The following is a 72,089-nucleotide window of genomic DNA, read 5'->3' as shown; positions in this document are numbered from 1 at the left end:
ATCTCCCACTTTTATTTTTTTTTTCTGGGAGAATTAGTAAGAAATCAGCCCCACTGCTACACAGTAGGTTTTCTGTGGCAGAAAATAAAAAAAAAAGATGCCACACACAGGACTGGCACTAATGCAGATTTGCCAATCTTAATCTCCCACTTTATTTTTTTTTCTGGGAGAATTAGGAAGAAATCAGCCCCACTGCTACACAGTAGGTTTTCTGTGGCAGAAAATTAAAAAAAAAAGATGCCACACACACGACTGGCACTAATGCAGATTTGCCAATTTTAATCTCCCACTTTTATTTTTTTTTTCTGGGAGAATTAGTAAGAAATCAGCCCCACTGCTACACAGTAGGTTTTCTGTGGCAGAAAATTAAAAAAAAAAGATACCACACACAGGACTGGCACTAATGCAGATTTGCCAATCTTAATCTCCCAATTTTATTTTTTTTTCTGGGAGAATTAGGAAGAAATCAGCCCCACTGCTACACAGTAAGTTTTCTGTGGCAGAAAATTTTAAAAAAAAGATGCCACACACACGACTGGCACTAAGGGCTCTTTCACACGTCCTGATATTTCCGGTACCAGAAAAACCGGTACTGGAGATATCCGTGTCCGTATGTCCATGTACTCAAGTGGCACATACGTGCGGCATCCGTTTGCCGTCTGTGTGCCGCCTGAGGACCACACGGACCGTGCAGGAGAGACAGCGCTACACTAAGCGCTGTCCCCCCCCCCCCCCCGCGTGTGGTGCTGAAGGCAGAATTCATCTCTTCTCCCCCAGCGTTCGTTGGAGAGAAGAGATGAAAAAAATTTTTTTATTTTTTTTTTGGGGGGGGTGAACAATAAAGTGTGCATGTGCGTCCGCGTCCCCCCCCAGTGCGCCGCCTGCCCCCTTGCCGCAGAAATACTCACCTAGCTCCCGCGACGTCTCCTCTGTCCTCTCCGCGCTGGCAGCTTCTCCTGTGTGAGCGGTCACGTGGTGCCGCTCATTACAGTCAGTGAATATTCCCTGACTGTAATGAGCGGTCCCACGTGACCGCTCACACAGAAGAAGGGGCCAGCACACGACTGGCACTAATGCAGATTTGCAAATCTTAATCTCCCACTTTTATTTTTTTTTCTGGGAGAATTGTGAAGAAATCAGGCCCACTGTTAAAAAAGTAGGTTTTCTGTGGCAGAAAAACAAAGACAGATGCCACACACAGGACTGGCACTGATGCAGATTTGCCAATCTTAATCTCCCACTTTTATTTTTTTTTTCTGGGAGAATTGTGAATAAATCGGGGCCACTGTATTAGAGTATATTTTCTGTAGCATAAAGTGGCTTGAAGAGATATAACCAAAAAAAAAAAAAAAAGGGACTGCACTACAATTACTATCTCCCTACAGTTATCTCTGAAAAGTATGTCAGGCAGCAATAAAATGGACTGCTGCACACAAAAGTCAAAAGTGTGGACAAACAAACAAGATAGAAGATAGATAGCTGTGCAGAGATGAAGGAGCAACAGGATTTGTGCTTTGAAAAAAGCAGTTGGTTTGCACAGCGGCGTACACACAGCAACGCAGCTATCAGGGAGCCTTATAACCTACAGAGCTGTTGCACAGAAATCGAGCCTCCACTGTCCCAAAAAGAAAAGGTGGTGTTGGACAGTGGAAATCGCTACAGCACAAGCGGTTTGGGGCTTTATGTACCCTGCCTAACGCTATCCCTGCTTCTGAGGAAGCGGCAGCAACCTCTCCCTACGCTCAGATCAGCAGCAGTAAGATGGCGGTCGGCGTGCACGCCCCTTTATAGCCCCTGTGACGCCGCAGAAAGCAAGCCAATCACTGCCATGCCCTTCTCTAAGATGGTGGGGACCAGGACCTATGTCATCACGCTGCCCACACTCTGCGTGCACCTTCATTGGCTGAGAAATGGCGCTTTAAGTGTCATATGAAACGCGACTTTGGCGCGAAGATCGTGTACCGCATGGCCGATCCCACGCTGGGATCGGGTCGGGTTTCATGAAACCCGACTTTGCCAAAAGTCGGCGACTTATGAAAATGACCGATCCGTTTCGCTCAACCCTATTCAACATGTCTAGAATTAGAGCAATTCATCAGGGTATGTAGCAATGAGACATTTACTGTTATTAGCTATGAAGACATTGTAGAATAAAATTAGTTTTTCTAGACTTAAAGTGGTTGTCCAAGGTTTTCACAAAAGTCTACAGTTATTCTATGTGACTGCAGACTTGTGAGCCCTCAAAACGCACGCTGTCAGGATTCTCTGGTGTCAGCGGTGAGACCAGGTGGACGTGTGACCACAAGTATGAAATAGGCCTTCTCCCAGCCACATTCTGATGTGTGTGGCCTCACTTGAGAATTCTCAATTCAATTGTACTTAGCGAGGCAGTGCACATGTAGCCAGAATGGGGCCACAAGTATGCACATCACATAATTGCGGTCACATGACCACTTGGTCTTACCGCTGTCAACACAGAATGGCTGAAGAATGGATATAATGGAACCAATTTTAACCCTATACCTTCCAAAAGGTTACCTCCTAAAAGCCTCCTGATGAACCATGTACAGCAATGGGGAAACGCGTTTTGGTCGTGGTGATATGGCAGCTATGTAAGATTATTTTTTTTTGTGACAGGCTGGACATGGCTAATTGGATCTAATATATGCACTATGATTATAAAATAATGGAGTATTTTGTTTGTGACAATCAGTAGCATTATTATTAGTACTTTATCAAAGGCACTGACACGTTTATTCTATCTGTGATTTTTTTTGTCATACTTCAGCTATAATCATTAAAGTCCATGTGAAAATTCCTATCAATATTCCAAGCACTGTCACTTAATCTTGGCTTATTTTTGTCTTAGCAACACTTGACATATTGGTAATTTGATTCAGTATTCGTTACCTCCGGTGAGAGGTAGGGGTGGAGCCGCATATTCATCACTGTAATGAGCGGTACCACGTGACCGCTCACACAGGACAAGCTGCCGGCGCTGAGAGGAGGCATCGCGGGAGCCGGGTGAGTATTTCTCTGCAAGCGGGTGGGCGCACGGGGGATGGGAGGCGGGAGGTGACCCCCAAACTTTATTTTTAACAAAAAAAAAATTGATTTTTCATCTCTTCTCTCCTGCGAGCGCTGCAGGGGACTAGAGATGAATGCCGCCTTCAGCACCACATGCTGGGGACAGCGCTTACTGTAGCGCTGTCTCTCCTGCACGGTCTGTGTGGTCCTCAGGCGGCACACGGCTGCCGCACATGTGCCTCACTGATGTGCCACGTGAGCACAGACACGGATAACTCCAGTACCGTTTTCTCCGGTACCAGAATTATCTGGACGTGTGAGACTGGCCTAAGGAGTATATTGCTGTGGTTCCCACCTTGTGGTAGATACTTAACCACTTCAAGCCCTGCAAAACTCAACGTCTCTGGATCTGAATTATGCTTTTCTTGCATGTGGTTAATAAGCCTTAAAGAGCCTTTCCCTTATGAAAAAGAATGATAGTGTTCACGAAATCTGCCAATTAAAGGTATAATAGTTTTTCCTATATAATAGAACATACACATAGAAAATAAAATGTATACTACAAATTTAGTTTTACATGTTATAAAATCTCTAGTTTTATGTAGAATGGAGCCAATGGCAAGGGGGTTAGTGGTTAGACGAAGGTGACAGCTGGGACTGCTGCCACATTTATAATTACCTTTTGGGAATCTTTTTCCAACGAATTATTTTTGATTGATAACATTCTGTTATGGACCATGATGCCTCCTATGTAATTTGTGCTACGATAAAGAAAAACTGGTTTTCAAAGAATCTTTTTTTCTCTGCCAACTCATCTCTCCTATTCCAAAATATGGTCCTCACACTCAGCTATGCTACATCAAAATCAATATTTTTATTTCCATTCACTTATGTGTCACTTCATACCTGATTAGGTAACTTATGTAAGCAATCAAGATGTATGTGTGGCGTCCCAGGGTCCTGGTCGTCACAGTAGCATTGCTTTCCTCACGGGGAGAGTGATGTTACGCTTGAAGGCAAGAAGGGATAACTGTAACCAGGTAAACACATGCATGCAACACATTCACACTCCAGGCCACCAGGGGGAGCTTTTGATCCTATTTACTAGGTGACTCCCCATATATATATCTGGTAGTCTGTAGGGAAAGTCAGTAAGTTCTTGCCAGGAAACAGACTGGATCAGTCTGAGGCAGCCGAAGGTTTACAGAGCTGTGTAGCCGCAGTGCAGCAGTTCCCAGAAAGAGACATTCAGAAAGCCGAAATGATTGCAGTGAATGTGCAGGAGAGCAAAGCACAGGAGAGGATATCAGAGGGAGACCAGCCCCGAGCAGGCTGCCTCCTCCTGAGGCGCAGAGACCGGTAGCCGGAACACTGAGGTTGTAAGGACGTCTGTGACTTACATCAGAGACCGGCAGGACAGCTGAACTCCAAGTTACCTGTCCGACCTAAGACCCAGGAGGCACGGTGACACCCTTAGAGGCTGGGACATGCTAGAGTCCCTATAAACCACCTCAAGTCACCAGTCATACGGGTTATGTCCTATCCTATCCGGGGCAGAGAGAGAGATAACATCTGTGAGGACCTTATGTGAAGCCACAGGCAGTAAGGGTATGTCTCCACGTTCAGGATTGCATCAGTCTTTGGTCAGGATTTTATGCAAGTAAAATCCTGACCAAAACTGCACCTGAGGTCATTGGCAGGTCACCTGTGGTGTACCTGCGTGTTTTGCTCATAGTAGCAACATGCAGCGTTTTGAAAAAACGCACAACGCATGCGTTTTCGCGGCAAAAACGCATGCGTTTTTAAACGCATAGTGGAGTCTGGATTTCATAAAATCCCATCCACTATGCTGTAACATCTGGACGCTGCGTTTTTGACGCAGCAGAAAAACGCAGCGTCAAAAACGCAGCGTTTCCTGAACGTGGAAACATACCCTTAGGGACTACACCACCATGGCACGGCTTTGATTTCCACCTGGATAAGGGGACTCCTAACTTGCCTCCAAGCCGGCCGGTCCCTGCCTGCCCTGTGATCTGGTGCTCTGGACTGTGGCTGCATGAAGTCGACAGTAAACAAGGTAAAGAGCCTGCAAACCTGTGTCCTCATTCTTTACTGCGCCATTCACCATCTACCATCTACACACCGGGAGCCTTGGGGATACACTTCACCTGTGGGAAGTTATATCATCTAGCTGCCATAACATCACCCCAGAGGACCCCTTAGAGCAGCGTCGGTCCCCTCTGACCGAATACCAAGGGTGGCGTCACGAACATAAACTTTATTCCCTTTAAAGACCTTTCCCCTTTTACATGGGCGCCCAGGGCAGGGACCGGGTTGCCACCATGACATCCCCCTGTGAAACACCGGACCCGGTACCGAGTACCCCACGGCCCAGGCGGGGCGACTCATCTGCCTACCAAGTCACCTCTGCTGCAGCAAGGTACTGTATGCGCACCCTGCTCTGTTACATCAAGTTGAATATAAAACAGCTCAGCTCTGCTATACCAAGGTGCTGTTTGCAAGCTTGTTGATATTGTATCAAGGTGCTTGACTATGTACATTGCCCTGATACTCAAAGGTGCTGTTCCCCAAATTTGCTCTGTGATTCTAAAGTGCCTTAAAGTATCCATTATTAATCCAAAAGTACGAAATGGTTAATAAAACACACACACATTATTAAAAAGTATTTTAATGAAATAAAGACACAGGGTGTTTTAATATTTTATTATACTCTTAATCCACCTGAAAAGTTCCCACGCTCGAGTTCATATGAGGACATCCAGCAGAGGGCGCATCACCGCGACTCAAGGTAACTACAGGACATTCCCCTGCATTCCATTCATTCACAAAATTTTACAGTCAGGAGCGGCTGCATTAGCAGAGCTCTGGGGTGTAAAATGATTTAACCCCTTCAGATGGATTTACATCGTGGGACGTGACTGAACGACGGAAGGTATGGGATATTGTTGATTTTTTATTTTGCCTTTTTTACAGAACGATTGTCTTCAGGTGGATTAAGAGTATAATAAAATATTAAAACACCCTGTGTCTTTATTTCATTAAAATACTTTTTAATATTGTGTGTGTGTTTTCTTAACTATTTCGTATGGCAGAGTCCTCTCTCCTATAGTCGTGACTTGTATTGTTTAAGATTATTGTACTTATTATTTTTTTATTATGTATACCCCTCCTCACATGTAAAGTGCCATGTGATAAATGGCGCTATAATAATAAATAATAGTAATAATAATAATAATATTGAGCAAATTTTACAACTATCATGTCACGAAAAAAACTATTTTATTATCACTGGTATATGTTGGAGCATTCCAGAGATATTACCACATAAAGTGTCAAGGTTCAGAATTAAAAAATGTTGCCTGGTCATTAAGGTCAAAAGTAGATTGGTCACTAAGTCTACTTTCACATTAGCGTCGTGCACTGCACGTCGCTATGCGTCGTTCTGTAGTAAAAACACATCCTGCAAAATTGCTTGCAGGATGCGTTTTTTCTCTATAGACTTGAATTAGCGACGCAGTGCGACGCATTGTCACAGGTCGCAACCGTCGTGTGACTGTTGCGTCGGACCGTCGGCACAAAAAAACGTTGCATGTAACGTTTTTTTGTGCGTCGATAGCGTCATGCATGCACGGCCGGAACTCCGCACCCGCCTCCCCGCACATCACAATGGGGCAGCGGATGTGATGTAAAACAGCATCTGCTGCCCCTGTTGTGCAGCGCTTCCACACTGTGCATCGATGTGCTGCAACGTCGCATAGCGACATGCAGTGCACGACGCTAGTGTGAAAGTAGCCTAAAGGATTAAATTGTAGTCCTTGAGGCCATTCCAGAAAGGAATCTCCATAAAATACCAAGATGTGATGGGCGAACTGTCCAGCCAATCTTTAATCCAGTTGCTTATTTCTAAACCTAAACTTATAGGTAACATTGTTCTTGCTGACGCACAATTTCAAATATGTGAATGATTTAAATATGAAAAAAGTGAAAGAACAAAGGATTATGTGAGCTTAAAAAATGCTTCTTCTGATCAGCATCCATTCTGGGAACCATGCTCAGTATTTATCTGTCAGGGAAGATGCTTTAGTGTTGGTGCATACAACGTGTGACCATTAATGATGCTGATGTTATATCCTCAGATTAGCATGATTTAAGTCCAATGTGTAATGATGTCGTTGGTTTGATGCAGTGCCTCTGTTTACGAGCTGATTAAATTGGAAGACTTAGCTTGTTTCATGCTCTGTGCTTTACAGCTTCATTACTGCAATCACAGAAGCTGTGAATATGCCCCCATACATCATGTCACAATATATCACTCCTTAAGAGTGAAGCAGTGGGAGCTGTTTATCAGGCGCACACAAAGGAGCTATTGGCAAAAAGGCACACGAAAACGCCTTGGAATTTTTCTTCTACTTTGGGGAAGATACACTAAAAAAAAACATTTTATGCTACCTGCGAATCAGAAAATTCAAAAATATTCAGAGGATTTACAAAAATGTTTTTTTTTTTCTAGCAGATAAGTGCTGACCAGCAGTGCCTTTACATGAAGTGTAATATATTTCTACCTTTCTTAGGTGTTGATATCTAAATATACAGGGGTAAAATATAAAATAAACAGTTTATAGGGATAATAAAGGATAGTTTGAATGCTGCATCCATAAGGGATGCAAACGATCCATTAGATGGTAGATTGTTGTCTCATTTATTGGCTACTCAATGTCATTTATTTTGTTTTTAACAGAATGAATTACTGTCTTTATAATGGATAATAAATCCTAACATCAATGCCTTATGCTAGACTGGACCAATTCTATGGCAGCGTTGCAGGGCCAATGGTTCATACATCTAAAAATGTATATTTTTTTGCAGTAGTCACAATTGTTCTTCAGTATTAGATGTCTCCCATGAAGGACATAATGTTGAATGCAAACATATGATGAGATTTTACACACGACTTTCTGCTACACAATTTTGGGTGAGCTCATCACATTCTTATTGGATGCCATTTTGTACTGTGATCATGCGCAAAATCACACTGAAATGACATCAAATGTGATAAGGTATCATGGTGCCCAATCCTACTAGGAAAACCTCCATTTTACAAAAAACAGGATTGATAATGGTTTTCTCTGTCTTGGTGACGGCATTGTATACCTTACACGGTCCTAAGGGGTGGATGCGTGATACAAAAATGATCAGTTCTCATTTTTCGTGGCACAGTGTTTTGTAAGATGTTTCCAAGGTGTAATAAAAGACACAAAATGCCAATTAGTGTAACAGTACTGTACAATATGTGCTATATACCCACAGAAATAGCACAGTGTCTAAACACAGCTAGAAAGACTAGAAAACCGTAATAATCATGCTTCAGACCAGGCACCTGTTATTTATTAACCACTATGCCACCCTGGCCGGCTGTGTGGTCACTCACCAGTCTCTTTAACACAAGTTGGATTTTAGCCTTCTCCTTTTAGCATTGTCAGGGTTAATTTACATCATTTCTCACTGTTGCAGAAAACATAACCAGCTTCTCTGCATCTTCTAATTGAGATTAAAGAAGCACTCAGCTAATTAGCTCTAAGAAATTACTTTATAATTTAAACAGTTAGGTAAATGTTTTTCTTGCAAGGGTGATCAGTAGAAATGTGTACGCCAAGAGCAGGCTCTAACAATGTGACGAAGGAGAAAAAGCATCTACAATATAGACATGTTTTCATTTTTGATAAAAAAGAATAAGCACAAATAAATCATGCATATTTCTGCTCAGAGGGGCCTTTACTACTGGGTAATACAAAGGCCCCAAAATCTGATAAGCTTTAGCCCACCTGGATTGTGCTTTGTGTGTAGTGCGTCCTCATTTTTCACTGGCCTGACAGTACCTTTTCCATGCTTATAGCAACTGTTTCAATATTCAGAAAGCTTCTTAGTCCAAAAAATGTCTAGTAAAACCCTTACTAGAACAGGAAATGATGGGCATGGGGACACGCAGCTGCTATCTCTGTCCCTCAGGGCTCATTCAGACGAGCATATTAAACGTCCGTGTGTTGTCCGAATGCAAAGCTGATGGCATACATACAACGCAAGGGCCAATGGACATCACCGTGGTAGTTCATATGAACGTTTTTACACATGGACCAATGGTCTGCATGTGAAAAATCACAGCATGCACTTCTATGATCCATATTATGGATTACACTCCCCCCATTATACGTCGATGGGTGTGTAAAACATGGATCACATGTGAGTTACCATCCATATGTTGTGCGCTTTCACGTATATGTAGCTCCCCCACTGCCGCAGGGCCGAGGGGTACCCGGTACCGGGCCTCTGAGTCTCTGCTCTGGGGTTGTCACGGTGGCTAGACCCGGTCCGTGACCCTGCCGAGGGGCGCCCAAGGAAAGATGGTGGTATGGTGGTAGTGGTGCGGTGTAGTGCCGGTCGCAGTTAATAACGAGGACACCAGGTTGCAGTCTCTTTACCTCTTTACTGAAGGCTTCAGGTGTCCAATCCAGGGCACTGTTAACCGGGCTGTCTGAGACCGGCCGGTCCGACGGCACATCAGGAGTCCCCTTCACAGGTGGGAATCAGCGTCTACCTTCTAGCGCCTGTGTGTTGTAGTCCTTCCCTGCTGAGCACCCCGGGATAGTCCTCACAACTGCTTCTGTCTGTCTCTGATCTTGTTCTCTCTGTCCCCCAGATGATATGGCAGGACGCACCCATATGACGGGGTAGGCCTGGAGTTATTCTGGGACTCTAGAGTCGCCCCTCTCCCGCAGCTGCCTCCGTTGTCTGCTTAGGTGATATGTGTGAGACAGCCAACCTATAATTGGCTGTCCTGCCGTGGTTTGAAGTATTGCTTAAAGTCTCTTACTTTCTCGGCGTTCCGGCCACCGACTGTTTGCGCCTCAGAAAGATATTGCCTCTATCTTACAGCATGACTCCTTCTGGTATTCTATTGCCTCTTTGCTGTATTCCTGCTTTTCTCGCTCGGCACAATAAACTTCGCTTCTTGTCCTTTCTTAGGAATCTGTCAGGATCCCATCCCTGACAGGTCCTCTCTCTAGCTCTTCCCAATTACTTCTCTCTGTCTTCCTGTCCAACCCTGTTGTGAACTGTGTTTCTGGGCTCCCTCTGGTGGTCACTAACGGTATTGTGTTAGGTATGTCTTGTTGCAGGCCTGAGCTCCAGCTGTGTCGTTAAGCAGCGGGTGTTTCCTATTTGAGCCTCCTCTGGACTCAGTCTCTTGCCTGGCATTGTTGTATCCAGACCTATTTGGTCTCCTCCGGATTCCTTTCATTCTGCCTCATGCAAGAAAAGCTAAGTCTGTTTTGTACAATTTGGATTGTTTGCATTATTCAGTGTTTTTGTCCAGCTTGCTTTACATTTGATTTTTGACTCGCTGGAAGCTCTAGGGGGCTGATATTCTCCCTCCACACCGTCAGTCGGTGTGGGGGTTCTTGAATGTTCAGCGTGGATGTTTTGTAGGGTTTTCTGCTAACCGCATAGTCCACTATCTATTTTCTGCTATCTAGACTATTGGGGCTCACTTTGCTGAATCTAGTTCATCTCTACGTTTGTGTTTTCCTCTTGCCTCACCGTTATTATTTGTTGGGGGCTTTCTATATCTTTGGGGTTCAATTTCTCTGGAGGCAAGCGAGGTCTTATTTTTTCCCTCTAGGGGTAGTCAGTTCTCCGGCTGGCTCGAGACGTCTAGAACCAACGTAGGCACGTTCACCGGCTGCTTTTAGTTGTGTGTGTTAGGATCAGGTATGCGGTTAGCCCAGTTTCCACCTCCCTAGAGCAGTATTTATATTTTTGCTATCTTGCCGGAATATCAGAGATACTCTGCCATTGGGATCATAACAGAATGCCAGGCCAAAAGAAAATGTTTAATGCATCGCAGAAGCGGGATTAAAAAGAAGTTCTGAGTTGTTTTTTTTTTTGCTGCAGTTTGCCTAGCTTCTTCCATCCCCTTTTTCTCTGAGTGGCTGAAACTCTGCTGCAGATATGAATGTCCAAACTCTGACTTATAGTGTGGATCAGCTTGCTGCTAGGGTGCAAAGCATTCAGGATTTTGTTATCCATAGCCCTATGTCTGAATCAAAAATACCTATTCCTGAGCCGTTTTTTGGAGATAGATCTAAATTCCTGAATTTTAGGAATAATTGTAAATTGTTTCTGTCTCTGAAACCTCGTTCCTCTGGTGATTCCGCTCAGTAAGTTAAGATTGTTATTTCCTTCTTGCGCGGTGACCCTCAGGATTGGGCCTTCTCTCTGGCGCCAGGAGATCCTGCATTGGTGAATGTTGATGCGTTTTTTCTGGCACTTGGTTTGCTTTATGAGGAGCCTAATCTTGAAAATCAGGCTGAAAAAATGTTGCTGGTTATCTCTCAGGGTCAGGACGAAGCTGAGGTATATTGCCAAAAATTTCGGAAATGGTCCGTGCTTACTCAATGGAATGAGTGTGCACTGGCCGCAAATTTCAGAAATGGTCTTTCTGAAGCCATTAAAGATGTGATGGTGGGGTTTCCTATCCCTACAGGTCTAAATGATTCAATGGCTCTAGCCATTCAAATTGATCGACGTTTGCGGGAGCGCAAATCTGATAATCCTTTGGCGATGCTGTCTGAACGGTCACCTGATTCTATGCAATGTGACAGAATTCCGACCAGAGCCGAGCGACAAAATCATAGACGTCAAAATGGGTTGTGTTTCTACTGTGGTGATTCAACACATGTTATCTCAGCATGCTCTAAACGTTTAAAGAAAAAAGTTAATCCTGTCGCCATTGGTACTTTTCAGCCTAAGTTTATTTTGTCTGTGACTTTAATTTGTTCATTATCTTCTTACTCAGTTATGGCTTTTGTGGATTCTGGTGCTGCTTTAAGTCTGATGGATTTGTCGTTTGCCAAGCGCTGCGGTTTTGTCCTGGAGCCTTTGGAAAATCCTATTCCTCTTAGAGGAATTGATTCTACGTCATTGGCAGAGAATAAACCTCAGTATTGGACGCAGGTGACCATGTGCATGACTCCTGTACATCAGGAGGTGATTAGTTTTTTGGTACTGCATAAAATGCATGATGTTGTCGTTTTGGGTCTGCCATGGTTACAGGCCCATAATCCAGTTTTAGATTGGAAAGCTATGACTGTGTCTAGTTGGGGGTGTCAGGGGATTCATGGCGATTCTCCATTGGTGTCTATTGCTTCTTCTACTCCTTCTGAGATCCCTGAGTTTTTGTCAGACTTTCAGGATGTATTTAATGAGGCCAGGTCCAGTGCCCTTCCTCCTCATAGGGACTGTGATTGTGCTATAGATTTGATTCCTGGTAGTAAGTTTCCTAAGGGATGACTCTAATTTATCTGTGCCAAAGCATGCCACGATGCGGAGTTATATAAAGGAGTCTTTGGAGAAGGGACATATTCGCCCATCCTCGTCCCCTCTTGGTGCAGAATTCTTTTTTGTGGGCAAGAAAGACGGGTCTCTGAGACCTTGTATTGATTATCGTCTTCTGAATAAGATCACTGTTAAATTTCAGTATCCTTTGCCATTGTTGTCTGATTTGTTTGCTCGGATTAAGGGATCCAGTTGGTTCACCAAGATAGATCTTGGTGGTGCGTATAACCTTGTGCGCATAAAGCAGGGAGATGAATGGAAAACGGCATTTAATACGCCTGAGGGTCATTTTGAGTACCTGGTGATGCCTTTCGGATTATCTAATGCTCCTTCTGTGTTTCAGTCCTTCATGCATGACATATTCCGGAAATATCTGGATAAATTTATGATTATTTATCTGGATGATATTTTGTTTTTTTCTGATGATTGGGAGTCCCATGTGAACCAGGTCAGGATGGTGTTTCAGGTTTTGCGGGAGAATGCTCTATTTGTGAAGGGCTCAAAATGTATCTTTGGGGTACAGAAGGTTTCTTTTTTGGGCTTTATTTTTTCCCCTTCTACTGTGGAGATGGACCCAGTTAAGGTCCGTGCCATTCATGACTGGACTCAGCCCACGTCTGTTAAGAGCCTGCAGAAGTTCTTGGGCTTTGCTAATTTTTACCGTCGTTTTATCGCTAATTTCTCCAGCGTGGTTAAACCTTTGACGGATATGACCAAGAAGGGTTCTGATGTTGCGAATTGGTCTCCTGCGGCCGTGGAGGCCTTTCGGGAGCTGAAGCGTCGGTTTACTTCAGCGCCAGTCTTGTGCCAGCCGGATGTCTCTCTTCCCTTCCAGGTTGAAGTTGATGCTTCTGAAATTGGTGCAGGGGCTGTTTTGTCGCAAAAAAGTTCTGATGGCTTCGTGATGAAGCCATGCGCCTTCTTTTCAAGGAAATTTTCGCCTGCTGAGCGGAACTACGATGTTGGTAATCGGGAGTTGTTGGCCATGAAGTGGGCATTTGAGGAGTGGCGACATTGGCTCGAGGGAGCTAGACATCGTGTGGTGGTCTTGACTGATCATAAAAATCTGATTTACCTCGAGTCTGCCAAGCGCCTGAATCCTAGTCGTTCTGAATCCTGGTCGTTGTTTTTCTCCCGTTTTGACTTTGTGGTCTCGTACCTGCCTGTTTCGAAGAACGTGAAGGCTGATGCACTTTCTAGGAGTTTTGTGCCTGATTCTCCGGGAGTCTCTGAGCCGGCTGGTATTCTCAGAGAGGGAGTAATTTTGTCTGCCATTTCCCCAGATTTGCGACGAGGGCTGCAAAAATTTCAGGCTGATAGGCCTGATCGTTGTCCACCGGAGAGATTGTTTGTCCCTGATGGATGGACCAACAGAGTTATTTCTGAGGTTCATTCTTCGGTGTTGGCGGGACATCCTGGGATTTTCGGTACCAGAGATTTGGTGGCCAGGTCCTATTGGTGGCCTTCCTTGTCGCGGGATGTGCGTTCTTTTGTGCAGTCCTGTGGGATTTGTGCTCGGGCTAAGCCTTGCTGTTCTCGTGCCAGCGGGTTGCTTTTGCCCTTGCCTATCCCAAAGAGGCCTTGGACGCACATTTCCATGGATTTCATTTCAGATCTTCCGGTGTCTCGGAAGATGTCTGTCATCTGGGTGGTGTGCGATCGTTTTTCTAAAATGGTCCATTTGGTGCCCTTGCCTAAGTTGCCTTCCTCCTCTGATTTGGTTCCTTTGTTCTTTCAGAATGTGGTTCGTTTGCATGGCATCCCTGAGAATATTGTATCTGACAGAGGATCCCAGTTTGTGTCCAGATTCTGGTGATCCTTTTGTGCTAAGATGGGTATTGATTTGTCTTTTTCGTCGGCTTTTCATCCTCAGACTAATGGCCAGACCGAACAAACTAATCAGACGTTAGAGACTTATTTGAGATGTTTTGTTTCTGCTGATCAGGACGACTGGGTTACCTTTTTGCCAATGGCCGAGTTTGCCCTTAATAATCGGGCTAGTTCTGCCACCTTGGTTTAACCCTTTTTCTGCAACTCTGGTTTTCATCCTCGTTTCTCCTCGGGTCAGGTTGAACCTTCTGACTGTCCTGGGGTTGATTCTGTGGTGGATAGGTTGCAGCGGATTTGGAACCATGTGGTGGACAATTTGAAATTGTCTCAAGACAGGGCCCAGCGGTTTGCCAACCGCCGCCGCGGTGTGGGTCCCCGACTTCGTGTTGGGGATTTGGTTTGGTTGTCTTCTCGGCATGTTCCTTTGAAAGTCTCCTCTCCTAAGTTCAAGCCTCGCTTTATCGGTCCTTATAAGATTTTGGAAATCCTTAACCCGGTGTCTTTTCGCTTGGACCTTCCAGCGTCTTTTGCTATTCATAATGTGTTCCATAGGTCCTTGTTGCGGCGGTACGTGGTGCGTATGGTTCCTGCTGTTGAGCCTCCTGCACTGGTTTTGGTTGAGGGCGAGTTGGAGTACGTGGTGGAGAAGATTCTGGATTCTCGTATCTCTAGACGGAAACTCCAGTATTTAGTTAAGTGGAAAGGCTATGGTCAGGAGGATAATTCCTGGGTTGTCGCCTCTGATGTTCATGCGGCTGATTTGGTTCATGCCTTTCACGCTGCTCATCCTAATCGCCCTGGAGGTCTTGGTGAGGGTTCGGTGACCCCTCCTCAAGGGGGGGTACTGTTGTGAACTGTGTTTCTGGGCTCCCTCTGGTGGTCACTAATGGTATTGTGTTAGGTATGTCTTGTTGCAGGCCTGAGCTCCAGCTGTGTCGTTAAGCAGCGGGTGTTTCCTATTTGAGCCTCCTCTGGACTCAGTCTCTTGCCTGGCATCGTTGTATCCAGACCTATTTGGTCTCCTCCGGATTCCTTTCAGTCTGCCTCATGCAAGAAAAGCTAAGTCTGTTTTGTACAATTTGGATTGTTTGCATTATTCAGTGTTTTTGTCCAGCTTGCTTTACATTTGATTTTTGACTCGCTGGAAGCTCTAGGGGGCTGATATTCTCCCTCCACACCGTCAGTCAGTGTGGGGGTTCTTGAATGTTCAGCGTGGATGTTTTGTAGGGTTTTCTGCTAACCGCATAGTCCACTATCTATTTTCTGCTATCTAGACTATTGGGGCTCACTTTGCTGAATCTAGTTCATCTCTACGTTTGTGTTTTCCTCTTGCCTCACCGTTATTATTTGTTGGGGGCTTTCTATATCTTTGGGGTTCAATTTCTCTGGAGGCAAGCGAGGTCTTATTTTTTCCCTCTAGGGGTAGTCAGTTCTCCGGCTGGCTCGAGACGTCTAGAACCAACGTAGGCACGTTCACCGGCTGCTTTTAGTTGTGTGTGTTAGGATCAGGTATGCGGTTAGCCCAGTTTCCACCTCCCTAGAGCAGTATTTATATTTTTGCTATCTTGCCGGAATATCAGAGATACTCTGCCATTGGAATCATAACACAACCCCCAGTTTTACCAGAGTGTGAGGAGTGGCCTACTAGATAGAACCACTCCCCCTGGTGGCCAAAGTGTGAAGTGTAATGTGAGTGTTACCTGATCAGGTGAACACCTTTAGTGCAGTCAGACGTAACATCACTCCCCTTAGTGGCAGAGCGACATTACTGCAATGACCAGGACTCTGGGGCGCTGCATATACATTACAAATATAAAGATAGGAAACTCTATTGAATTATATTATTTATTACAATGTTCATGGAAAAACTGGATACCATGCACATGTAGAAAATGGGCACATGGATGTAAAAAATTGACACACAAATGCAATACCGACAGGAAAATAGTGTGCGGTCTGTTCAAAACCGTTACAATGACATACAAAGCCATCCACAACCTGTCTCCTCCATACATCTGTGACATGGTCTCCCAGTACTTACCTACACGCAACCTCCGAACCTCTCAAGATCTCCTCCTCTGCTCCCCTCTCATCTTTTCTTCCCACAACCGCATCCAAGACTTCTCCCGTGCTTCCCCCATATTCTAGAACTCTCTACCACAACACATCAGACTCTCGCCTACCTTAGAAACCTTCAAAAAGAACCTGAAGACTCACCTCTTCCGACAAGCTATAGCCTGCAGTGATCCTCAACCTACTGAACTGCCACACAACCAGCTCTACTCTCTCCTAGTGTACCCTCACCCATCCTCTGCAGACTGTGAGCCCTCGCAGGCAGGGTCCTCCCTCCTTATGTACCTGTAAGCCTTGTTTTTTGCTCATGTTTAATTGTATTTGTTTATATTTGCCCCCTTTTCACATGTAAAGCGCCATGGAATAAATGGTGCTATAAAAATGTATAATAATAATAAGGGGATGAGGAAAATCTGTTTGTAATGGATGTCTATTTATTGGTACTGCTACACCATTAAGGTGTATTACCACTAGTTCCGCAAGGGTATTGCTACACAGCTACATGTATTACCATCTACTGAAAAATGTAGGACATGTGTAATTGATTATTTGTTTCTTTGTTATGCATGTATAACCTTTGTCCTAATACTGTTTAATGTATTTGTATTAAATAGGGACAGTTTACTACCCCGGATCAGTCACTAGATGGGGGATGAGAACATCACCCCAGCTGGGTCACTAGATGGGGGAATTGTAGTACAGTACATAGTTAACAATAGGAGGGGCTACTGCATGGTAAGCCAGGGAATAAATCCTGGAAGGGTTGAGTAGGGTGTGAGTGCCCAAAGGGTCCACATGGGCTATAGGCCCAGGAGACAGCAGCAGCTACGCACCGTTAAGAGTGAGCCCAGCAATTAGCATACAGGGGGCCAGAACACAGAAGAAAGTACAACAGCAGCAGAGCTAGCCCATGCAGAGTGACTGGGGCTGTAGCACTGAGGAAGAAGGCTAAGCAAAACGAGAGCAAGTAATCCAAGATGTGGCAGATTTTTGCATGGACCACTATTCTTAGGACTGGAACAAAACAGCAGAGAATACCCCCACGAGAGGCAGAAATTCTGGGCATTAAGGACACTGAGGGACCAGAGGATGCGATCCGCCCCAGGGACAGGCTTAGCGGCAGAGAGAAGTGGCAAGGGAAAGCATTGCCAATTGCTGTGACTGATTGTGCCCTGGATGATGTTGTGCTGAGTAAAAGAGTTGAAGTTAAAGTGAAACCAGGCTGTGACTCTTTATTTGTGGAACCGTCAGCAGAGGAAATCACCCCATACCGGGAGAACCCAGATGGCATAGAGGAGCAGCACCGAGGTACTCAGAAGGGAAGGGGCCAGTTGGTGATACAGGGATTGCTATGACTACAGCCCTGGCCCCATCATACATGTGTGTGCATTTTTACCATCAGTGTGTGGTCCATGTGTCCATTTTTACCATCAGTATGTGGTCCTTCTGTGCATTTTTACCATCAGTGTTGGGTCCGTGTGTGCATTTTTACCATCATTGTGTGGTCCGTGTGTCCATTTTTACCATCAGTGTGTGGTCTGTGTGTCCATTTTTACAATCAGTGTATGGTCTGTGTGTCCATTTTTACAATCAGTGTGTGGTCTGTGTGTCTATTTTTATCATCAGTTGTCATCAGTGTTTTTCACTACCGATTACCACGGAAACCTTCAAAAGGAACCTGAAGACCCACCTCTTCCGACAAGCCTACAACCTGCAGTGATCCTCAGTCTACTGAACCGTCGCATGACCAGCTCTACCCTCTCCTAGTGTATCCTCACCCATCCCCTGTAGACTGTGAGCCCTCGTGGGCAGGGTTCTCTCTCCTCCTGTACTTGTGTGTACCTTGTTTTACTCATGTTTATTGTACTTGTCTATATTTGCCCCATTCACATGTAAAGCGCCATGGAATAAATGGCACTATAAAAATGTATAATAATAAAATAATAATAATAATGTGCATAGCACCATAGATTATAGTAGGTACGTGTGGTATCCGTGAAAACAACGGCTACCACATGCTCTGGAAACACGGACATGTGAAGGAGGTCTCAGAGCTGTGACTAACAATGGACATATGGCCGATCTCCCCTTGTTTTGAAAGCCAAAATACACCTTAGGCCGGAGTCACACTACCGTATAATACGGACAAGTGCTATGCGATAAAAAATCGCTTAGCACTCGGACCAATGTTAATCTATGGGGCAGCTCCTATCATCAGTTTTTTTCTCGGCCATATTATACGTGCGAGAGAAATCACAGCATGCGATTTTCACAGTATATCTGCCGAGAATCACCAATGAAAGTCTATGGGTGCGAGAAAAACTCGCACACCACACGGATCATCAGCGTGACTTGCGAGAAATACTCACCGGAGTCCTTTAGAAAAGCTGGCAATTCAGTGCGGTGTACAGTAAAATCACACTGACAGGTTAGTATAGAGTAGATAAAATAAATGTCTACACATAGTATATATATTGTTACAAACACAAAATCCAGTTGCATTTTATATGCGTGAGGGGGATAACACTCAGTGGTGGTCCACCCTCAACAATACTAACCCCAACTCCAAACGCAAGCACAGTAGATAGGAGGACACGGAGTACATAGGTGCATGAAAATTCATAAATTTATTCATCCATATCAAGCAATATAAACACTTACAGTATAGAAGACACATTCAGGAATAGACGGAGGTTTTGAGGTCACTGTCTTTATAATATTTCACGTGTCGCACAGTACCAAAATCACGTGGGTTTAATAATGTTGTGACAATGCACAACTATAGGCCAGGAGCCACTTATACCATAGGATCATAAATATATACTTGTCGCTCAAAGTGCGAGTTATTTTAAAACAAAGTGTGACTCATACCAGATAGAATGCCCACAGGAGGCATGAAAGCACTGAAGTCAGTGCATATAGTAAAATTGCACATGCCCCACATAGTCCCAAAAGGAAAAAACAAAAAAAGTGCTATAGCGCAGTTATATCAGGGAAGGACTTCGTTTCCACAGAATCCACACTATTGTATCTAGGCAAATAAATGTCAAATAAATGTCAAGCCTATTTCTAGCAGGTCCTAACCAATATGTAAAGCAGAGATACCCTAAATCAGATCAGGTGAAGCAATCCCGACACACGTTTCGCAGGCATAACGCCCCACTTTCTCAAGGGAAAGTGTATATACAGTATATACTGTATATACAGTGGGTACTAAAATTTTTCAGACCCCTTTAAATTTTTCACTCTTTGTTTCATTGCAGCCATTTGGTAAATTCAAAAAAGTTCTTTTTTTTTCTCATTAATGTACACTCTGCACCCCATCTTGACTGAAAAAAAACAGAAATGTAGAATTTTTTGCAAATCTATTAAAAAAGAAAAACTGAAATATCACATGATCATAAGTATTCAGTCCCTTACCTCAGTATTGAGTAGAAGCACCCTTTTGAGCTAGTACAGCCATAAGTCTTCTTGGGAATGATGCAACAAGTTTTTCACACCTGGATTTGGGGATCATCTGCCATTCTTCCCTGCAGATCCTCTCCAGTTCCATCAGGTTGGATGGTGAACGTTTGTGGACAGTCATTTTCAGGTCTCTCCAGAGATGCTCAATTGAGTTTAGGTCAGGGCTCTGGCTGGGCCAGTCAAGAATGATCACAGAGTTGTTCTGAAGCCACTCCTTTGTTAATTTAGCTGTGTGCTTAGGGTCATTGTCTTGTTGGAAGGTGAACCATCAGCCAAGTCTGATGTCCAGAGCACTCTGGAAAAGGTTTTCATCCAGGATATCTCTGTACATGGCCACATTCATATTTCCTTCTTTTGCAACCAGTTGTCCTGTCCCTGCAGCTGAAAAACACCCCCATAGCATGATGCTGCTACCACCATGTTTCACTGTTGGGATTGTATTGGGTAGGTGATGAGCAGTGCCTTGTTTTCTCCACACATACCACTTAGAATTATCACCAAAAAGTTATATCTTCGTCTCATCAGACCAGAGCATCTTATTTCTCATAATCTGGGAGTCCTTCATGTGTTTTTTTTTAGCAAACTCTTTCATATATCTTGCACTGAGGAGAGGCTTCTGTCGGGCCACTCTGCCATAAAGGCCTGACTGGTGGAGGGCTGCAGTGATAGTTGACTTTGTGAAACTTGCTCCCATCTCCCTACTGCATCTCTGGAGCTCAGCCACAGTGGCCTTGGGGTTCTTCTTTACCTCTCTCACCAAGGCTCTTCTCCTACGATTGTTCAGTTTGGCTGGACGACCAGGTCTAAGAAGACTTCTGTGTAACAAATGAAAACAGAGGAACAGAAGTTGAAGTTCACATTCATTTTTATTAAGATGCTGCCTATGCAGCATCAATAGTAAAAAGATAGAATGTTAAAAATAATTAAAAAAATAAAAATCGTGATATTCTCACCTTCCGGCGTCTCATGCAGCTTTCCCGCTCCTCCCGATGCTTCGGTCCCAGTAATGCTCTGCGGCATGACCCCAGATGACGTAGCAGTCTCACGAGACCGCACATCATCACAGGTCATTTTTGCAAAGCATCCTTGGGAACGCGAGCGTCGCGAGGAGCGGGAAAGGTGAAAATATCCTGATTTTTTATTTTAATTCTTTTTTTAAAACAATTATATGGTTCCCAGGGCCTGGAGGAGAGTCTCCTCTCCTCCACCCTGGGTACCAACCGCACATGATCTGCTTACTTCCCGCATGGTGGGCATAGCCCCGTGTGGAAAATAAGCAGATCAATGCATTCCTATGTGTTCGGAATCGCCGCGATTCTGCACTTTAATGAACATGTTGCATTTTTTTCCGGAATGCGTTTCCGCCGCGGGAAAAAACGCAGCATGTGCACAAAAAATGCGGATTGCATTCTAATAATAGGATGCTGAATGTAAGCGTTTTTCTTCCCGGTTTTATCGCATTTTTATAGCGAAAAAACTTGAAAAAAATGCAAAAATTCCTAAACGTGTGCACATAGCCTAAAGGGTTAATTCACGGAAAAAACTAGTGTGGGCCCCCACGCAATTTTCTCTGCCAGATAGGGAAAGCCAGTGACTGAGGGCAGATATTAATAGGAAGAGAGAGGCTTAGTGCCAGAATTACATAGTAACATAGTAACATAGTTAGTAAGGCCGAAAAAAGACATTTGTCCATCCAGTTCAGCCTATATTCCATCATAATAAATCCCCAGATCTACGTCCTTCTACAGAACCTAATAATTGTATGATACAATATTGTTCTGCTCCAGGAAGACATCCAGGCCTCTCTTGAACCCCTCGACTGAGTTTGCCATCACCACCTCCTCAGGCAAGCAATTCCAGATTCTCACTGCCCTAACAGTAAAGAATCCTCTTCTATGTTGGTGGAAAAACCTTCTCTCCTCCAGACGCAAAGAATGCCCCCTTGTGCCCGTCACCTTCCTTGGTATAAACAGATCCCCGGAGAGATATTTGTATTGTCCCCTTATATACTTATACATGGTTATTAGATCGCCCCTCAGTCGTCTTTTTTCTAGACTAAATAATCCTAATTTCGCTAATCTATCTGGGTATTGTAGTTCTCCCATCCCCTTTATTAATTTTGTTGCCCTCCTTTGTACTCTCTCTAGTTCCATTATATCCTTCCTGAGCACCGGTGCCCAAAACTGGACACAGTACTCCATGTGCGGTCTAACTAGGGATTTGTACAGAGGCAGTATAATGCTCTCATCATGTGTATCCACACCTCTTTTAATGCACCCCATGATCCTGTTTGCCTTGGCAGCTGCTGCCTGGCACTGGCTGCTCCAGGTAAGTTTATCATTAACTAGGATCCCCAAGTCCTTCTCCCTGTCAGATTTACCCAGTGGTTTCCCGTTCAGTGTGTAATGGTGATATTGATTCCTTCTTCCCATGTGTATAACCTTACATTTATCATTGTTAAACCTCATCTGCCACCTTTCAGCCCAAGTTTCCAACTTATCCAGATCCATCTGTAGCAGAATACTATCTTCTCTTGTATTAACTGCTTTACATAGTTTTGTATCATCTGCAAATATCAATATTTTACTGTGTAAACCTTCTACCAGTTCATTAATGAATATGTTGAAGAGAACAGGTCCCAATACCGACCCCTGCGGTACCCCACTGGTCACAGCGACCCAGTTAGAGACTATACCATTTATAACCACCCTCTGCTTTCTATCACTAAGCCAGTTACTAACCCATTTACACACATTTTCCCCCAGACCAAGCATTCTCATTTTGTGTACCAACCTCTTGTGCGGCACGGTATCAAACGCTTTGGAAAAATCGAGATATACCACGTCCAGTGACTCACCGTAGTCCAGCCTATAGCTTACCTCTTCATAAAAACTGATTAGATTGGTTTGACAGGAGCGATTTCTCATAAACCCATGCTGATATGGAGTTAAACAGTTATTCTCATTGAGATAATCCAGAATAACATCCTTCAGAAACCCTTCAAATATTTTACCAACAGTAGAGGTTAGACTTACTGGCCTATAATTTCCAGGTTCACTTTTAGAGCCCTTTTTGAATATTGGCACCACATTTGCTATGCGCCAGTCCTGCGGAACAGACCCCGTCGCTATAGAGTCCCTAAAAATAAGAAATAATGCTTTATCTATTACATTACTTAGTTCTCTTAAAGATGTGCCTTTTCTGGGGTGGCTGGGGGCAGATGTTTTTAGCCCAGGGGGGCCAATAACCATGGTCCCTCTCTACAGTAGGCTATTAATATCTGCCCTCAGTCACTGACTTTCCCTCTCTGGCGGAGAAAATTGTGCGGGAGCCCACGCCAGTTTTTTCTGTGAATTTACCCTTTAATTTAACCCCTTTCTGACCTTGGACGGGATAGTACATCCGAGGTCAGAACCCCCACTGTGATGCGGGCTCCAGCGGTGCGCCCGCATCAAAACCGGGACATGTCAGCTGTTTTGAACAGCTGACATGTGCCTGCAATAGCGGCGGGTGGAATCGTGATTCACCCGCTGCTATTAACTAGTTAAATGCCACTGTCAAATGTGGACAGCAGCATTTAACTAGCGCTTCCGGCCATCCATCCGGAAATGTGCGCATCGCTGACCCCCGTCACGTGATCAGGGGTCAGCGATGTGTCTGCATAACAACCAGAGGTCTCCTTGAGACCTCTATGGTTGTTGATGTCGGATTGCTATAACCGCCACAAATGTTTCCAAAACAGTGATCCGTGTGCAGTGCGAGGATGCGATTTCCTGGCATCAAATGATCCCTTTGACATCCGTGTGACATCCGTATGGCATCCGTATGCCGAGATTTTCTCACAGGCTTGCAAAACCGACATCTAATGGATTTATGTGCTCAAATGTTCGTTAAAACATATATACAGTATACATATATATATATATATATGTCATTGAGACACATATATATATATTCTGTATTTATATTTAATTCAGCACGAGATATGTTAAAAGCCGGTAATTCAATTGCCGGCTTTTCATTACTCCTGCCTAAACCCGACATGATATGAGACACGGTTTACATACAGTAAACCATCTCATATCCCCCTTTTTTTTGCATATTCCACACTACTAACGTTAGTAGTGTGTATGTGCAAAATGTGGGCGCTGTAGCGTGTAAAATAAAGGGTTAAATCGCGGAAAAAATTGGCGTGGGCTCCCGCGCAATTTTCTCCGCCAGAGTGGTAAAGCCAGTAACTGAGGGCAGATATTAATAGCCAGGAGAGGGTCCATGGTTATTGGCCCCCCCTGGCTACAAACATCTGCCCCCAGCCACCCCAGAAAAGGCACATCTGGAAGATGCGCCTATTCTGGCACTTGGCCACTCTTTTCCCACTCCCGTGTAGCGGTGGGATATGGGGTAATGAAGGGTTAATGCCACCTTGCTATTGTAAGGTGACATTAAGCCAGATTAATAATGGAGAGGCGAGAATATGCAAAAAAAAAAGGGATATGAGATGGTTTACTGTATGTAAACCATGTCTCATATCATGTCGGGTTTCGGAAGGAGAAATGAATTAAATATAAATACAGAATATATATATATATATATATATATATATATGTGACGCCCGGGAGACCGAGGTACCCAGCACCAGATCAAAGAGGTCCGTCTCTTGAGGGGGATGTCACTAGTGGCTTGACCCGGTGCTGTGGCCTCAGGCGATGCACAGTGTAAGGGATATCATGAAGGAACAGACACTTACTTGATCAGCAGCAGGTCCTCTCAGCTGTGATGACCCCAATCCTGGATCGATGGCTATTGTCAAAATGAAAGACTGAGGCGCTGAAACGTTTAACCAGTTTACTTCAACAAAAAGGGATTTGCAACCAATACTGTCACCGGAGTCTGTATAAGAATTCTGAATTACTTTGACCCTGTCAGGATTTCCACCTCTTATTATGCGCAGTTTCTGTATGGCCCTGCTGCTGCATGTGAACTGGCTGCCGACCCAATCTGTCTCTTCTGTGCTCTGGTTCGACGGACAACCCGAGTCCTTTTTATCGGCTTACCCCCTCTGGGAGTACCGCTCAACTCTGTGTTTGTTGCTGCGTCTTACCCTGGTGAAGCTGATATCACCTCACTTCCTTCCGGTTGCTGTATTATATATAATAAATATAGCCACGGATCCGGTATCCGTCTCTGCGCCTATTCTGGGTAGAGGTTATTGCTACCCGGTTCTCACAATGTCCTTTTTCTCTATTCCACTTTTCCTACTATGGGTATTACGGACCTATAATCCGTCATAGGGCTGTTAGGAGTTCAGTTATACGACCTCTCACTTTCAGCTCCTCAACCCAACTGCCAGTCTTTTTCTCAGACCAGAATAGACCAAGGGGAGTCTCCGGAGCTCCCCCTTCCGGCCGGAGATGGCAGTGCAATCCTGCTATTCTAGTATTTGTATTTGGTGTCAATAACTATTTTTGTGGCAAATACCCCTAGGGGCGCCACATCCCCCCTTAGTTAAGAACTGTACTCCGGGACTGTGGGATGATAACATGTTAAAATAACAATTGATATGTACAGAGTCTTAAAAATGAAAAGTTACAAAAACCACTCAAAGAAACCAAAAAAAATGGAATTCTGTAAAAAGTCACTTCAAATAGCGTCCATTAATACAGTTCTATCCTTGAAGGTACTAGGAAGCAAAGTTCACAAAGCAGTCTTTCCGGAGCTTTGATTTAGTGCTTCTGGGCTGATAAAAAGTTCAAGAATATGCAAAAAGTTCATACAGGTAAGTCTCTGTAGGTACTGGGCTTAAACGTTACAGAACGATAACAATGACTATAGTCTTATAGTTGGTAATCCGCATACCTGGCCGGTAATTGACCCTGGGTACTACGCTGGGATATACGTAATAGCGGTGTTTCTTTATGTGGTGTACTACTGTCTACTGTGGATATAGTATCTGCCCTCTCTGCTAAAGATAATTCCACCACTATGGGGTTGGCAAGTCCACCGTGAATGGGATCACTCTGATCAGGAATCTGTTCTTCCTGACCTGGAACCTCTTGTAGTACGGGGTCAGCCTCTTCCTGTCTTGGGACTTCTAATATTGGGTTCGGTGTTGGATAAAAGGCCACCATGGGAACCACTACCGCACCATGGTATGTTAGTAGGGTTTTGGGAAAGTCTCCTATACAGGTGTGATACATTTCCTCCTCTTTTTTCTTTACTGGTTGAACCTGTATAGGTTGAATAACTTCTGATTCTGGCTGGACAACTTCTGGCTCTTTCAACGTTTCCGGACATAATTTAAGATTGTCTCTTGACACTAGTACAGATGTTAAACCTCCGTTTTTGCTAATGAGACACATTTTAGGATTATCCATTCTTGTTGGTAAAACTGTGTAGGGTACGGCTTCCCATTGATTATCCAGTTTATTGGTTCGACGATTCCTCTTGAGTACTTGGTCACCCGGTCTTAATGGAGTTGATAGAGCATTCTGGTTGAAAGTTCGCTCTTGTCTTTCTCTGGTTTGCTGGAGGCTTCTTTCCACACTCTCTTGCACTTGGTGATACTGCTTTTGCCGTACGACATCCCAATTGGAGTCTTGAACTTCTGCGTCTGGTTTCAGAATTCCCATTTCTAGATCGATTGGCAATTGGCCGGGTCTTGCACGCATAAGATAAGCTGGGGTGCAGTTGGTAGAGCTCACCGGGACATGATTATACAGATCCACCAAGTCAGGCAATTTCTCTGGCCATTGATTCCTTTCCGTTTCAGGTAAAGTCTTTAGTAGGTCTATCACAATATGGTTCATCTTCTCACATAAGCCGTTTGTTTGCGGATGATAGGCCGTCGTCCGGATCTTTTTGCAACCATACATATTACAGAATTCTCTGAAGATCTCTGATTCAAAGGCTGTACCCTGGTCAGTGAGAACCTGTTCTGGATATCCATGGGGTCTACAAAAGTACGTTTGGAACGCTTTGGCTGCTGTTTTTGCAGTTAGATCTTTTACAGGTACTACTACCAAGAAGCGTGAATAATGGTCCACGATGGTCAAGGAATAGACGTAACCGGACCGGCTCGGTGTCAACTTCATGTGGTCCATGGCTACCAGTTCAAGTGGTTGTTTGGTGATTATGGGCTGCAGTGGTGCTCTTTGGCTCTTTTGATCGTTCCTTCTGAGGTTGCACGGGCCACAGTTTCTACACCACTGTTCGATTGATTTTCTCATCCCGACCCAATAAAATCGTACTTCTAGCTTTTTCCAACCAAAGTGACCAGCACCATTGTGGTAAGCCTCGATGACCATCTTCACATCTTGTTTAGGCACGATAATCTGCCAAACCAATTCATGTGTTTTCGGATTGGTGTATCTTCTACAGAGTTTCCCTTGATACAGGAACATTTTGCCTCTCTCTTTCCAGAGATGATGCGTCTCTTCTGGGGCATCCTCATCGGGATATGCACTTTGCTCAGTCAATAGTTCCTTCACCAGCTTCACAGCCGGATTGCTATCTTGGGTGTCAGCCCATCTATGGTGTGCTAACGGATTAAAATTCACTTCTTGTTGTTTCTGATAGGTATTTGACTGACGATGTTTTGCCTGGGGCTGATGAAAGTCTGGTAGTTCAATTTCTTCAAGCTCCCCCATTTCTTCTTCTACATCTCTCAAGTGTGGCATCCAGGATAGGGCATCGGCATTTCCATTCTTGCGACCTGCTCGATACTTGATCACGAAGTTGTAATTAGATAACCGGGCTATCCATCGCTGTTCTAATGCACCTAATTTAGCTGTGTCTAGGTGGGTCAATGGATTGTTGTCAGTATAGACAATAAATTCTGCACCAGTCAAATAGTGTTTGAAACGTTCAGTCACAGCCCAAACTACTGCCAGTAGCTCCAATTTGAAGGAACTATAATTTTCTGAATTTCTTTCAGTAGGCCGGAGTTTTCTACTTGCAAAGGCGACTTTCTCCCGACCTTCTTGCTTTTGTGACAGCACCGCTCCCAATCCCACATTGCTGGCATTGCCGGTGTAGAGGATGAAAGGTTGATGGTAATCCGGGTATGCCAGAACTTCTTCTCCGGTTAGTGCTTTCTTTAGTTGTTCAAAGGAGTCTTCTCTTTCGTCGTTCCACTGAAAAGGAGGGTTTCGGTTTGAAGGTTTCTTCGTCTGCCCTATCAAAGCATCTTGCAAGGGCGCTGCCAATTTGGTAAATCCTTTTATAAATCTACCATAGTAACCCACTAATCCCAAGAATTGCCTCACTTCTTTTGCGTTAGTAGGTCTTGGCCAATCCCTTATGGCAATTATTTTCTCGGGATCCGGTGCTACTCCCTCCGAACTCACGATGTGCCCTGTTATGACCCCAATGGCGAGGGTCTCAGAGATATCAGCAAGTCTGCGAAGTACAAAAATCCAGCTCATAGGGCAGTGGTAACTGGGTTGACCATATATCTACTCCTAACGCCAACACTAGAAGTAGCCGGGGAACATGCCTACGTTGGTCGCTAGATGTCTCGCGCCAGCCGGAGGACTAACTACCCCTAGAAGAGGAAAACAAAGACCTCTCTTGCCTCCAGAGAATAGACCCCAAAAGCAGGATACAAGCCCCCCACAAATAATAATGGTGAGGTAAGAGGAAATGACAAACACAGAGATGAACTAGGTTTAGCAAAGAGAGGCCCACTTACTAATAGCAGAATCTAGTAAGATAACTTATATGGTCAACGAAAACCCTAACAAAAATCCACACTGGAGATTCAAGAACCCCCGAACCGTCTAACGGCCCGGGGGGAGAACTCCAGCCTCCCTAGAGCTTCCAGCAAGGATAGGATACAGATTATGTACAAGCTGGACAAAAATGCAAACAAAAACAAATAGCAAAAAAAGCAAGAAAGCAGACTTAGCTTAATCAAGCAGGAACCAGGATCAGTAGACAAGAGCACTACAGATTAGCTCTGATATCAACGATGCCAGGCATTGAACTGAAGGTCCAGGGAGCTTATATAGCAACACCCCTGACCTAACGACCCAGGTGAGCATACAAGGGATGATAGACATACCCAGAGTAAAATCACTAGTAGCCACTAGAGGGAGCCAAAAGGTAAATTCACAACAGTACCCCCCCCTTAGTGAGGGGTCACCGAACCCTCACCAAGACCACCAGGGCGATCAGGATGAGCGGCGTGAAAGGCACGAACTAAATCGGCCGCATGCACATCAGAGGCGACCACCCAGGAATTATCTTCCTGACCATAGCCCTTCCACTTGACCAGGTACTGAAGCCTCCGCCTGGAGAGACGAGAATCTAAGATCTTCTCCACCACGTACTCCAACTCGCCCTCAACCAACACCGGAGCAGGAGGCTCAGCAGAAGGAACCACAGGCACAACGTACCGCCGCAACAAGGACCTATGAAATACGTTGTGAATGGCAAACGACACCGGAAGATCCAGGCGAAAGGATACAGGATTAAGGATCTCCAATATCCTGTAAGGACCAATGAATCGAGGCTTAAATTTGGGAGAGGAGACCTTCATAGGAACAAATCGAGAAGACAGCCATACCAAATCCCCAACACGAAGTCGGGGACCCACACCGCGGCGGCGGTTGGCAAAACGCTGAGCCTTCTCCTGTGACAACTTCAAGTTGTCCACCACATGATTCCAGATCCGCTGCAACCTATCCACCACAGAATCCACTCCAGGACAGTCAGAAGGCTCCACAAGTCCCGAGGAAAAACGAGGATGGAAACCGGAGTTGCAGAAAAATGGCGAAACCAAGGTGGCAGAACTAGCCCGATTATTAAGGGCAAATTCAGCCAACGGCAAGAAGGTCACCCAATCATCCTGATCAGAAGAGACAAAACACCTCAAATACGCCTCCAGAGTCTGATTAGTTCGTTCCGTTTGTCCGTTAGTCTGTGGATGAAAAGCGTACGAAAACGACAAATCAATGCCCATCCTACCACAAAAGGATCGCCAGAACCTGGAAACAAACTGGGATCCTCTGTCCGACACAATATTCTCAGGAATGCCGTGCAAACGAACCACGTTCTGGAAGAACACAGGAACCAGATCAGAAGAGGAAGGCAGCTTAGGCAAAGAAACCAGATGGACCATCTTGGAGAAACGATCACATATCACCCAGATGACAGACATGCCCTTAGACACCGGAAGATCCGAAATGAAATCCATAGAGATGTGTGTCCAAGGTCTCTTCGGGACAGGCAAGGGCAAGAGCAACCCGCTGGCACGAGAACAGCAAGGCTTAGCTCGAGCACAAGTACCACAGGACTGCACAAATGACCGCACATCCCTTGACAAGGAAGGCCACCAAAAGGACCTGGCCACCAGATCTCTGGTGCCAAAAATTCCCGGGTGCCCTGCCAACACTGAGGAATGAACCTCGGAAATGACTCTGCTGGTCCATTTAGCAGGCACAAACAATCTGTCAGGTGGACAAGAGTCAGGCCTACCAGCCTGAAATCTCTGCAACACACGTCGCAGATCTGGAGAAATAGCTGACAAGATAACTCCTTCCTTAAGAATACCCTCAGGTTCAGCGACTCCAGGAGCATCAGGCACAAAGCTCCTAGACAGAGCATCGGCCTTCACATTCTTAGAACCTGGTAAATACGAGACCACAAAGTCAAAACGGGAGAAAAACAATGACCAGCGGGCCTGTCTAGGATTCAGGCGTTTAGCAGACTCGAGATACATCAAATTTTTGTGATCAGTCAAGACCACCACACGATGCTTAGCACCCTCGAGCCAATGACGCCACTCCTCAAATGCCCACTTCATGGCCAACAACTCCCGATTGCCCACATCATAATTTCGCTCTGCCGGCGAAAACTTCCTAGAGAAAAAGGCACAAGGTCTCATAGTAGAGCAACCAGGGCCTCTCTGCGACAAAACGGCCCCTGCCCCAATCTCCGAAGCATCCACCTCAACCTGAAAGGGAAGTGAGACGTCAGGCTGGCACAAAACAGGCGCCGAAGTAAACCGGCGTTTCAACTCCTGGAAAGCCTCCACGGCAGCAGGAGCCCAGTTAGCTACATCAGAGCCTTTCTTGGTCATATCCGTCAGCGGTTTAACAACGCTAGAGAAATTTGCGATAAAACAACGGTAGAAGTTAGCAAAACCCAAGAACTTCTGAAGACTCTTAACTGACGAGGGTTGAGTCCAATCATGAATAGCTCGGACCTTGACTGGATCCATCTCCACAGCAGAAGGGGAAAAAATGAACCCCAAAAAGGGAACCTTCTGTACACCAAAGAAACACTTTGAGCCTTTTACAAACAAAGAATTTTCACGCAGAATCTCAAAAACCATCCTGACCTGCTCCACATGCGAGTCCCAATCATCAGAAAAAACCAGAATATCATCCAGATAAACAATCAAAAATTTATCCAGATACTTCCGGAAAATGTCATGCATGAAGGACTGAAAAACTGAAGGTGCATTAGAGAGCCCAAATGGCATCACCAAGTACTCAAAATGACCTTCGGGCGTATTGAATGCGGTTTTCCATTCATCGCCCTGCCTAATGCGCACAAGGTTGTACGCACCACGAAGGTCTATCTTGGTGAACCACTTGGCACCTTTAATCCGGGCAAACAAATCTGACAACAGCGGCAAAGGATACTGAAATTTGACAGTGATCTTATTTAAAAGCCGATAGTCAATACAAGGCCTCAAAGATCCGTCCTTTTTGGCCACAAAAAAAAATCCCGCACCAAGAGGAGAAGAAGAAGGACGGATATGCCCCTTCTCAAGAGACTCCTTGATATATGAACGCATCGCGGTATGTTCCGGTACCGACAGATTAAACAGTCTCCCCTTAGGAAACTTACTGCCAGGAATCAAATCTATTGCACAGTCACATTCCCTATGAGGAGGCAGTGCACTGGACTTAGACTCGCTGAAGACATCCTGATAATCAGACAAATACGCCGGAACTTCCGAAGGTGTAGAAGAAGCAATAGACAAGGGCAGGGAATCTCCATGAATTCCATGGCAGCCCCAACTTGACACTGACATAGCCTTCCAGTCCAAGACTGGATTATGGGTCTGTAACCATGGCAAACCCAAAACAACCAAATCATGCATTTTATGCAGAACAAGAAAACGTATTACCTCCCGATGTTCGGGAGTCATGCACATGGTAACCTGTGTCCAAAACTGCGGTTTATTTTTTGCCAATGGCGTAGAATCAATACCCCTAAGAGGGATAGGATTTTCCAATGGCTCAAGAACAAATCCGCAGCGCTTGGCAAATGACAGATCCATAAGGCTCAGGGCCGCACCTGAGTCCACAAACGCCATAACAGGATACGATGACAGTGAGCAAATCAAAGTTACAGATAGAATAAATTTAGGTTGCAAATTACCAATGGCGACCGGACTAACAACCTTAGTAAGACGTTTAGAGCATGCTGAGATAACATGTGTAGAATCACCACAGTAGTAACACAAGCCATTCTGGCGTCTATGAATTTTCCGCTCATTTCTAGTCAGGATTCTATCACATTGCATTAAATCAGGTGCCTGTTCAGACAACACCATGAGGGAATTTGCGGTTTTGCGCTCCCGCAACCGCCGGTCGATTTGAATAGCCAGGGCCATAGAATCATTCAGACCTGTGGGAATGGGAAAACCCACCATCACATTCTTAATGGCTTCAGAAAGGCCATTTCTAAAATTTGCAGCCAATGCACACTCGTTCCATTGGGTCAGCACGGACCATTTCCGAAATTTTTGGCAATACACTTCAGCCTCATCCTGGCCCTGAGACATCGCCAGCAAGGCTTTTTCTGCCTGAATCTCAAGATTGGGTTCCTCATAAAGCAAACCGAGCGCCAGAAAAAACGCATCAATGTCAGCCAATGCCGGATCTCCTGGCGCCAGCGAGAAAGCCCAATCCTGAGGGTCGCCCCGCAAAAAAGAAATAACAATTTTTACTTGCTGAGCGGAGTCTCCAGATGAACAGGGTCTCAGGGACAAAAACAATTTACAATTATTCCTGAAATTTCTAAATTTAAATCGGTCTCCGGAAAACGGTTCAGGAATCGGTATCTTAGGTTCAGACATAGGATTTCTGATAACATAATCTTGTATGCCCTGCACACGAGCAGCAAGCTGGTCCACACTTGTAATCAAGGTCTGGACATTCATGTCTGCAGCAAACACAAGCCACTCAGAGGTAAAGGGGAAAAGAAAAAAAAATGAGAGAGAGAAAAAAAAACTCAGAACTTTCTTTCCTATAATCCCGCTTCTGCAATGCATTTAACATTTAATACTGGCCTGGCAAACTATTATGACCCCAATGGCGAGGGTCTCAGAGATATCAGCAAGTCTGCGAAGTACAAAAATCCAGCTCATAGGGCAGTGGTAACTAGGTTGACCATATATCTACTCCTAACGCCAACACTAGAAGTAGCCGGGGAACATGCCTACGTTGGTCGCTAGATGTCTCGCGCCAGCCGGAGGACTAACTACCCCTAGAAGAGGAAAACAAAGACCTCTCTTGCCTCCAGAGAATAGACCCCAAAAGCAGGATACAAGCCCCCCACAAATAATAATGGTGAGGTAAGAGGAAATGACAAACACAGAGATGAACTAGGTTTAGCAAAGAGAGGCCCACTTACTAATAGCAGAATGTAGTAAGATAACTTATATGGTCAACGAAAACCCTAACAAAAATCCACACTGGAGATTCAAGAACCCCCGAACCGTCTAACGGCCCGGGGGGAGAACTCCAGCCTCCCTAGAGCTTCCAGCAAGGATAGGATACAGATTATGTACAAGCTGGACAAAAATGCAAACAAAAACAAATAGCAAAAAAAGCAAGAAAGCAGACTTAGCTTAATCAAGCAGGAACCAGGATCAGTAGACAAGAGCACTACAGATTAGCTCTGATATCAACGATGCCAGGCATTGAACTGAAGGTCCAGGGAGCTTATATAGCAACACCCCTGACCTAACGACCCAGGTGAGCATACAAGGGATGATAGACATACCCAGAGTAAAATCACTAGTAGCCACTAGAGGGAGCCAAAAGGTAAATTCACAACAGTGCCCTAAGTATTGTACCTTTGGCTTGAGAAGGTGACATTTGGATGGTTTGATTTTCATACCATACTTGGATAAGGCTTCGAACACCTCTGCCAGGTCTGTTAAGTGCTGTTCGTAAGTCTTTGAGTAGACGATCACATCATCTAGGTACAGGAGGACGGTCTCGAAGTTCTTGTGTCCGAGGCAACATTCCATCAGTCGCTGGAAAGTACCGGATGCGTTGCAGAGTCCGAACGGCATGCGATTAAATTCGCTTAGACCCATTGGTGTGGTGAATGCCGTTTTTTCTTTATCTCTCTCAGCCACAGGGACTTGCCAATACCCGCTTGTTAAGTCTAAGGTGGAAAAATAATTAGCAGATTTCAAAGCAGTCAAGGACTCTTCTATCCTAGGCAAGGGATAGGCGTCTTTATGGGTGATATTATTAATCCGCCGGTAGTCTACGCACATTCTCATGGTTCCGTCCTTTTTTTTGACAATCACCAGAGGGGCCGCCCAAGGGCTACAACTATTTCTTATTACCCCGGCCTGTTTCATCTCTCTCAGCATATCCTTCGCGCATTGATAGTGAGCGGGCGGTATGGGTCTATATCTTTCTTTTATCAGGGGATGGTCACCGGTGGGGATTGTATGTTCCACCCCTTCTATCCGTCTGAAGTCCAATGGGTGTTTACTGAAGACCTGTTCATATTCCGTCACTAATCTATACACCCCTTGTCTTTGATGGATAGGTGTTGAATCTACACCCACGTCTAGCTGTTGGCACCAATCCTCCGATTCTCCATCTGAGCCGTTATTTTCCACCTGACAGGTCGATTCTAAGGGCTCAACGGTTGTGATGGCATTGTTGTCAACAGTATATAACTTTGCCACTGTAGCGTACCTTGGCAAAGTGACCTCTTCCTCTAGACAGTTCAAAAGTCGTACCGGCACCCGTCCCCGGTGTAATTCGACCACCCCTCGTGCCGTGAGTAGAATGGGCCTGCTGTCGGTGTACGCTGGTTCTATTAAGGCTTGATAGTCTCGTCCTTTAGTACCAATGGCCGCTCTACACCATACCAGCATTTGTGTTTTTGGTGGGATTACAATAGACGTTGGATCACTCACCCTCACACTGCCGATTTCTCCACCTGCAACTTCTATCTGTTGCCTTAACATTAATACTTTTATTTCCCTCCAGAGAACTCTCTGCTGGCAGGATCGGGCAGTTTCAGCAATTTGTTGTAAGACAGAAATAACTTCGGAAAAGCAATTCTCTAACACATTCATCCCTATCAATACAGTTGGTTCACAGTTCTGCCGATCAACATCAACGACAATTATACCCTGTTTCTTCAATTCTGCTTTACCAATCTTTATGGTCATCTCCCTGAATCCTAGTTTCGGTACCAACTTACCATTACTGGCCCATATATCTTGTTCAACATCAGAGGGTCCTTTATCAATATCTACCTCAGCCCAGTACCTCTTATAAAGGATATATGGTATAGATGAAATCTGGGAACCTGTATCCAGCAAAGCGTTGAGGGGAATTCCGTCCAGCACGATAGGGATGATGGGTCGTCATCCGATGTATCTGTCGTGCCAGGGTGTTGGGCCTTGAAAATTCATTCCTGCGAAGTGGCCCGCATTCCCAGGGGATTCCCATTTAAATCACAATTTCGTGCAAAGTGGCCTGGCTGCTGGCAACGGCGGCAAATGGGCTGTCCATCCGGTTGGTAGCGGTCACGGGGCCGTCCTCTCCATGTCGGGTATCTCCGGGACCTCATCCATGGAACATCCTCTCTACGGTTTACCGACTCCATCTTGGGTTCTCTCATCTCCTGCATGGTTTTAGCCATTGAAGCAACAACATCAGTTAAAGAGTCAAGCTTTTGCTGAAGAGTCTCATTAGTAATGGGCCCCAGGAACTTAGCACTGGCACCGGACGTAGCTGATGTCACTGGCATTCCCCGTTGCTGAAGTGCATCTGCCATGGGTTGTGTGAGATCCTGATCCTGAGGTGCCTCTGCCAGCTGGAGACGTATAGCGCTCTCCTTTAATTGGGCAAATGTCAATTCAGGGTACTTAAAAACAAGCATGCTCACATGCCCCCGGTGAGAAGGGGTGTAGAGTCCCTCAATAAATTGATCTCTTAGCAGCTTATCGGCTCCTGTGTTAAAAATGGGTTCAGCCAGTGTAAGTGATTTAAGGGCTTCTTGAAGGTTTAAGGCAAAATCTCTCACGCCCTCATTAGCTTTTTGTTTGCAATTAAAAAATCGTACTTTAGCTTTGCTGCTGGCAGTGGTTTCAAATGTAGCTTTTAATCCAGCAAATATGCGTTCAACAGTACCTTTTAGATCAGTTGCCCATGCCGTGACTTCTCGCTTAGCATGGCCACTTAACTGCATCATCAGGAGACTAACACGCTGAGCTTCACCCACGGGGAACATATCAAAATGAGCCAGCATCTTTTCCCTGTAACCGTCAAGGGTATTAGGTTCACCTTCATACATTGGAAGCCACGGGCCACCCGGGGTATATGGCATCAACACCGGCATGATGGGCACCACTCCTTGCACTGCTGCGCTGCCAGGCTCTCTATCGACACTCTGTCTTTCAGCTGCATTAGCGTCGCCGGGGGCTGCGGCGTCTCCGTGCTGCGACATACTGTACCCCCTTAGTTAATCCAGACCCCTCCGGTCCCAGCTTCCGTCTAGATAATGTAGATTCGTTAGTCTGTGCAGCAGGATGACAATGACACGCCCCCTGCTGCCTCTAACTGCCGCACGCTCTGTGATGATGGATTTTGAAGTTTTTCAGTTAGACTGGGGCTTGGGTAATGACGTAGCTAGATTAACAGTTTTGTGGCTAACGGTTAAGAGATCACATCAGGGGATGGCGGCCATTTTTACCCCATTATAACCAATGGAGAAAAGTCACTTTCAGTAGTTTTCAATGGGGAACGGGATTTTCTTTAACAAAGTCAATTTCTAAGATTTTTCATCCAAATTTTCACAGTTTCAGATTCCAATTACGGCACACAATACCCGGTGTACGGGCTGGCCCTATCCTGTTCGTGACGCCAGTAGTGACGCCCGGGAGACCGAGGTACCCAGCACCAGATCAAAGAGGTCCGTCTCTTGAGGGGGATGTCACTAGTGGCTTGACCCGGTGCTGTGGCCTCAGGCGATGCACAGTGTAAGGGATATCATGAAGGAACAGACACTTACTTGATCAGCAGCAGGTCCTCTCAGCTGTGATGACCCCAATCCTGGATCGATGGCTATTGTCCAAATGAAAGACTGAGGCGCTGAAACGTTTAACCAGTTTACTTCAACAAAAAGGGATTTGCAACCAATACTGTCTCCGGAGTCTGTTTAAGAATTCTGAATTACTTTGACCCTGTCAGGATTTCCACCTCTTATTATGTGCAGTTTCTGTATGGCCCTGCTGCTGCATGTGAACTGGCTGCCGACCCAATCTGTCTCTTCTGTGCTCTGGTTCGACGGACAACCCAAGTCCTTTTTTATCGGCTTACCCCCTCTGGGAGTACCGCTGAACTCTGTGTTTGTTGCTGCGTCTTACCCTGGTGAAGCTGATATCACCTCACTTCCTTCCGGTTGCTGTATTATATATAATAAATATAGCCACGGATCCGGTATCCGTCTCTGCGCCTATTCTGGGTAGAGGTTATTGCTACCCGGTTCTCACAATGTCCTTTTTCTCTATTCCACTTTTCCTACTATGGGTATTACGGACCTATAATCCGTCATAGGGCTGTTAGGAGTTCAGTTATACAACCTCTCACTTTCAGCTCCACAACCCAACTGCCAGTCTTTTTCTCAGACCAGAATAGACCAAGGGGAGTCTCCGGAGCTCCCCCTTCCGGCCGGAGACGGCAGTGCAGTCCTGCTATTCTAGTATTTGTATTTGGTGTCAATAACTATTTTTGTGGCAAATACCCCTAGGGGCGCCACATCTATATATGTGTGTGTGTCTCAATGACATATATGTATATATATATATATATATACACATACTGTATATATGTTTTAACGAACATTTGAGCACATAAATCCATTAGATGTTGGTTTTGCAAGAATGCGAGAAAATATCGCAGTACGGATGCCATACGGATTACATACGGAGGATGCCATGCTCAAAATACGCTGACACACCCTGCCTATGGATGACATACGGATCACTATTTTTGGAACATTTCTGCATATTACGGCCGTAAAATACGGACCGTATTTTCATACGCTGAGTGTGACGCCGGCCCAAGAGTGAATATCCATTTGGATTCTATCCTGAACATGGTTTTTAACCCCTTTACCCCCAAGGGTTGTTTGCACGTTAATGACCGGACCAATTTTTATAATTCTGACCACTGTCCCTTTATGAGGTTATAACTCTGGAACGCTTCAACGGATCCCGGTGATTCTGACACTGTTTTCTCGCGACATATTGTACTTCATTATAGTGGTAACACTTCTTTGATATTACCTGCGTTTATTTGTGAAAAAAACATAAATTTGGCGAAAATTTTGAAAATTTCGCAAGTTTCCAAATTTGAATTTTTATCCAATTAAATCACAGAGATATGTCACACAAAATACTTAATAAGTAACATTTCCCACATGTCTACTTTACATCAGCACAATTTTGGAACCAACATTTTTTTTTTGTTAGGGACTTATAAGGGTTAAAAGTTGACCAGCAATTTCTCATTTTTACAACACCATTTTTTTTTAGGAAAAGAAAAAAGGAATGTAGTCAGCTTACCGGTCTTAAGGTACCTTCACACTAAACGATATTGCTAGCGATCCGTGACGTTGCAGTGTCCTGGCTAGCGATATCGTTTAGTTTGACACGCAGCAGCGATCAGGATCCTGCTGTGATATCGCTGGTCGTTGAACAAAGTTCAGAACTTTATTTGGTCGTCAGACCGGCGTGTATCGTCGTGTTTGACACCAAAAGCAACGATACCAGCGATGTTTTACCCTGGTAACCAGGGTAAACATCGGGTTACTAAGCGCAGGGCCGCGCTTAGTAACCCAATGTTTACCCTGGTTACCAGTGTAAAATGTAAAAAAAACAAACAGTACATACTCACCTTCGCGTCCCCCGGCGTCCGCTTCCCACACTGACTGAGCGCCGTAAAGTGAAAGTGAAAGTACAGCACAGCGGTGACGTCACTGCTCTGCTGTTAGGGCCGGCGCTCAGTCAGTGCAGGAAGCAGACGCCGGGGGACGTGAATGTAAGTATGTACTGTTTGTTTTTTTTACATTTTACGCTGGTAACCAGGGTAAACATCGGGTTACTAAGCGCGGCCCTGCGCTTAGTAACCCGATGTTTACCCTGGTTACCCGGGGACCTCGGCATCGTTGGTCGCTGGAGAGCGGTCTGTGTGACAGCTCTCCAGCGATCAAACAGCGACGCTGCAGCGATCGGCATCGTTGTCGCTATCGCTGCAGCGTCGCTTAATGTGAAGGTACCTTTAGACGAAATCCCCAGACCTGCCAACGCCCAGCACGGTTCGGGGTGAGCGCCCACAGCAAATGAAGACAAACAGAGAAATGATCCAGCTGGAAGATAGATCATGAGTAAGACTTCTTAGTTGAAACGCGTTGATCCTCCTCACTGGTGTGCCAGGTGTTTGCTATGTAAACATTTTTCTTTTTGAAGAACTATTTATCGCTTTAGTTGTCTAATAAAGTCTCACAAAGTCTGAACTGCCTCCACTTCCAGCTGGATCATTTCTCTGTTTGTCTTCATTTTTTTTAGGAACCACATCTCATTTGAAGTCATTTTGAGGGGTCTATATGATGGAAAATACCCAAGTGTGACACCATTCTAAAAACTGTGCCCCTCAAGGTGCTCAAAACCACATTCATCAAGTTTATTAACCCTTCAGGTGTTTCACAGAAATTTTTGGAATGTTTAAATAAAAATGAACATTTAACTTTTTTACACAAAAAATTTACTTCAGCTCCAATTTGTTCTATTTTACAAAGGGTAACAGGAGAAAATGGACCCCAAAAGTTGTTGTCCTGAGTACACTGATACCCAATATGTGGGGATAAACCACTGTTTGGACGCATGGCAGAGCTCGGAAGCGAAGGAGCGCCATTTGACTTTTCAATGCAAAATTGACTGGAATTCAGATGGGACGCCATGTTGCGTTTGGAGAGCCCCTGATGTGCCTAAACATTGAAACCCCCCACAAGTGACACCATTTTGGAAATTAGACCCCCTAAGGAACTTATCTAGATGTGTGGTGAGCACTTTGACCCATTAAGTGATTCACAGAAGTTTATAATGCAGAGCCGTAAAAATAAAAAATCATATTTTTTCACAAAAATGATCTTTTTGCCCCCAATTTTTTATTTTCCCAAGGGTAAGAGAAGAATTTGGACTCCAAAAGTTGTTGTACATTTTGTCCTGAGTACGCTAATACCCCATATGTGGGGGTAAACCATGTTTTGGCGCAAGGGAGAGCTCGAAAGGGAAGGAGCGCCACTTGACTTTTCAATGCAAAATTGACTGGAATTGAGATGGGACGCCATGTTGTGTTTGGAGAGCCCCTGATGTGCCTAAACATTGAAACCCCCCACAAGTGACACCATTTTGGAAAGTAGACCCCCTAAGGAACTCATCTAGATGTGTTGTGAGAGCTTTGAAAGCGCATAAAAAAGGCCAATTTTATGTGTACCTGGTAGCCACTTTACGGCATCTCTCTTATACCAGGTCCTGCGCTATCCTTCCTCGCTGAGAATAAACGTCTCCATGTGAATGACAGTTTATAATGCAGAGCCGTGAAAATAAAAATTCTTTTTTTTCCCCACAAAAATTATTTTTTAGCCTCCAGTTTTATATTTTCCCAAGGGTAACAGGAGAAATTGGACCCCAAAAGTTGTTGTCCAATTTGTCCTGAGTACGCTGATACCCCATATGTGAGGGGAACCACCGTTTGGGAGCATGGGAGAGCTCTGAAGGGAAGGAGCGCTATTTGGAATGCAGGCTTAGATGGAATGGTCTGCAGGCGTCACATTGCATTTGCAGAGCCCCTAATGTACCTAAACCATAGAAACCCCCCACAAGTGACCCCATATTGGAAACTAGACCCCGCAAGGAACTTATGTAGATGTGTTGTGAGAACTTTGAACCCCCAAGTGTTTCACTACAGTTTATAACGCAGAGCCTTGAAAATAAAAAATATTTTTTTTTACACAAAAATTATTTTTTAGCCCCCAGTTTTGTATTTTCTAAGAGTAACAGGAGAAATTGGACTGCAAAAGTTGTTGTCCAATGTGTCCTGAGTACGCTGATACCCCATATGTTGGGGTAAACCCCTGTTTGTGCGCACAGGAGAGCTCGGAAGGGAAGGAGCACTGTTTTACTTTTTCAACTCAGAATTGGCTGGAATTGAGATCGGACGCAATGTCGCACTTGGAGAGCCCCTGATGTGCCTAAACAGTGGAAACCCCCCAATTATAACTGAAACCCTAATCCAAACACACCCCTAACTCTAATCTCAACTGTAACCCTAACCACACCCCTAACCCTGACACACCCCTAACCCTAATCCCAATCCTATTCCCAACTGTAAATGTGATCCAAACCCTAACCCTAACTTTAGCCCCAACCCTAACCCTAACTGTAGCCCTAACCCTAGCCCCAACCCTAACCCTAGCCCTAACCCTAGCCCTAGCCCTACCCCTAGACCTTACCCTAGCCCTAACCCTAGCCCTAACCCTAGCCCTAACCCTAGCCCTAACCCTAACCCTAATGGGAAAATGTAAATAAATACATTTTTTTATAATTTTTTGTAACTAAGGGGATGATGAAGGGGAGTTTGATTTACTATTTATAGCGGGTTTTCTAGCGGATTTTTATGATTGGCAGCTGTCACACACTAAAAGACGCTTTTTATTGCAAAAAAATGTTTTTTGCATTACCACATTTTGAGTGCTATAATTTTTCCATATTTTGGTCCACAGAGTCATGTGAGGTCTTGTTTTTTGCGGGACGAGTTGACATTTTTATTGGTAACATTTTCGGGCACGTGACATTTTTTGATCGCTTTTGATTCCGATTTTTGTGAGGCAGAATGACCAAAAACCAGCTATTAATGAATTTCTTTTGGGGGGGCGCTTATACCGTTCTGCGTTTGGTAAAATGGATAAAGCAGTTTTATTCTTTGGGTCAGTATGATTGCAGCGATACCTCAGTTATATCATTTTTTTATGTTTTGGTGCTTTCATACGATAAAAACTATTTTATAGAAAAAATAATTATTTTTGCATCGCTTTATTCTGAGGACTATAACTTTTTTAAGTTTTCGCTGATTATGCTGTATGGTGGCTAGTTTTTTGCGGGACAAGATGACGTTTTCAGTGGTACCATGGCTATTTATTTCCATCTTTTTGATCGCGTGTTATTCCACTTTTTGTTCGGCAGTATGATAATAAAGCGTTGTTTTTTGCCTCTTTTTTTTTTTACGGTGTTCACTGAAGGGGTTAACTAGTGGGACAGTTTTATAGGTCAGGTCCTTGCGGACGCGGCGATACTAAATATGTGTACTTTTATTGTTTTTTTTTATTTTTATTTAGCTAAAGGAATGTATTTATTGGAACAATATTTTTTTATTATTATTATTTATTTAGGAATTATTATTTTTTTTTACACATGTAATTTTTTTTTTTTTTTACATTTTTACTTTGCCCCAGGGGGCAACATCACAGTAAAGTGACAGATCGCTGATCTGACACTTTGCTGTGCACTGTGTCAGATCGGCGATCACACAGCACAGCAGGGAGGCTTTCCGTTGCCTGCTCTGAGCAGGCGCTGTGAAGCCACCTCCCTGCAGGACCCGGATGTAGCCCCGTGGCCATTTTGGATCTGGAGACTGCAGGGAGGAGACGCTCGGTACAAGGTGAGCACATCGCCTTGTACCGATCGTCTCAGGGAAACTCGCAGGGAGCCCCCTCCCTGCGCGATGCTTCCCTATACCGCCGGCACACTGCGATCATGTTTGATCGCAGTGTGCCGGGGGTTAATGTGCCAGGGGCGGTCCGTGACCGCTCCTGGCACATAGTGCCGGATGTCAGCTGCGATAGTCAGCTGACACCCGGCCGTGATTGGCCGCGCTCCCCGTGAGCGCGGCCGATCGCGCTGGACGTACTATTCCGTCCTTGGGAAGTAGGGCCCACCCCACATGGACGGAATAGTACATCCGATGACAGAAAGGAGTTAAATAGTCTCCACCCCTAGGGTTTGGTGGAACCACTTGTATGCCAGAAAAGAAAATTCCCTGGCAGGATCGGTTATGTTTCTCAAAAAAAATGCCGCGACAATGGATGTCCTTTGTACCCTTTACTGATATTGTCTAGATGTTCTTTAATCCTGTCCTTTAGCCTTCTTTTAGTCCTATCCACATATATTTTCTCGCATGGGCATATTAAAATGTAGATGACTCCCTTAGTTTGGCATGTAATATAGGCTCTGATATTGTAGTGATTTGTTTTATGTGTATCCGTAAATGAGGTATATATTTTCTTTTCAATTGTTGTACGTATGCAGCAGGGGCATGAGCCGCATGGGTGAAAACCCACCTTGCGTGTATGGGATTTTTTAGACAGCAATTTTTGTTTGCTAGTAGCTGACACAACTGTTTTTGTTGTTGGAGCCAATAGAAGACCCAAATTCTGGGCTTTTTTGTATATAAATTTGGGACATTGTGGTAATAGATCACCAATGCATTTATCTCCTTGTAAAACTGGCCAGTGTTTGCGGATAATTCTATTGAATTTTCCATGTCCTGCATGGAATTGGGTGATTATAGGCAGTTGGTTTATTTGTTCTTTAATGGTAGGTGGACTATGATTAACCGGAGTTTTGAATAATAAAGATTCTTTTGGTATAGCTTCCACCTCTAGAAGCTAGACTGGCAGACTCGAGAGGTTACTAGATGGAGTGAGTTTTGCCAGGAACATTGCTTGGACACCCGGCTGGCCAGTGTGGCTTCTCAGGTTCTGCCAGAGTTCATCTCAGATTTTGAGGATGTATTCTCTGAGGAGGGAAGTCAAGAGCTACCTCCACACCGCCCTTATGATTGTGCGATAAATCTCGTTCCTGGAGCTAAGCTACCTAAGAGTAGGCTATACAACATCTCTTCTCCTGAGAGACAAGCCATGAAGGATTATATCACGGAGAGTCTGGCCAAGGGTCATATCAGACCCTCGTCATCTCCCATTGCACCTGGTTTCTTCTTTGTAAAGAAGAAAGACGGGGGTTTTTACGCCCATGCCTAGACTTCCGTGAATTAATTCAAATTACGGTCCGGGATCCTTTTCCACTCCCTCTTATTCCGGATCTCTTTAATCAAATTGTGGGGGCTAATTCGTTCTCCAAATTGGATCTCAGGGGGGCATATAATCTCATTCGCATGAGGGAGGGGGATGAATGGAAGACGACATTTAATACTCCAGATGGACACTACGGGAACATGGTTATGCCTTTTGTGTTATGTAATGCCCCTGCCGTGTTTCAACACTTTGTCAACGATATACTTAGTCACCTGATTGGTAGGTTTGTGGTAGGTTTGTGGTGGTATATCTCGATGACATCTTAATTTATTCTCCTGACCTCGAGTCTCATCAGGTTCATGTAGGCAGGTCCTCCAGGTACTCAGGGACAATAAATTATTTGCCAAACTTGAGAAATGCATGTTCGCAGTCAAAGAGATTCCTTTCTTGGGTTATTTTTTGTTCTCCACAGAATTTCGTATGGATCCGGCAAAGGTCAGGGCGGTCTTGGAGTGAAAACGTCCTGAGGACCTTAAGGCCTTCCAGAGGTTTTTAGGTTTTGCAAACTTCTATCGCAAATTTATTAAAGACTTTTCAGTGACAGCCAAACCATTAACAGACATGACCAAAAGAGGCACAGACTTTTCTGTATGGTCCAGTGTGGCCTGCAACGCTTTTGAAACTTTGAAAAAGCGTTTTTCCACTGCACCCATATTAATACAGCCTGACATCACTCAGCCATTTGTGGTAGAGGTGGATGCCTCTGAGGTAGGGGTGGGAGCTGTATTGTCCAGGGGATTTCTCTGAGTAAGTGGCGTCCGTGTGCATTTTTCTCATAAAAATTATCTCCTACGGAGAAGAATTATGATATTGGTAACAGGGAGCTGTTAGCAATTAAATGGGCATTTGAAGAATGGCGCCATTTTTTGGAGGGAGCACTTCACTCTGTCATGGTGATCACAGATCACAAAAATCTGTTGTATTTAGAATGTGCGAAGCGTCTTACACCTAGGCAAGCGAGGTGGTCTCTGTTCTTCGCCAGGTTCAATTTCTACATTACGTACAGGCCAGGAAGCAAGAATGTCAAGGCTGACGCGTTATCCCGTTGTTTCCCGGGGGGTGGGGATCATTGTGAGCCAGGTCCTATACTGCAGAAGGGTGTAGTAGTCGCCGCAATTAATTCTGATCTTGAGAGAGAGGTGGTAGAGGCACAGGGGGATGCCCCAGCAGCCTGTCCTTTAGGTAAACTTTTTGTTCCTGCTAATCTCCGTCTCAGGGTCATAAATGAGCATCATGACTCGGTTTTGGCCGGACACCCTGGAAGTAAGGTTACCATGGACCTTCTCTCTCGGCGCTTTTGGTGGTCTGGGGTAAAACATGATGTACAGGAATATGTCGCTGCCTGCAGTGTGTGTGCGCGTTCCAAGACCTCTCGTTCTCGCCCGTCTGGGTCTCTCCAACCTCTGGAGATTCCCAATAGACCTTGGACTCATTTATCAATAGATTTCATCACTGACTTACCGGTTTCGGAGGGTAATACAGTTATTTTAGTCGTAGTTGACAGATTTAGCAAGATGTCTCATTTCATTGCACTCCCCGCGTTACCAAATGCTAAGACTCTGGCACAGGTCTTTATCAAGGAGGTTGTGAGACTGCATGGTATTCCTTCAGATATTGTCTCAGACCGGGGGTGCAGTTTATTTCCAAGTTTTGGAGGGCTTTCTGCAGCCGGCTGGGGACTCATTTGTTGTTTTCTTCAGCTTTTCATCCTCAATCCAATGGTCAGACAGAACGTGTAAATCAAAATCTTGAAACTCATCTCAGGTGTTTCATTTCGGAGAATCAGGAAGACTGGGTTAAGTACTTACCGTTGGCAGAGTTTGCAGTAAACAACCGTACTCATGAGTCTACTGGTAAGTCCCCGTTTTTCGGGGCATATGGTTTTCATCCTCAATTTAGTTCATTTAATAGGAGGGATTCCTCAGGTGTTCCTGAAGAGGAGAGGTTTTCTTCATCCATCACGTCCATATGGCAAGGGGTTCTTGATAAATTAAAGAGGTTGGGTTCCAGATATAAGAATGCGGCTGATCGGAGACGTGTGGAAGGTCCGGACCTGTGTGTGGGTGATTGGGTTTGGTTGTCCTCGAAAAATATTAAGCTGAGAGTTCCCTCGTGGAAATTGGGCCCTAGGTTTATTGGCCCTTATAGGATTGTGGCCGTTGTGAATTCTGTTGCTTTTCAGCTGGCTTTGCCTCAGTCATTTAAGATCCATAATGTTTTTCATCACTCCTTACTCAAGAGGTTTGTGGCGTCATCCAATCCGTCACCTTCACCTCCCTCTCCGGTCCTTGTTGATGGAAATCTCGAGTTCCAGATAGCCAGGGTCATGGATTCTCGTTTAGTTCGTCGGTCCCTACAGTATCTGGTACACTGGAGAGGGTACGGTCCTGAGGAGAGGATGTGGTACCTGCTGCTGATGTCCATACGGTTAGGTTGGTTCGGGCATTTCATACAGCCCATCCTGAGAAACCTGGTCCTGAGGTTCCGGAGGTCCCTTGTAGAAGGGGGGGTACTGTCACGGGGCTTCCGCGATATAGAGGTTTCAGAGAACCGCAGCGCTCTGGGCCTTGTTCACACACAGTGAACAGAAGCTCTTCTCCTGAATTCTGACCTGGCTGCCTTATGCCAGCAGTGCAGGAGTTAACCTTGTTACTGAAGTTGCTGAGAGCTTGGTCTCTCAGCTGAATTGGATTTTGTAATCTCATCCTCTATATAGACCCAGCTTTGACTACAACTGTTGTCAGTGATCAGTTCAGCTGCCTGGCTTGGAGCGTGAAGGAGCATGGTATTAGGAGCTTGGAGGTTTAGGCCGCTTTCACATTTGCGGTTGCGTTTCTTCCGCAAATATCCGCATGCGTTGTGTATTCCTATCTTTAACATTATCGACGCATGCGTTTTTCTGTGTTCGCGTTTTGCCGCGTTTGACGACGCATGCGTCGTCTAGCCGTCTGCGTCTTGGCGCGGAAATGCAACATGTACTAATTTTTAGAGGCATCATTCTGCCGCCTGGAAACGTATGCGGCTGATTGCGCAAGGTTTGCGCCGAAAAAACGCATTGTAGTCTATGTAAACGCATGCGTTTTTCTGTACATGCGTTTGCTTGCGTTTGTCGACGCATGCGTCTCAATTGAGAAAAACATGTCTAGACACTGATAAGCCACCCCCCACATACAAGGTGATAAAGGGAGGGAGTGGACATTGGCAGTTCACTACTCATCAGACTGCCTTGCAGACGAGACGCCCCACAGCCCCTTGGAGCAGCAAACAAGCCTCAGAACTATGTGAGTATATCCTATCCAATGCATTTCTTTTCTATAATCTGTGTCTATATGCCCTAATTTCTTTCATTTCTTTCTTTCTGCATGCATCAGAATGTCTTCTTCTTCTGATGAGGAAACGCATGGGCCTGCACAAGGGGAACATGTCAGTGAAGTGAGTATTCATCTCCTCAGATTGGTAAGTATTCACTGTCACATCTACACATATGACAATGTATATTTTCCCTTTTTCAGACCACTTCTTCTACAGCGGAAGAGACTGGGCAGGAGACTGGGCAGGAGGAGCATAGTCACGGTCGGGCGACACGGCGGCATCGTGTAAGTATACCTGGCTGACTGTTTATTGAATCCTCACTTTACAATTCTTGAATCTTCATTTCTTTCTACTTCTCTCTTTCTTTCCCTTCTGCTTCAGCACCAGTGTTTTTTTTTACTTCAATATTCATGCCATTCCTCTGATTCTGTTTTCTGTCTTCCGTATGTGAATGCCTCCAATATTAATGTCCTTTTTGTTGTTAGGTTCCAGAAGGGGATGAGGACCTCATTGAGAATGAACACCTCATCTCCCTGGTTCATGAGCGAGTCGCATTGTGGGACACCCGGGATCCACTGCACGCCAACAATGTGACGATCCGGAGGCTTTGGAATGAGGTGGCCGCAGCGTTGTGGGATGGCTGGGCCAATGCCCCGGCTCGGGTCCGTTCTGCATTTGGTATCGCAATGCAGTGTGATGTAGTCAATACCTTGGCCATGCTCACACAACTGTGTATGATGAGAGAAAGTCATTACTTTTTCACAGCACATACAGTTGTGTGACCACGGTCAAAAGACCATTGTCCTAACAATTATGTTTTGTTTTGTCAACAGTGTCAAAAGTCAAAACACGTTGGCGATCGATGAAGGACCGCTTCAACAAGGACCTGCGCCAAGAGAGCCAGCTTCCAAGTGGTTCTGCAGCAAGGATACGCAAATACAAGTACCACCGCATCCTTGCGTTTTTGAGACCGGTCCTTGCACAAAGAACGTAAGTATATTGGTTAAAAAAGAAAAATAAAAGTTGTGTATAATGCTAGTTTTTTTGGGTCAGTATTTTGAATCAGTATTTGTAATCCAAAACCATGAGTGATTGATACATGCAGAAGTGGGGTACGTGTTCTTTGAATACTCTCCCTCACATAGTTCCTCTCCAGGTTTTGGCTTACCAATACTGATTTGAAATACCGAGCAAATACTGACAGTGTGACGGCAGCCTACACAACAGATCTATAGTCATCAAGTCAGGTGTCAGAAATAATGAATTCAGGATGCCAATGGCTCCTCAATTCATTTCTCCTGGCACTTGTCCTGGTGAGTATACAGGTGGCTTGCTTGTATAGAGATATGGCTTGTATTGCCTCCATCGTCTCTTCATATTTTACATCAGTTTTTTTAATCCCCAAGGAGTGGTCGATGCATGCAGAAGTAGAGCATGTGGTTTTATGAAACTTTTATTCCTACTGTTGAACTCCTGGCTTGCAAATTCTGATGTAAAATTCACTCCAAATAGTGCTAGTGTGACCTTTCCCTATCTGAATGTTTATCTAACTGTTGAGTTATCTTTTTGTAAATGTTTTGTAATAATTTTTTTTTTTTTTTTTTCGCAGCACTTGGAGCTCCACTGTTGGCCCAGGTTCTGGAGCGGTCCTTCATCAGTCAGCCACGGACCCGTCCCAGCCATCCTCCAGCGCTGCAGCAAGTGGGCCTGCCACACAACCTGGAGACCAGGAAGCTGGTCCATCAGGTGTTCCCCTTCCCCAGTCCTCTGCCTCTAGCCAATTTTTTATGGGCTTCTCCCGGCAGCGGCAGAGGGCCGCGGACAGGTCACTCATGCCCGAGTTTTTGCACTTGAGCTCGGTCTTCCATGAGGGACTCAAGGCGATGGGTGACCGACTGGATACTGCCATTAGTCATATGAGCACACGTATCCAGGAGGTAACCACAGCCCTTGCCCAAGTGAAAGCCGACCTCCAGAGGCCAGCACATCATTTTTTTAATCAGATAGAACAGGGCATGTCGGAACACCTTAGTCCTGAGCTCCAGATTACTGTTATGCAGGCCTGCAATGCTGCTTACGTGTTATTCGGTATTTTCAGCAGACAGTGGGGGCATTTCCAACAGTGCCCACACTGTCACGCTTTACATCAATGCCGACATCTGCTGCATACCACTGCACGGCCACCTCCATTCCAAACACTGCCGGACCGTATTATAGCACCACCACCATGCCCAGTGCAGTGGGTCAGCCCACCGCCACCACCATGACAACTGCTGCTCCTGCTTGGGCCTCCTCCACTGCCACCACCATGCTGCCGCCGCAGGACCCTGGCCTGGCGTTCCCCGCTACCACCACAAGAGTTCCGCCGCAGGACCCTGGCCTGGCGTTCCCCGCCACCACAACAAGACTGCCATTGCCGGACCCTGCCCTGGCATTTCCTGGCACCACCACAAGACTGCCGTTGCCAGACCCTGGCCTGGCGTTCCCCGCCACCACAACAAGACTGCCATTGCCGGACCCTGCCCTGGCGTTTCCTGGCACCACCACAAGACTGCCGTTGCCGGACCCTGGCCTGGCGTTCCCCGCCACCACAACAAGACTGCCATTGCCGGACCCTGCCCTGGCATTTCCTGGCACCACCACAAGACTGCCGTTGCTGGACCCTGCCCTGGCGTTCCCTGCCACCACAACAACGAACCCGTGCCAAACAAGGAAGGGAAAAGGCAAAAAAAAAGCAAAAAACAATAGCTATCCCTCCCCCCTCACCTCCCAATGTGTCTGTAATGTCTGGTTTGTCTCACCCTTCCAGTGTGTCTCAGCCCTCTCATGTGTCTAGCCCAATCCCGGAATTTCCTGACCCCAGCAGTTTCATAGCGCCTTCTCCTGCCACCCCTATGTCGGCTACAATAAGCCAGACCTCACAACTGGACACCCCACAATATCGGCACTCAACCCCAAGCAGGCGCAGTTATTTTTTTTGTTTGTGTGTGTTTAATAAACCTGTGTTTTGCCCCAATAAGGTTTGGTTAATTGTGTATTTCGCCGCCGTCACCACACACCGTGCGCCAATAACAAATAATGCGTCAAACACTTTTTTGGGGGCCACCTCCAACCTCCAGTACTTACTTAGCAGAACACTGAAGCTTGGTGTGTGTTTGGTTGAGAGATATGAGGTTGCCCCCAAAAATAACACTTGTATTTTGTCCAAAAACAGTTCTTTCTGTTTACTCCGTGACTTTTGGTCGCACACAGAAGACAAAATGGTGGTAGTACACAGCACAACTATACTCAACAGGTCGTGTCTTATCAGAAACAATATTTATGACCCCTGACCTGCTGATTTTAGAAATGCATTGTATTACCTCCATTTTATCTTATTGGTACATATACATATATTTCACACAAAGTGAAGGAACAATGTACGTCATACATGGCATATCTATACTCACCCGGACAAGTGTCAGGAAAAATGAATTCAAGAGCAATTAGCATCATTAATTCATTAGCTCAGACACCTGACTTGATGACTATAGATCTCTGGTGTAGGCTGCCGTCACACTGTCAGTATTCGCTCTGTATTTTACAGCACTATTTGTAAGCCTAAACCTGGAGTGGAACTATGTGAGGAAAAGTTCAATAAACACATATGCACCACTAAAAGAATTTAACTACCACTCCTGGTTTTGGCTTACAAATACTGATGTTAAGTACTGGACAAATACTGCAACAATAACAGACATCGTCTATACAGTCTGCGGCAAATAGCTAATGGTGAACCAAGACAGGACTCAATGACGTCAACAACCTAAGCCCAAAAACCCAAAGTGGTTTGTTAAGGAAATAGATAGGAGACATGGTGAAGAAAGTAAAACACAATTATTTTATTAGAAAAAACATTAACATTTCAAACATAACTTTGCAGACCCGAAGCCAGCAGTACATTTTACACCATATTGTCCTGCCATGGCACACGTCCAATGTCAGAATCAAAAAAGGCTGCAAATTGGTTCCGCATGTGGCCTACTTCAACTGTTGACCGCAGCGGGTGATGACGGTAATCAGGCAAAGGGTTTGCAACAGGTTAATCAAGTTCTATGGTGGGTCGCTCCTTAGCCAGAATGAAATTGTGGAGAACCACACAGGCTTTAACCACCTCATCCACTGTCTCCATTTTTAGATTTATGGCAGTTGCTAGAATGCGCCATTTGGACACCATAATCCCAAAGGCACACTGTACTGTTCTGCGTGCCCTGGTTAGTCTGTAGTTATAGATCCGTTTTCTGTGGTTCAAGTCCCGACTTGAATAGGGCTTCAGGAGATTTTCACTCATCTGAAAGGCCTCATCCCCAACCATTACAAATGTCAGCGGTGGGCCTTGAGTGTAGGGGAGTGGTCGTGGCTGTGGGAAATTAAAATTTTTGCCATAAACACGTCGGCCCATATCAGAGTTTTTAAAAGTCTGAGAATCGTTGCCACGGCCAAAAGCACCAATGTCCACAGCAATGAAGCGACAGTCCGCATCGGCTATTGCCATGAGAACTACTGAAAAATATTTTTTGTAGTTGAAGAACTGTGAACCCGTTCTGGCTGGTTTGATAATCCGGATGTGCTTCCCATCCACTGCACCCAAACAGTTGGGAAAATCACAAACAGTCCAAAATTTTTCAGCAATTTCTTTCCACATGTCCTCCGTGGGTATGGGTATAAATTCCTCACGGAGAACGTTCCATAAAGCCTGGCAGGTGTCAAAAACAATTCCGGACAGCGTGGAAATTCCAAGGCGGTACTGGAAATGAAGGGATGACAAGCTCTCTCCAGTTGCAAGAAATCTGTAGAAAGAATAAATAATTTACAAAAATGCCAAAAATACATGTCAGACCTGCAAAAATTATGGGTAGCTTTTGTTTAGAATTATTACGTACCTTAAGGTAACCAGGAGACGTTCCTCTGGTGGAATGGCTCTACGGAGCTGTGTGTCCTGTCTCCGGATGGCTCCTTGGACACGATCAAGCAAATCCCGGAAAGAGTCTTGTGACATCCTGGTATATTCCGGGAATTTTTCTGGGTTCTCATTGAGCTCACCATACAGGGTGTGATATGCACCACGGCTCTCCCGCAGTTCTACAATAGGGTGTTGCCAAAACCGCCTACGCCGTGTCCTTCTCTGTCTTTCCCGGTTTCGGTGTTGCTCCCAAGCAAACGCACATGCCAGAAAAATCTTGATGCTCAGATCCAGTTTGAAGTAAAAGCTATCCATGTGAAGATCCATCTTGTCACAGGATACAGGAGCAAAATCTGAAGATTTCAGCTGTCCTAGGGTCTATATATAGATTTCACATAATACACGCCCTCTGTAGTCCCATTGGCTGGTTCTTGTGATCTAGATTTTTCTCTAGTAAATTTTTGCGACATGCGCACAACAAACACAAACGCATGGAAAACGCAAGCAAAAGCATGTAAACGCAGCATTTTAATGACGCATGCGGTAACCGTAAGCGGTTTTAAAACGCTGCATTTACACGCATTTTCGTGCGTTTTTCGTGTCCTTGCGTTTGCGGATTAAACGCTGCAGATTAAAACGCAAATGTGAAAGTAGCCTTATCTACCCTGATTGTAGTCTGCGTGTTTGTTTGCATGTTAAACCTGTTTTCTCTCCTTTGTTGTTGCTCCCCTTTTTCCCTATTCAGTGTCTCCTCTGTGGTTGAGTGAGCTTTCGGGGTGTTTGCTATCTAAGTTTACCTTGTCTGTATTCCCTGTCTATTTGTCGTTTTGCTACTTTTGTGCAGTCCACCTTCCTGGGGGAGAGGGGGCCACTGATGGGGTCTACACAGGAGACAGGGATACGCTGGCGGTTCAGGCCTCCTAACCATTATAGGTACCCCTGAGATAAGGGTGAGTCAGGGCCCTTCAATAGTGTCAGGGACAGGTGCGGGTCCCAGTACGGCATCCTGCCCCTTTGTCGCCATTTACAGCGTGACAAGGGGGTTGTACAGTGAAAGCTAAGTCTGCAGTCACTCTGTGTGCTGTTGGATACGCCGATTTCTTGCCGGAGATCATAGAGTATGTATGAGTTATACATACCCCCTGACAGTGTACGTGATCTCGCTGTCCATACACTTGCATGCAGCGAGGCTGCACCCTCTTATAGGCCATGTCCACTTGCTATCTGCATCAATGGTCGGGCCGCAGACTCCAATCAATACAAGTGTTTGGAGAGGGAGGCTGTGCATATGTATCACTCATACATAATCTCCAGTCCCGGGTCCAAAACCTGCGAATCGCCGTAGCGCACAGTGCGTGTTGTGGGTGGATTCACACAGAGTGACTGCAGACTTATCAGTTTTTACTGGACAACCAAAACATGTCCCCAAATCAGCACTGATTTCTGCAGCGTGTGGATGGCATTTTAATCATTGTTATTTCATTGTACTGTACTTAGGTCGCAGATTACCACTGTGAATCCACTGTATGTAGCCTTAAAGGTACCTTCACACGAAGCGACGCTGCAGCGATAGCTACAACGATGCCGATCGCTGCAGCGTCGCTGTTTGATCGCTGGAGAGCTGTCACACAGACCGCTCTCCAGCGACCAACGATGCCGAGGTCCCCGGGTAACCAGGGTAAACATCGGGTTGCTAAGCGCAGGGCCGCGCTTAGTAACCCGATGTTTACCCTGGTTACCAGCGTAAAAGTAAAAAAACAAACAGTACATGCTCACCTGCGCGTCCCCCAGCGTCTGCTTCCTGACACTGACTGAGCTCCGGCCCTAACAGCACAGCGGTGACGTCACCGCTGTGCTTTCACTTTCACTTTAGGGCCGTCGCTCAGTAAGTGTCAGGAAGCAGACGCTGGGGGACGCGCAGGTGAGCATGTACTGTTTGTTTTTTTACTTTTACGCTGGTAACCAGGGTAAACATCGGGTTACTAAGCGCGGCCCTGCGCTTGGTAACCCGATGTTTACCCTGGTTACCAGTGTAAAACATCGCTGGTATCGTTGCTTTTGCTTTCAAACACAACGATACACAGCGATCGGACGACCAAATAAAGTTCTGGACTTTATTCAGCGACCAGCGACATCACAGCAGGATCCTGATCGCTGCTGCGTGTCAAACTAAACGATATCGCTAGCGATGACGCTGCAACGTCACGGATCGCTAGCAATATCGTTACAAAGTCGTTTCGTGTGAAGGTACCTTTACAGTTCTGGTTCATTGACCAATATCCACATTGTTAAATAATAGGCACTAGTAGAATAAGGGCAAAGAGGAAAAACCAGCACCAGGTGATTTCCATAAAAATGCAACTTTAGTCTTTTTATTTCATCCATTGCTTGTAAAAAGTTAAAAACATATGAGTCATTACATGTCAGGGACAAACATCCCCCGCACACACGACTAGTAGAATATTAACATATGTCATCACTAGTAAAGGTAAATATTTCTATATAGGAGAACATTATATACATATATATACGGGATAATACAGTATATACACATAGATGCTCCTATATATCATACTACGATCTATGTACACTTGATTTTTTATACAAAGAAAACTAATCGTTTTAGATTAACTGTATAGGACTTCATGCAACGAATGCAGAAAACACCCTAGCCACTAGGTGGCATGCAAGTGCTATTCAGCAGGAATAAGACTGCTTCTATAGGCTTCTCCGTACAGGAACACGGAATTCAGATCTCGAGCACTAGCTGGTATTCTGTTCTTTTATACACATAATTGGGTTTGTTTCTTTTGACGTGAAAATATCCTCAAGCCTGAAATAATGGTCTTCAAATGTTGAAACAGAATATAGTAGGGGTATATCTGAAGTAATGTAATGATTTAAAGACAGAAATCAACGCTGACTTCACTGGACGCTCCGGAAAGTTACATTTCAGCCACCTATAATTCCCATTTGAAAGTGAATGTAAAATAGTTATGTTGCCTGTTGGGGAATGAGGAGATAAAATCAATACAGGAGCTGCAATGCCTTGGGCATGCAAGTGTTATTTGAAATGGTAGAAATGTGAATGTGTGCCATTGTGCTACATTTTCTCTTTGCTTTATACCTTCCATTTTGAGGCCTTTGCTTGAGTTTCATATAATGTGTGAGACCTATATAGTCTAGCTTATGAGAGGCTAAATGTGTTATTCTATGCAGGATGCGGAAGGACCTGAAGAACTTCTATCTTCAAGAAGCGATTGTCCCTCATTAACTCCTTCTCAGCTCCTAGAGGAGTTAAATGAAGTGATTAATGAGTTTGGACACGCACTGTTGTCCCTGGAATGAACGGTGGTGTGAAATGACACAAGCAGCTCTTTCACAGTGAAGATTCTGACAAAGTGTTGACAGTGACATCTTCACTGCATCCTGTGAAATACAAGGCAGGCAGCACCTTCACTTGGCGTTCACACTGTGTGTTACTTCCAAGTTCTACCACAGCAGTGGATGTCATGTGTGTGATTGTGTCTGTCTGTGTGCACAAGGTGCAACCATCATGGTGTCAGTCACATCATTGTCCTCATCATCATCAAGAACAATAAGTGCCATGTAACTTGAATACTGTGCACGGTATGATAGAACTAGAGGGACAAGTCAAGGATCTTCTACAAATTTGCAAAGAGTTGTGATTTGGGAGATGAGGAAGCTTGGCGCTATGATTTTGATGTGTGCACATTTCTTCAGGGGTCTGTGCACCCACCTGTCTTATATGCCGGCATACCTGTATCATGTTTGCTATAGGAAATCACTGGAGGAAAATGCTGAAGGGTCTTCCAGAACGTCCTCTGTGGTTTTTCTATTCCATATATGAGACAGTGGTGGACGCCAAGTGGATGCCACCAGCACACTGGAGCGGTCACTTAGTCCTGTCATGACTTTCACAGCTGAATCAGTTAATAGAAGTGACAAGAGATGGAACATACCAACATCCGGCCTTTTCACATAGTTCACATAGCTGATTATATGTTCAGTGGTTTTATGCTTTTTTAGAACACTTTCTCAAGTGGCTTTCCAGGCAGAATCCGCATGAAAAAAGGCATCATGTGCACATACCCCAAGGCGCCAGTGCTTACCAACACCTCCATGCTGACTTATGCTTATGGTGCCTTATCAATGGTAACTGGCATGATTCCTGAGATTGCTTAGCTGGGGGTCTCTAAACATATTCATAAATATGGAGTTGTCACTCAATCCCTTCATAATGGACACGTTGGGGCATTCAACCCATCTGATTTGTATTTGTACCAACCTACATATTGGATTCCCCTTTGCCATCCTTCTTTTTACCATACTAGTAGGTTGACAGATCTCTCTGTGAATGTGATAAGAAAATGAGATTGCAAACTCAATTATGATAAGGCTTGATATGAATAGACTCTTTACTGTGCTGCAAAATGTGCCCGAAGTATAATCAATAAATCAATAATAAGCATATTGAGATTGGCATTCTGCTACATGTGAACAAAGCGAGCTATGCCGCTCTATTGTGTGCCTGTGGAAACATCCTTTGCTACCTGTAGTGACTGAGTGACATCTCCTCCATTGTGCACAAGCATCTCTACTCCTGCCTGCTGACACCAGGCTGTCTGGTGTGTCCCCTGTCCTAGGGGTCTGCCTGATGCTGATTAGTGATGGGCGAGCACTAAAATGCTGGGGTGCTCATTGCTCGGGTCGAGCAGATAGGAATACTCGGGTACTCGGCCAGAACAACGAGCCCAATGTAAGTCTATGGGAGACCCGAGTATTTTTACCGCAATCCCCCCGGGGTTGTTTTAAGGTCTAAAAATGTCTGAAAATTATGGAAACACTGCTCAAATGACACGGGGACATCATGGGAATCGCCCCTGTAAGCATTCCGGACTCCTAGTTCATAGCTGTAAACTTTTTTTCCGAGATTCATGCCATTTTTCCCTGTGCCACAAAAAACACACTAAAACGAAACCAAAACGGATTTTGCTGGGAAATATGTCAAGGTACATCCTTTGCAGGTTAATGACTTGCCTGTAAGGCCAAATATTTTACCCCAGACCGAAAATTTCCTCCCCCACTTACGCTTAGTTCAGACGCAGCGTTTTTTAAGCGTTTTTCCACTTTAACATTGCTTTCAACCACTACAAATGCATTCACTGGGAAATGTCATTGTAACATTTAACAACCCTAGCTGGCCATGTGGTGTGTGACACATAAGCAGACCCATCTTGTTTCATTTATGAAGGAGGGACTCTTAAAGTCACAGAGCCTATTTTTACTGGTGCATCAGGTGGCATTAATCTTCTTAAAGGGCCATTATGAAACAGTGGGTCTCCTAAGCTGTTGTAGCCTATGCTATGAGTGGATGGGCTGCCAAGAATTACGACGCTCCACAATACCCCTGTCATAAGATGTCCAGGGGGGACTCCTGAAAAAGTGTTGCATTGAATTCAAGGCCTGCCCTGCTACCAATTAATATGCACTCCTATAAGGCTTTGAACCCACATACTGGATGGGTCCCTGAAAATCCACTTCACAATATGCATTTTGTACTCCCGTACTCCTTTGTTTTACACATTGGCAGCAAGGCCAGCCCTGCTGCATAGTCAGTCATATGCACCCCATTACGCCTTGGAACCCACATACTGGATGGGCCCATGAAAATCCACTTCACAATATGCATTTTGTACGCCCATACTCCTTTGTTTTGCACATTGGCAGGAAGGCTAGCCCTGCTGCATAGTCAATCATATGCACCCTATTACACCTTGGAACCAACATACTGGATGGGCCCATGAAAATCCACTTCACAATATGCATTTTGTACTCTGTACTCCTTTGTTTTACACATTGGCAGCAAGGCCAGCCCTGCTGCATAGTCATATGTACCCCATTACGCCTTGGAACCCACATACTGGATGGGCCCATGAAAATTCACTTGTATGTTTTAATGGTATGATGGTTCCCTCTTTGCCGAATTATTTACAAGAGAATTTGGCAATTTTATTTGCCATGTTTTTAACGCTAAGTTTCAGATACGGCTTTAAATAAGGCTAATACTTGCAATACAACACAATTTTATTGCAAACTACAAAATTCAAGGAATAGTATGATTGAATAGTGTGAGTGCGTACACTTTTATATATGTTAACATACAAAGGTTAATAAGTACATATAAGAATTAAATACATATAGTGATTACGTATATATGAAGATTAACTACATGCAGTGTACTTACATCATCCACAAGAGGCTTTTAAACATCATCCGTCTGGAATATCAGAGAAGCAACACCAAGACAGAGAACCCCTGGGAGATTACCTACATTGCATGGCCATCCATAATTATGCAGGTCTCAGCACACTGTACATGTACAGGTACCCCAGTTTTGGCATCTGTCTTAGTCATATTTCTCTGGGCTTATATAGTGATTTACACTATGTAGTAATTCTAGTTTCACCCAGACCTTCAAGTGGCCAGCTTTCAAAGTTGTATGAAACTGAGAAATCATGGAGTCATCAGACGAGGGGCCATAAAGCCCTAGAATATAAAAGCCACAAGGATTTAGATCAAACCACAACAGGCAGAGTTTCAGTAAACCTTAATGTTTCACAATGACAAACAGCAAACATATAGAGGCTTAGAACTGTTTGTGAAGTGAATAAACAAACATTTCTCAAAATTGTGTAACTATGATCATTGTCTGTAAATATTTTACAAGAAATGCAGCTATGTGATTGTCTGAATGCTTTCGGCAAACAGAATTTAAACAGAATTTTAATCTGGATTACAAATCGCCATTTGTATATTCGCTATTTGTACATTTACATTTACAGTTATGGCTCTTAAGGAGAGAAACTAATATAGTCGACAAAGAAATATTTACATAGTTACATAGTTATTAAGGTTGAAGGAAGACTTTAAGTCCATCTAGTTCAACCCATAGCCTAGCATGCCCTAACATGTTGATCCAGGGGAAGGCAAAAAAAACCCATGTGGTAAGAGTAAGCTCCATCATGGGGAAAAAAATTCCTTCCCGACCCCACATACGGCAATCAGACTAGTTCCCTGGATCAACGCCTTATCAAGGAATCTAATATATATACCCTGTAATATTATACTTTTCCAGAAAGGTATCCAGTCCCCTCTTAAATTGAAGCAATGAGTCACTCATTACAACATCATACGGCAGAGAGTTCCATAGTCTCACTGCTCTTACAGCAAAGAATCCGCGTCTGTTATTATGCTTAAACCTTTTTTCCTCCAGACGTAGAGGATGCCCCCTTGTCCCTGTCACCGGTCTATGATTAAAAAGATCAGCAGAAAGGTCTTTGTACTGTCCCCCATATATTTATACATTAACATAAGATCACCCCTTAGTCTTTGTTTTTCCAAACTAAATAGCCCCAAGTGTAATAACCTATCTTGGTATTGCAGACCCCCCAGTCCTCTAATAACCTTGGTCGCTCTTCTCTGCACCCGCTCCAGTTCAGCTATGTCTTTCTTATACACCGGAGACCAGAACTGTGCACAGTATTCTAAGTGTGGTCGCACTAGTGACTTGTATAGAGGTAAAATTATGTTCTCCTCATGAGCATCTATGCCTCTTTTAATGCATCCCATTATTTTATTTGCCTTTGTAGCAGCTGCCTGACACTGGCCACTGAATATGAGTTTGTCATCCACCCATACACCCAGGTCTTTTTCATTGACGGTTTTGCCCAGAGTTTTAGAATTAAGCACATAGTTATACATCTTATTACTTCTACCCAAGTGCATGACCTTACATTTATCCCCATTAAAGCTCATTTGCCATTTATCAGCCCAAGCTTCTAGTTTACATAAGTCAGCCTGTAATATAAAATTGTCCTCCCCTGTATTGATTACCCTGCAGAGTTTAGTGTCATCTGCAAATATTAAAATTCTACTCTGAATGCCCCCTACAAGGTCATTAATAAATATGTTAAAAAGAAGAGGGCCCAATACTGACCCCTGTGGTACCCCACTACTAACCGTGACCCAGTCCGAGTGTGCTCCATTAATAACCACCCTTTGTTTCCTATCCCTGAGCCAACTCTCAACCCACTTGCACATATTTTCCCCTATCCCCATTATTCTCATTTTATGTATCAACCTTTTGTGTGGCACCGTATCAAAAGCTTTTGAAAAGTCCATATATACTACATCTACTGGGTTCCCTTGGTCCAGTCCGGAACTTACCTCTTCATAGAAGCTGATCAAATTAGTCTGACATGATCGGTCCCTAGTAAACCCGTGCTGATACTGGGTCATGAGGTTATTCCTCTTCAGATACTCCAGTATAGCATCCCTTAGAATGCCCTCCAAGATTTTACCCACAGTAGAGGTTAAACTTACTGGCCTATAATTTCTGAGTTCAGTTTTTGTCCCCTTTTTGAATATTGGCACCACATTTGCTATACGCCAGTCCTGTGGTACAGACCCTGTTATTATGGACTCTTTAAAGATTAAAAATAATGGTCTATCAATGACTGTACTTAATTCCTGCAGTACTCGGGGGTGTATCCCATCCGGGCCCGGAGATTTGTCAATTTTTGTGATTTTTAGACGCCGCCGTACTTCCTGCTGGGTTAAGCAGGTAACATTAAATTGGGAATTATTATCACTAGTCATATTGGCTGCCATGGGATTTTCTTTTGTAAATACTGATGAAAAAAAGTCTTTTAGCATATTGGCTTTTTCCTCATCCTCATCCACTATTTCACCCAGACTATTTTTAAGGGGGCCAACACTATCATTTTTTAGTTTTCTTACTATTTATGTAGTTAAAGAATATTTTGGGGTTATTTTTGCTCTCTCTAGCAATGAGTCTCTCTGTCTCAATCTTTGCTGCCTTGATTTGCTTTTTACATAATTTATTTAATTTTTTGTATTTATTTAATGCCTCCTCACTACCTACTTCCTTTAATTCTCTAAATGCTTTCTTTTTGTCCCTTATTGCGCCCCTTACAGCTCTATTTAGCCATATTGGTTTCCTCCTATTTCTAGTATGTTTATTCCCATACGGTATATACTGTGCACAGGTCCTATCCAGGATGCTAATAAATGTCTCCCATTTTCTTTGTGTACTTTTATGTCTCAGGATATCGTCCCAGTTAATTGCACCAAGATCCTCTCTCATCCATTGGAAATTTGACCTCCTGAAGTTTAGTGTCCTTGTCACCCCTCTACTACACATCTTATTAAAGGAGACATGAAAACTTATTATTTTGTGATCACTAATATGCGGTCTGGCCTGTTGGTTAATATTAGGTCTAGCAGTGCCCCCCGATTTGTAATGAACTACTGAGCCAAACTAACAGCATTGCTTTAATTTTATGACGTGTATTGTGTCCAATGTGAGCAACCAAGCAACACAAAAAGGAGCTTTTCAAGTGAGCTCTTTAAGGTACACAAATGTTATGAAGTCTTTGCCAACAAGGATGTGGTTTCACCAATGGGGGGTACCATTTTTAAAAATACAGTATTGCCATCACAGCCCCCCTTGCTCAAAATTCTGGGGCCTATAACAGTACAGAACACGTTCACCCAGGTCAAGTCGTCGGAGATAAGGAAGAGACATTGCAGGAAACAAAGTTAAGAAGTAGGCCCGATGTAATATCATGCCCAATTCCCCAATGTGGGGTCCTTTCTTTACTAAATAAAATAGTGCCATCACAGCCCCCTTTCCCAAAATGTGCTGTATATAATTAGAGTATCAGACAGCAAATAAAGTGGTCCACCGGCCTACAATGACCAAACTTGGAGCACGCAGATATATGAGCGCTGTCACGGTAATACTACACTGGCAAATATGTGGCCTTTTTATATTTTTTTATGCTAAATAGTGCTGTATACAAATACACCAACAGACAGCAAAAACAGGGGTCCACAGGCCTATAATACCCAAACTTGGAATACGCAGATATATGAGCGCTGTCAAGGAAATACCACATTGGCAAATATGTGGCATTTTTATATTTTCTTATGCCAAATAGTGCTGTATATAATTACAGTAACAGACATAAAAAAAAAGTGGTCCACCAGCCTACAATGCCCAAACTTGGAGCACACAGATATATGAGGGCTGTCACAGAAATACCATACTGGCAAATATGTGGCCTGTTTTTAAAAAAAATGCCAAATAGTGCTGTATATAATTAAGAGTAACAGGCAGCAAAAACAGTGGCAAAACGGCCTAAAATGCCAAAACTTGGAGCACGCAGATATATGAGGCCTTTTTTGGTGAATTTAAAACACCAAAAAAAATAAAGTGGCACAAGGCTAGCACACACAGCTATGCTACGTATGCCTGACAAACTATGATTTTTAGACAGGTCTCAGTCTGACAGAACACACTGTATATTTTTTTTTGGGGGGTGAATTTTTGGGAAAAAAAAATGCAACCAGGTATGTAGTAAAGAACCTGCCTCAGCAGCAGACAGTTATGGAGCTTTGGGAGGGATGCAGTGGGAGCAATGGACTCACATACAGTGCCTGCAGGCCTTGCACTGATGTGGATATGCTGTGCCCTGCCTACCTAGCGCTGCAATATCGGGAGCCACGAATTAGCCCTAAAAAGGACTGTTGGTTTCTCAGGAGTTGTGGATTTAACAGTTGCAGACCTACACTGACTCTAAAAACCACGATTCTGACCCTATCTCGGCAGCAGCTCTCCCTACTCTCGTTGAATCTGGAGCAGAATGCGGCGAACAGGGCGGCGGCATATCTCTTATACTCGGGATGATGCTGTGCGTCCAAGCCAATCACTGTACGACCACAACAAAGATGGCTGCGGCGTTTCATGGCCTGGCAGACAATCCCTGTAGTGTGATTGGGTCTCTAAAGTCCACCAAAAATGCTGGGTGGAGACACCAGTTACCGTCGAATAATCCCGGAAATGGTCGGTGCTCGCCGACTACACCAAGCATAGTGATACTCGGGCGAGTAACGAGTAGTGGCGAGCACGTTCGCTCATCACAAATGCTGATGCATGACTCTTTTCCTGCCTGCTTACACCAAGCAGTCTGGTGTGTGGCCTTTCCTAGGGGTCTGCCTGATGCTGATGCATGACTCTTCTCCTGCCTGCTAACACCAGGCTGTCTGGTGTGTCACCTGTCCTAGGGGTCTGCCTGATGCTGATGCATGACTCTTGTCCTGCCTGCTGACACCAGGCTGTCTGGTGTTTCACCTGTCCTAGGGGTCTGCCTGATGCTGATGCATGACTCTTCTCCTGCCTGCTGACACCAGGCTGTCTGGTGTGTCGCCTGTCCTAGGGGTCTGCCTGATGCTGATACATGACTCTTTTCCTGCCTGCTTACGCCAGGCTGTCTGGTGTGTTTCCTTCCTAGGGGTCTGCCTGATGCTGATGCATGACTCTTCTCCTGCCTGCTGACACCAGGCTGTCTGGTGCATAACCTGTCCTAGGAGTCTGCCAGATGCTGATGCATGACTCTTCTCCTTCCTGCTGAAACCAGCCTGTCTGGTGTGTCGCCTGTCCTAGGGGTCTGCCTGATGCTGATGCATGACTCTTGTCCTGCGTGCTGACACCAGGCTATTTGGTGCATCGCCTGTCCTAGTGGTCTGCCTGATGCTGATGCATCACTCTTCTCATGCCTGCTGACACATGGCTGTCTGGTGTGTCGCCTGTCCTAGGAGTCTGACTGATGCTGATGCATGATTCTTGTCCTGCCTGCTGACACCAGGCTGTCTGGTGTATTGCCTGTCCCAAAGGTATGCCGGATGCTGATGCATGACTCTTCTGCCTGCTTACACCAGGTTGTCTGGTGTGTTGCATGTCACAAGGGTCTGCCTGTAGCTGATGCATGACTCTTTTTCCTGCCTGCTTACAGCAGCATGTCTGGTATGTCGCCTGTCCTAGGGGTCTGCCTGATGCTGATGCATGACTCTTCTCCTGCCTGCTCACATCAGGCTGTCTGGTGTGTCACCTGTCCTAGGGGTTTGCCTGATGCTGATGCATGACTCCTATCCTGACAGCTTACACCAGGCTGTCTGGTGTGTCACATGTGCAGCGCCCCAGAGTCCTGGTCGTTGCAGTAATGTTATTCTTCCACCAGGGGGAGTGATGTTACGTCTGGAGGCAATAAAGGAGTTCACCTTGCCAGGTATCACAATCAACACAACACACTTCACACTCCAGTCCACCAGGGGGAGCCATGCTCCTATTAGGGCACTCCTCACATTAGGGTAAAACTGGTGGGTTGGATAGGAAGTTAGTGAGATGCTACCTGGGCTTCACCCAGTCAGTTGCTGTCAGGCAGACAGAGGGGAAGGAGGAACATCACAGAGCTGCAGACAGAGAGGTCCCTGACAGGGGTGGGATCCTGTCAGAGGCCTAGCCAGAGGGTCACGGAGCTGCGCCTGCGCCACGTGCGGCAGCATCCTAAGAAAGGACACGAAAAGGAATTGTATTGTGGAGAGTGAGACACGAAGTCATAGCACAAGGAGAGGAAACACCAGAGGGAGTTCTGCCCTGTAAAAGGCTGCCTCCTTCTGAGGCGCAAAGATCCCGGTAGCCAGAACACCGAGGGAGTAAGGATCTCTACGCTTTACTTCAGAGACTGGCAGGACAGTCAATTCCACGTTGGCTGCCCGATAGTGTTGAGCGATACCTTCCGATATTTGAAAGTATCGGTATCGGATGGTATCGGCCGATATCCGAAAAATATCGGATATCGCCGATACCGATACCCGATACCAATACAAGTCAATGGGACACAAGTATCGGAAGGTATCCTGGATGGTTCCCAGGGTCTGAAGGAGAGGAAACTCTCCTTCAGGCCCTGGGATCCATATTCATGTGTAAAATAAAGAAAAAAAAATAAAAAATAGGGATATACTCACCCTCTGACGCGCCCTGGTAGTAACCGCTGTAACCGGCCGCCTCCGTTCCTAAGAATGAGCGAGTGAAAGACCTGCGATGACGTTGCGGCTTGTGATTGGTCGCGTGACCGCTCATGTGACCGCTCACGCGACCAATCACAAGCCGCGACATCATCGCAGGTCCTTCACGTGCTCATTCTTAGGAACGGAGGCTGCCGGTTGCATGTCTGAGGTCCAGGCTCTGTCGGAGGGGTGAGTATATCCATATTTTTTATTTTTATTCTTTATTTTTTACATGAATATGGATCCCAGGGCCTAAAGGAGAGTCTCCTCTCCTCCAGACCCTGGGAACCATACACTGGGAACTTCCGATTCCGATTTCCGATATCACAAAAACATCGGAACTCGGTATCGGAATTCCGATACCGCAAATATCGGCCGATACCCGATACTTGCGGTATCGGAATGCTCAACACTACTGCCCGACCTTTATACACAGGAGGCAAGGTGACAACCTTAAAGAGGCCGGGGCGTGCTAGAGTCCCTAACCAAAGTCTCAAGTCACCGGTCATACGTGTTTTGTCCTATCCATACCATCTGGGGGACAGAGAGAGAGACATAACATCTAGAACATCTACAAAAGTTGTGAGGACCTTACCGAAAAGCTAAGCAGGGAGGTACTACAACACACAGGCGCTAGAGGAAGGCTACTGATTTCCACCTGGATAAGGGGACTCTGGATTTGCCTTCAGACCGGCCAGACTCTGCCTACCCTGTGGTCTGTTACCCGGGACTGTGGATGCTGAAGCCTTCAGTAAAGGTAAAGAGACTGCAACCTTGTGTCCTCGTTATTCACTGCGCCTTACATCATCCACCATCCACTATCTACACTCTAGGAGGCCCTGGGGACACACTTCACCTGTGGGAAGGTATACCATCCTGCTGCCATAACATCACCCCAGCGGACCCCTAAGCAGCGTCGGTCACCCTGACCGAATACCACAGGTGGCTTCACGAACATTATTCCTATACCATTCTTCCTTTTATTGGACGCCCCTCAAAGGGCCACGGACCGGGTCGGGCCACCGTGACATCCCCACCAAACCGAAGGACCCGGTACCAAGTACCACATTGCCCTGACGTGGGGGCGATCCATTTTTGGCGTCACGAACAGGATCTACTTAAGCCTGAAAATCGGGTCATGTGTGCCTAAGAACTGTGCCAGAATTGTGCTTGAACTGTGATTGATTGCAAGAAAAGTGTATTGCCATTACCGCCAAAATTCCCGCCAAAACCGCCGCCATTACAGCGCCACGAGGAGCGCAGGAGAAGAAGAAGGGCGTGCCAACATGGGAGGAGACTTCCAGAGCGGCGCCAGAAGTGACGACCGCCCCCTCCGACTACTGCAACGGGATGACGACGTGCCCAGGACCCAAGGAACTCCGCCCCCAGAAAATGGAGGAGCAGCGTGCGTGTGCCACCGAAGGTCCAGGAGCAGAGATGGCGACCAGCGGGTACCTGAATGACGACGAAGTGACCCGGGACCATCTCCTGCGACCGGAGGCGAACCTGAACTTGCCACTGCTAGAGGACCCGGACTTCTTGGATCCGCAGGTGGAGGAGCCGAGCCATCCACTCCTGGACGCAGAGCCGACAGCAGTGAAGAAATGGAAGTCGGAGCTGTGCAGGAAGATTGTACCGGAAGAACCGTAGTCCGAGCAGCAGCAGACCCCAGTGTCCTCATCAGCAGAGCGGATCGACATCGGTGGAACCAAATCAGACGTAGGTGCAGAAAACGCCCCTGCCCCACTGACCGATCCTGCTCCAGTGACCGCTCCCCGCCCAGATTGTGACCAACCACCAGACGCCGTTCGGGTCCTAATGACCCCCAGTGCAGCCGACGAGATACTGCCCCCGTTACCAACATCTATGGGCATCCTGCTAGACGTGAGCCACGAAGGGGTGATCTTCAAATGGGACGCTCCTGTTGCACCGCCGCTGCCTCGGGTGTCTTCTCATACTCACCGGTCCACGGCGCTGCCTCGGGTGTCTTCTCATACTCACTAGTCCACGGCATCCCAGCGCGCTTCTGCATCTGCAGCGCCCCAGAGTCCTGGTCGTTGCAGTACTGTGGCTCCGCCACTATGGGGAGCTATGGTACATCTGATTGCACTAAAGGAGTTTCTCTGATCAGGTAACACCTCACTACACTTCACACTCCGGCCACCAGGGGGGGTGGTCCTATCTAGTAGGCCACTCCTCACACTCTGGTAAAACTGGGTGTTGGACAGAAAGACAGGGAGAAGTAGCTGGGTAGAGCTAGTGAGAGGACCTGTCAGGGATGGGATCCTGGCAGACTCCTCGGAGCAGAACTAACCAGTGCACAACGGGAATACAGTAAAGAGGAATTGGACCAGAAGGAGTCGTGCTGTTAGACCGAGGCAACATCCTTCTGAGGCGCAAACAGTCGGTGGCCGGAACGCCGAGCAAGTAAGAGACTTTAAGTACTACTGCAAACCACGGCAGGGCAGCCAATTATAGGTTGGCTGTCTCACTGAACACCTAAGCAGACAACGGAGGCAGCTGTGGGAGAGGGGCGACTCTAGGGTCCCGGAAGAACTCCAGGCCTACCCCTTCATACGGGTGCGTCCTACCATATCATCTGGAGGATGGAGAGAACGAACATCAGAGATAGACAGAACCAGTTGTGAGGACTATCCCGGGAGCTCAGCAGGGAAGAACTACAACAACCAGCGCTAGAAGGTAGACACTGATTCCCACCTGTAAAGAGAACTCCTGATGTGTCTTTGGACCGGCCGGTCTCTGACAGCCCTGGTAACAGCGCTCTGGACTGAGGACTCTAAAACCTTCAGTAAAGAGGTAAAGAGACTGCAACCTGGTGTTCTCGTTATTTACCGCGACCTGCACCCCACAACTGCACCGCACCATCACAGCCTCACCACCACCGTCATCCATCATATCTTTCACTGTACGCCCCTCAGCAGGGTCACGGACCGGGCCTAGCCACCGTGACAACCCCAGAGCAGAGACTCAGAGGCCCGGTACCGGGTATCCCTCGGCCCTGCGGCAGTGGGGGCGCTACAATTTGGCGTCACGAACAGGATCTACTTAAGCCTGAAGAATCAGGTCATGTGTGCCTTGGAACTGTGATTTATTGTGCTTGGACTGTACTTTATTGCAAAGACTGTGCTGTGCCATTTACCGCCAAAATTCGCCATTGCCGCGCACGGAGGGAGGAGCCTTAGCTTCGTGGGCGGAACCAGCCAAAAGGAGCGCGGAACGGAAAGCGCAGTAAGGCGCCAATCCCGGAAGAGGAACTCCGACCTCCAGCAGGTTAGTGGGAGGAAGGGACAGCCATGTCCGAGTCGGGAGGAGAGGAGGTGGCGGCCGCAGCTACGGACGCAGGGGCAGCTCCGGTCCCCGCAGCGAGTGAAGCCGCGGCCCTAATACCACCACCGGTTGCCGCAGAACCCGCTGTTCCCCTCAGCCAGTCGGACACTGCCGCTAACACAAAAGCCATAATGCCCTTCTCCATGCCGTACCTGCCCGGAGCGGCCTGGCTCCCACGATACTCTGGGGAGTTGCATACATTCACTGACTTTAAAGAAGGGCTCTGCAGCCTGCTCGAGTTCTATCCCCTGACAGAGCCTCAGAAGGTTCATATGATAACCGGCCAACTCTTTGGGGCGGCTCTAAGAGAATTGAAGTCCTGGCCCGCCGAGGATAAGGGAACTGCACAACAGAGTTTTGCAAAGCTTAAAGCCACCTTCGATACTCGCACTGCTACAGAAATTAAACTGACTTTCTATGGATGCAAACAAAGGCCGCAGGATAGCTTACGGGACTATGCCCTTAATCTCCAAGAGGCGATGCGGGCCATTAAGCAGAGTGACCCCGGCAGCATGCAAGATGAGGATAAACTTCTGAAGGAGCGGTTCATTGAGAGGCTCCTGTGCAGTCACCAGCGGGGCCAATTGCACTTCCTGGCCATGCAAAATCCAGACTTGACTTTTGCGCAATTTAAAGATAAGGCTATCCAGGCATTGCAGGAGCGACAGCCCAGCCGCGCAATACCACCCAGGCGCCCCGCTCTCACATACCACCAGGAGGTGGCATCGGATACCCCAGTTGCCGCGGAGGCCGACGCCCAGAGCTTCGAGGACGACTCCCCTGCAGGACTTCGCCTCCAGATGCAAGAGCTAACCAAGAGCGTTGCTGCCCTAGCCCGGACGGTGCAGTCCCTACAGGAGGCCCCCAAAGAAAAGATCCAGCTAGCCTCCGGACCAGAAGATGTCCCCTGGACGCGACAGAAGAGGACCCCACCGACCAGAGGCCGGGACAGCGATCGTTTCCATCAGGACGGACGACCCATCTGCCGCCGATGTCACCAGGTGGGCCACCTTGCAAGGTACTGTCCTTTAAACAAGCAACCCCCAGGAGTAGGACGGTCAGACCCGCAGCATTGGAGAACCAAGTATATTGGAGGACGACCAGTTCTCCCTGTAGTGATTGATGGAATCCCCTTGAACGCTTTACTGGACACCGGTTCTCAGGTGACGACTATACCTTACATGCTTTATAAACGGTATTGGGAGGACGCTGATATTACTCGTGGCCCTGACGATGATTTCACCATAATAGCCAGTAATGGTCAGCCGTTGCCACAAGTGGGGTATAAGGAGGTCACCATCAAGGTGGGGCGGGTGGAATTGAAAGCCCAAGGGATTGTGATTGTTGATATTGATCGTCGAGAATGTAATCCCATGATGACTCTTGGTACTAATGTTATAGAAAATTGTCTTGCAGAAGTTATTGTTTTGTTGCAACAGGTGGCAGAAACCGCTGGCCACAGTGAGCAACGTGCCCTGCAGAAGGAAATCAGAGCTCTGATGCAGAGACAGCAGGTAGAGCTGACTGGTGGTGAGATTGGTCATGTCACTGTGAGTGATTCAAACCCCATCGCGATACCCCCCAGGAGTGAGATGTTAATATGGTGTCGGGCAGCCATAGGCCTCAGGGGTAAGGACTACCAGGCCTTGGTAGAACCCGTATATTCAGACAATAGGCCTACTGTTCTGACAGCCCGGGGGGTGGTCGACGTCCGCCAGGGGAGAGTGCCCGTACGTGTCCTCAATTGTGGGGAGGAAGAGGTTCACCTCACCAAGTATACCACGCTCGCCAAACTGTTCACTGTCAATAATAGTGTGATACAGACACCTGAACCCTTGGTCCCGTCAAACGTGGCGGAGAACAAAGGTTCTGCAGAGCACTCGAAAGACTGGTGTCGGGAATTGCATGTGGGCACTGACTCTACCCCATCCCATCAAAAACAGGGGGCCTACAGGGTGGTACACGAGTACGAGCAGGTATTCAGCAAACACCCCTTAGATTTTGGGCAGGTGAAAGGGATCCAACATCACATCCCCACGGGAGATCACCGACCCATAAAAGAGAGATATCGCCCTGTACCCCCAGCTCATTACCAGTGTGCCAAGGACATGTTGCGGGAAATGAAGGAGGCTGGGGTGGTGAGAGACAGCTGTAGCCCCTGGGCAGCTCCATTAGTCCTTGTTAAAAAGAAAGATGGTACAATGAGGATGTGTGTTGATTACAGGCAGTTGAATCGCATTACACATAAGGACGCATACCCACTGCCCAGGATAGAGGAGTCTCTGGCTGCCTTAAAATCTGCTAACTACTTCTCTACCTTAGATCTCACCAGTGGGTACTGGCAGGTTCCTGTAGTGGAGGCGGACAAAGAGAAGACGGCCTTCACAACACCAATGGGTCTCTGCGAGTTCAACTACATGCCCTTCGGATTGTGCAATGCTCCCGGGACATTCCAGAGGATGATGGAGTGCTGCCTAGGACACATGAACTTTGAAACTGTGCTGCTGTATTTGGATGATGTCATTGTCTTCTCTAAGACCTACAAAGACCATCTGAAGCACCTGGCCGAGGTGTTTGAAGCCCTGTCCAACTTCGGCTTAAAGGTGAAACCGTCCAAGTGTCATCTGCTGAAACCTAAAGTGCAGTACCTGGGCCATGTGGTGAGCGCTGAAGGAGTGGCCCCAGACCCCGACAAGGTCACAGTGATCAAGGACTGGCCAAAGCCCAGTGACCTCCACGAAGTCCGGCAGTTCCTCGGGCTGGTAGGCTATTACCGAAGGTTCATTAAGGACTTCACCAAGAAGGCCGCACCCTTGCAAAACCTGTTGGTGGGCCAACCAAAGAAGACCAAGGGGAGGAACACCCCCTTTGATTGGAACAAGGAGCTAGAGGAATCCTTCACCTGTTTGAAGTCGGCACTGACGGGAGAAGAGGTACTGGCTTACCCCGAATACGACCAACCGTTTGTGCTGTACACAGATGCCAGCAATGTGGGATTAGGAGCCGTGCTGTCTCAGGTCCAGAAAGGCAAAGAAAGGGTGATCGCTTACACCAGCAGGAAACTCCGTCCCACGGAAAGGAACCCTGACAACTACAGTTCCTTTAAGCTGGAATTCCTTGCCATTGTCTGGGCAGTGACCGAGAGGTTCAAACACTACCTGGCCTCCGCAAAATTCACCATCTTCACGGACAACAATCCGCTAACGCATCTGGATACTGCCAAACTCGGGGCTTTGGAACAGCGATGGATGGCCCGGCTGTCCAACTACGATTACACCATCAAGTACCGGGCAGGACA

General features: G+C 45.8%; 1 protein-coding gene across 1 annotated transcript; it reads left to right on the top strand.

Annotated features, from left to right (window-relative positions):
- The first annotated feature begins 17,318 nt into the window (after positions 1-17,318).
- On the top strand, positions 17,319-50,505 carry LOC143767765 (uncharacterized). Its single transcript, XM_077256288.1, has 6 exons — positions 17,319-17,649; positions 44,648-44,670; positions 46,418-46,600; positions 48,033-48,225; positions 48,381-48,537; positions 49,157-50,505. Exons 1-6 carry the CDS (start codon positions 17,319-17,321, stop codon positions 49,812-49,814), a joined length of 1,545 nt encoding a protein of 514 aa, XP_077112403.1. The 3' UTR covers positions 49,815-50,505.
- The last annotated feature ends 21,584 nt before the right edge of the window (positions 50,506-72,089 follow it).

Source organism: Ranitomeya variabilis, chromosome 4 (assembly GCF_051348905.1).
Source record: "Ranitomeya variabilis isolate aRanVar5 chromosome 4, aRanVar5.hap1, whole genome shotgun sequence".
Lineage (NCBI taxonomy): Eukaryota > Metazoa > Chordata > Amphibia > Anura > Dendrobatidae > Ranitomeya > Ranitomeya variabilis.
The sequence above is the reverse complement of the archived record's forward strand: the minus strand, read 5'-3'. Positions and strand labels throughout refer to the sequence as shown.

Bases quoted from the DNA above. Each gene is read 5' to 3' on its own strand.
- LOC143767765 (XM_077256288.1), top strand. From the start codon at position 17,319: ATGTGGCAGATTTTTGCATGGACCACTATTCTTAGGACTGGAACAAAA. The intron at 17,650-44,647 runs GTACTCAGAAGG...TGTTCTCCACAG, and splicing joins CATAGAGGAGCAGCACCGAG to AATTTCGTATGGATCCGGCA. The intron at 48,538-49,156 runs GTAAGTATATTG...TTTTTTTCGCAG, and splicing joins CCGGTCCTTGCACAAAGAAC to CACTTGGAGCTCCACTGTTG.